We start from the raw sequence: 71,894 nt of genomic DNA, 5'->3' as shown, positions 1-71,894 counted from the left end.
CCTCCCAAAATCCATATGTTAAATCACTAACCCCAGTATCTCAGAATGTGACCTAATTCAGAAATGGATTTTCTTTTTGTTGGAAGTATTTTCCAGCAAGTCAATTTGATTTCAGTATATCTTCTCAACATAACTGCATCATGAATCAAATTGAACCTATACATTTGTATTGGTTGTATATGACAAGTTGTAGGAAGAGATAGCAGAGAAAGAAAATGTGCTCATTTCTTTAGACTGAGTGAATGAACTTGCTTTTATAGCAGAGGGTGGAAGGGATGAGACTCACTAAGATTTTCTAGTTGAATTCCTTACTTGATCTTCCGGCTAATTCAAAAGTGCTTTCAGTTTACAGTTTGGTTTGTAAGTTTCCTTAAAGCATGACTGCACATAGTTGTGTATAGATTGCTTAGGATTCAGACACTGTAAAACAAGGGTAGGCTGGCCTTTTCATTGCAAATGCTCCCCACTCACAAACTACTGAGGGTCTAAAAAGACAACATTATCCTAAGACATATGTATCATACAGACGTCCCAGTGGTTTAGGGTCTGTGAATACATATGGAATTGAAAATGTTTACCTAGAACAGAAGAACTCTCTAAGCAATGATATGCACGTGTCCTGATGCACAAAGAACCATCAGTTTTTATAAAACACATGAAGTATTTCAGTGTGCACATCTGGAGTAGTATCACTAGACTAGGGGCCTGAAAGTAATTCTACTCCTCTTGGTATTAAGGAATTTCAATTTTGGCATTTGAATCTATACATTCAAAGTAGAGTTGAGAAATGTGATACAGCTATGCTGATAATTCGAGTTAAAACACATTTTCTTTGATTATCTGGATGTTGCAGGCAAATGTAGCAAACTATTAGCAAGAATTATTAGCCAGAGAATTGACTCAATTTTCCACTTCATTTTGCTCATGTAAGCGCAGTCTAAGTCATTGAGTGAGAAATATTCCTAACAATTAACTACATTTAAAACCTTGGTAAAAAGTCATTTTTATCTAATGGCCAAACATAATAATAACATTTATTCCTTACAAGTGCATGGTTTTGCAATTTACAGGCGTTTCCCTATGTGGTATCTGATTTGATCTGCTCAGATTTGTTTTTAAGGTGGACAGTGGTGAAAAAAATGAGGAATCTAGAGGTCAAGAGATTTTATGGAGATAACACAATTCAGGATTCATGAGTCCTAGTTCAGAGTTCTTTCCACTATATCGAAGATTAATCTTTTTTTGTGCCATGAGCCTCTTTGGGGATCTACGGAAGCTTTTGGACCCCTTCTCAGAAAAAAATGGTTTTTAATTGTATTTTTAAAGCTCCATAGAATTACAGAGGAAACCAATGATATGAAAATACAGTTATCGGGGCGCCTGGGTGGCGCAGTCGGTTAAGCGTCCGACTTCAGCCAGGTCACGATCTCGCGGTCCGTGAGTTCGAGCCCCGCGTCAGGCTCTGGGCTGATGGCTCAGAGCCTGGAGCCTGTTTCCGATTCTGTGTCTCCCTCTCTCTCTGCCCCTCCCCCGTTCATGCTCTGTCTCTCTCTGTCCCAAAAATAAATAAACGTTGAAAATACAGTTATCAAAACATTTTTAAATGTTTGCTACAGTAATACACGTAGTTCTTTATTAATGCATTAAATATCAAGATACAGGAGCAAATCTAATTCTACCATAATTTCAAAGTAGTGATGAGTGTAAATGATATTTTGAGATATCGACAGCAAGTGTAACGCAATATGCAAATATCTGTGGTTTCTATTGGTGACATAGTCACTGATATGGCTACGGATAAGACATTGGGAGTTTCCAACAAATAGTAAGCTAAACAGGGTGTGGCATTAGAGTTTTGTTTTGTTTTGTTTTTTTATGAAATTTATTGTCAAATTGGTTTCCGTACAACACCCAGTGCTCATCCCAAAAGGCGCCCTCCTCAATACCCATCACCCACCCTCTCCTCCCTCCCACCCCCCATCAACCCTCAGTTTGTTCTCAGTTTTTAAGAGTCTCTTAGTGGCATTAGAGTTTTGAATTGAATTAACTATTTGATCAGTTTCTGGAGTAATTCAGGAATTCTTGCTGGGTTCTGAATAGTGAACTAGGTGCAGGCAGGGTGACATTGAAAGGTCTGGAACCCAAGTTGAATTATCCTCATCCTAGAGGCAGCAAATCTCCATAAGTGTCTGCTGCCATGGCATTTATTCACTCGAGGCATTTATTCATCCTTTCTTTAGATATTCAAAAGCTGGTAATAAAAAAATCCAGGGACCAACTGGAAACTAAATTGCAGTTAATTCAAGGAAAAGCTCTCTATCTCAATTGTTGGGTCAGGTTTTTCAAGCCAGAGACATACATTCTACTTCTGGTTGTTCCATTGGTTCTGTCAATAATCTTGGTCAATTCGTGTGTGTGTGTGTGTGTGTGTGTGTGTGTGTCGATATTTTTATAGACTTTATTTTTTAGAACAGTTTTAGATTTGCAGAAAAATTGAGAAGATAGCACAGAGTTCCCATATTCCCTGCACAGTTTCCCCTATTAGTAACACCTTACATTAGTATAGCACATTTGTTACAATTAATGAACAAATTCTGATACATTATAATTAACTGGAGTCCATACTTTATTAACATTTCCTTAGTTTCCACTTACTGTCTTTTTTCTGTTCCAGGACACCACATAACATTTAGTCACCCTGTCTCCTTAGGCTCCTTTTGACTGACAGTTTCTTAGACTTTCCTTATTTTTGATGACCTAGACAGTTTTAAGGACTCCTGGTGTGGTATTTCATATAATGTCACTTAATTGGGATTTTTCCTGATGTTTTTCTCATGACTAGACTGAAGTTATAGGTTTTTGGGAGGAGGATCACAGAGGTGAAGTGCTATTTTCTTTTTTTTTAATGTTTATTTATTTTTGAGAGAGAGAGAGAGAGAGAGAGAAAGAGCATGAGCAAGGGAGGGGCAGAGAGAGAGGGAGACACAGAATCAGAAGCAGGCTCCAGGCTCCGAGCTGTCAGCCCAGAGCTCAATGCAGGGCTTGAACTCACAAACTGTGAGATCATGACCTGAGCTGAAGTCATGTGCTTAACCAACACGGAGCCATCCAGGTGCCCCATAAAGTGCTATTTTCAATACAATGGATCAAGAATACATGCTATCAACATGACGTATTACTGTTGGTGTTGACCCTGAACACCTGGCTGAAGTAGTATTTGCCAGATTACTCCTGATCATGTTACCCTTTCTTCCTCCTGCCAATTCACTTTTCACATTTATGTAAGTAATCACTGAAGAGAAAGAATTCCCATAAACCAGAGTAATAGAGAAGCAAGTGTCTCTAGAAAAGGTTTTAGGAGATTAGTTAGCCCTGACTCTGGTTCCTGTATCCACACCTTCCTGCACAGATAGGTTTCTGGCTGGCCTACTTTTAAAGATAAAAAAGGAAGAGGACCCCACATTGAAAGAACTCTAAACCCTTGGCAACTGATGTTGCATGGCTCAATCAACAAATACATAGACTGTCCTAACCATGTGCAAGCTGCTTGGATATGTGCATAGCTCCGAGGCATTTACACCATCTTAAATCATTTCTGGAACAATGTGGTGTATTCATAAATAAATAAATAAATATATGAGTGGAAAGACAAATGACCAAATAAAATGCAAGACATATGACACAGTGGAAGTCAGTCTGAAAAAATTATATTGGTTATGAGCAGAGAATTTGGATTCATACCATCTAAGTTGGTGTTCCAGGTCTACCCAAATGACGCATACAACTTTAGACAAGCCTTTTAGCCTTTCTAAGCCTCAGTCTCCTTAACTGTAACATGGAGACAGTCATGCCCACTATTATAAGTTGTATAGGGACACCTGGGTGGCTCAGTCAGTTGAGCATCTGACTCTTGACTTCGGTTCAGGTCATTATCTCGGGGTCATGGGATCAAGCCCCGCATCGGGCTCCATGCTGAGTATGGAGCCTACTTAAGATTCTCTCTCATGGGGAAGGAAAACAAAAATAAGATAAAAACAGAGAAGGAGACAAACCAAAAGAGATACTTAAATACAAGGAACAAACTGAGGGTTGCTGGTGGGTGTTGTGTAGGGAGATGGGCTAAATGGGTGATGGGCATTAAGGAGGGCACTTGTTGAGATGAACACTGGGTGTTATATGTATGTGATAAATCACTCAATTCTATTCCTGAAATCATTATTACACTGTATGTTAACTAACTTGGATTTAAACTTAAAGAATAAAATAAAAAATAAATTAAAAAAAGAAGATTCTCTCTCTCTCTCCCTCTGCCCCTCTTCCCCCACTCAAGTGCACATGTACATACATACACTCATTTGCTCACTCATGCTGCCTCTCACACTCTCTAAAATAAAAAAAAATTAGGGGCACCTGGATCGTTGAGCCAGTTAAGTATCTGATTCTTGATTTCAGCTCAGGTCATGATTTCATAGTTTGTGAGATTGAGCCCTGTCTTGGGCTCTGCACTGACAGCATGGAGCCTGCTTGGAATTCTCTCTCCCTCTCTGCCTCTCCCCTGCTCGCGCTTTCTCTCTCTCTCTCTCTCTCTCTCTCTCTCTCTCTCTCTCTCTCAAAATAAATAAACTTAAAAAAATGAAAAGTTGTATAAATCAAATAACATTTAGAAAGCATCTGGCATATAGTAGGCCCTCAGGACATATAGCTGTTGTTGCTAGATAGGGAATAATTACACAATCCTGCTTCAGAGTCACTGTAAATTAAATAAGATCTGTTTCAGATGGGTTTGCCTCTGCTGAAACTGAATTTCAGGAACACACTGTATTCTTAGTTTTCTTCCTGCTTCCCACCTTCCTCCACTCCTTTTTCCCTCCCTTGTTTTTCTCAGATTTCATTACCTCCTTTCTGTTTCCTTAGACTGTCTGTGCCTTCATTTCATTACCTACTGCCAAGCCCCTCTGTTCCACTGATATTTCTGAAGGAGCAGAGCTTCTGAGTGACTGATACGTACTCCTTCTCCCCCAGGTAGTCAGAGAGAGAGGCAGAGAACTGGCAAGAAGGGGGGAAATGTTTCTGTGAGCAGACTTGGATTCCTGCATTTGTTTGTTTTGTTTTAAGTGGTTGCTTTGCTGATCCTATTACTGTAAAGGGTAATGATATTTGGGAATAAAAGTCTATGAATAAGTAATGATAATAGAAGTAAGAACCAGAACTGTGGGATATAAAGCTTGTGTTAAAAATAGTCTGTCGTTTTCAATTCTGCCTACTAAGCCTTTTCCTAGACTGAAAGACACAGAGCTCCAGTGAGAGGAGCAGACAGCATGGGAGTTGTTCCACAACCAACAGGAAACCATGCTCCAGAGCAAACCAGCTTCTCTGTTGTGGTCAAACTCTATCTCCACCACCACCACTAGCTTTCTCTGATACAGGCAATGAAACTTTTTTTTCAAAGCCAAGTAACCAGAATAATGAATGTAAAATGTATTGATTTAAGAATGGAAACTATCAAATGAGGGTCTGCTTTGGGAACTTTATATTTCTTAAGATACAGTTATTCTTCCACAGAGCATGCATTGTTATGTACATGGCTATAACAGGCAGGCCACCCAGGGAACCAATTAAAGCCCAGAAATGAGCAAAGTCTGAACCGTAAGGAAATATGAGAAGAGACTGTGGCTCCAGATGAGAATTCAAATCCTAGCATCTGAGACATCATTCATTTCATTATCTAGAAGACTGGTCAAAGTGAAGTCCTAAAACCTCAGCACAAATGACTGCCAAACCCTGGTTCTAGTGAACTAAGGCAAAACAGACAACTATGTAAGCAAGGGCTCTGTGCTCAAAACAGCCAGCCATCGGTCTAAGAAGACCAGAGCCTCGGACCGTAAGCCAAGACATTACAACCGATGTGAGCAATTGCTCTGGTGCCAATCGTGGCCCCAGATTTATTTGCTTTAATGGGTAAGGTCACAGGCTCAGGCATTCTCCAGATTCTGCTATTGAACCCAGACACCATGGCCCCTCCTGCCTCCCCTCATCAAACACCAGGAGGATTCTGTTAGGGCAGAACTGCACAAATGGGAAACACCCATCAAATGCAGCAGGAATATTAACTTCACTAGGAAGCCTTTATATGCCATTACTTTAGAAAGGATTCCTTGTTAGTCCTACCATTAAACAATTAAATTGTCAGAAATGAATTCTGTGCATGTGTGTGCAGAGCGTGCGTGTGTGTGCGGGATGTGTAATTTCCCACTCAGGTGATGTCTGCGGCAGGTCTCCTCTCTCTCTGTCTCTTTCTCTGTCTCCCTCTCTCTCTCCACTCCAATTGTGTGCTTTTCCCTTTACACTGTTGAAAATAAATACGTCTTCCTAATGGCATAAGCAGTTTTTGTTATGAACTTTGATATGCCTGTACATTTTATACCACGCAGAAGACAGAAATACAAAATGAAGTGCTCAAACATGAATTTGTCTTTAAGCATTCCCCTGCCAGAACATGATTCCTTATTCCCTTTCCTGACACAGGTTACTGATACAGTCTGTTTACTCTATTAGCATTGTGTACATGGACATGATACGAAATAGCTCTAAATCAAATCAAGGCTAATGCCTACAGATGGGAAGAATGATCACCACATGCTGTATCTCTTTTATATTTTCCTCCTAATTAGAGCTTTGTGTCTTCATAACACTGACTGACTTATCCTAGGTCTCTGTTTATAAATTGTGTGACCCACAATTCAAAATCAATTGATTTTCAAAATCAAACATGCTTATGAAAAGTACACACGTTTCACTTAATCCCAGTATTGATTATTTTAGTAAAGAGACAGTATCCTACTTAAATACTTAATTGAACAATATTTAATAAATGTAATTAGGATCACACTTAAATCTCTATAATCTTCACATAGCTTAAATTTTTACTTACTTAGATTATATTCTTGCCTTAGTCAGCTATCAAAACTCTTATTTGAGGCTTTAATCTTTTAAAAATGCAAAAAAAAAAGAATATCTATACACTAAGATGAAAAGAACTCTAGAAATTACACAGATATAAGGCAAAGGATGAGCCCAAGAAAATACTGCCGATACCTACAAACCTTCCAGCTCCTGAAACAACCATGTTAGATTAATTGTCCATGTGCCAATGCAACTATTAGTCACTTAATAAATGCTTCTTGGGGTGATGGCATAGTATCATAAATATATCCTGCTATTCTAGCAGTAAGCCTCATAAAATGTTCAGCTTACCTGTTTTATAACAATGTACAGATAAGGCAAATAGGAAAGGGAAGAGATTTTGAAATCAAATTATAAGTGGCTACAGTTTCTCCACAAACTGCCCCTCTTTGGGGTCTCATTCTCCTTGGCTTATGTCTTTTTTAACAGGATGACAAAATTATGAATTTTGGAGCCCACCCTTGTTATATAGTGAAATTTACAAATAAGCTCAGTTGGTAGAACATATAACTCTTGATCTAGGGATCATGAGTTCTAGCCCCATGTTGGGCACAGAGATTACTTAAAAAAACACATAAAATAAAAAAAAATAAAATAAAATAAAATAAAATAATAAAACAGGCTTAAGATTAGCTGGGATACACTCTGCTGTCTAGGTCTGCATCCCCTTGCACAACTCTGCATAGCCTCTCTGGGACTTCACCAAAATCTGTGTTCAGGTTTTGGATGAAACACTACGTCTCCTTCCTTAACAAATCATACTTCTGAGCTAGTGCTCTGGCACAATGTGGACCTATGTGTTTAGATTTGGGGTCAGGAGAAACTGTATAGGGCCTTCCTCCCAATGAAAGCAAATGGGTGGGGAAAATCTCTTTGGAAGAAAACAAAAATAGAACGAAAACAGGTGATATTCCTAGAAAATATTCATATCTTCATTTTTCTTATTTATTTATCATCTCAATTTGTTTTGTAAGAAGTTTAAACCCACCCCCCAACACACACACACACACACACACACACACACACTTTGACCATCCCTTGCTCAGATGGAAGGCTCCTCCCTCCTCCTCTCTGGTTATCCAGGCCCACCCACCTTTTATACCAAACTTATGGACCATCTTTTCTCTGAAGCCTTGGGATAAATGTTGAAGTTGATATACATCCAATTACCACACTCTTTCAGCTAATACAATATTAACAGCATTAAAAGTATTTCAATAGAAATGTTTATAACTGCAAAAATTACCAACTATGTTAGAAAAACATCTTTTTAGAAATAATTGGTATTCCGGGCGCCTGGGTGGCGCAGTCGGTTAAGCGTCCGACTTCAGCCAGGTCATGATCTCACGGTCCATGAGTTCGAGCCCCGCGTCAGGCTCTGGGCTGATGGCTCAGAGCCTGGAGCCTGTTTCCGATTCTGTGTCTCCCTCTCTCTCTGCCCCTCCCCCGTTCATGCTCTGTCTCTCTCTGTCCCAAAAATAAATAAACGTTGAAAAAAAAAAAAGTAATTGGTATGTTTGCTGTAAACTGTTCCTACCTATTCACTAATATGGGTAGTACCTTGAACAAGGGACCATATACGTTGTGTGATTTCCATTCAGAAATAATATTTGTTGGCTTATACTGTATCTGAAATCTTGTCATTATTAATCACTTCAATTAAGGTTTATGTCATATTTAGGAGACTCCTATTAAAACACAGATATCTCTGAGAGATACAACACTCCAAGCTCATTATCAGTGATTTATATATTTTCAGAGATTATTTCAGGATTTTCTGATGAATTATCAAATCCCTTTCCACCTGTAATGGTGAATCCATAGCTTCAACCACACCAAGAAGCACAGCATACAGGCATGATTGTATTATGACGTCAGGACACCTAGGAGAGACTGTTTGCTATCCCAAATCTACTATTCCATCCCAAATTTCTTCTTTCAAATTTAAGCCCAAAGGGTCTTTAAAGAAATTTTTTTAATGTTTATTTTTGAGAGAGAAAGAGAGAGAGAGAGCTAGCAGGGGAGGGGCAGAGAGAGAGGGAGACACAGAATCCAAATCAGGCTCTGTGCCGAGCTGTCAGCACAGAGCCTGATGCAGGGCTCAAACCTAGAAACCCCAAGATCATGACCTGAGCCAAAGTCGGATGCTTAACCAATTGAGCCACCCAGGCGCCCTGCCAAAAGTCTTTTTATATCATTAATACAAATATCCCTGAGGAGTTCACACACTAAGCCAAAATATTATTTCCATCTCTGAATAAATGCATTTATCAGATTTGTCAAGGTGCTAACCTAAACCCCTTACTCTTAAATGCTCTGTAATGTCTTCAACTATTTTATTAAGTCCTAAGACTTCAACCTCAGTAGTTATTGAAATAATACTAAATTTTTATAATTTGCTCTTCAATTCTGTCTTCATCTAGACAAGAACATTCAGCTGTCTACGAGACCCCTCCATCTGTCTATTCCATAAGCACCTCATTCTCAGCATAGCCAGAACCAACACGTCGTATTCCCTTCATTTGTTACGGGTTCACTTAGCCACAGGGTGACCAATGAGGGACCCCAGAGTCATCTTTCACTCTTCCCTTCCCCACAACCAGTCAGTGATTATACCCTAAAGATTCCAACTCTGCGATAGCCCTCATCTGTCTCCTTCCCATCAAGGGCTACTACCCTAACACAAACCAGAGTTTTCCCTCACCTAGGCTGTTGGAATAGCTCCCTGACACTGCTCTCCACTGCACGTTACACTTCCTAAAACTTGACTTTGATCCTGGCATTCTCCAGTTCAAAAACTCAAAATGTTCCCCACTGATTATTAAATTAAAATCAAACTCATCTCGTTGTTCAACGCTTGTTTTCATATGGCTGCGTCTACCTTTGACTTTCACGTACTTTATCACTCTAGCAAAACTGGAATGCTTACTAAAGATGCCCTTTGCTTTCCAACCTATGTTCCTCAAATGGTTTCCTCCACTTGAAATACTTTTCATCTATACCCCATGTCCACCCATTGAGAACCTACTTATCCTTCAAAGTCAACTTCAGATTTTAATTTCTTAAGTAGGTCTTCTGGCTTCTCTCAGCTGGATTTGATTTGTCCCACCACTGAACTCCCATGGCATCTACTATGCCCTGAATTACTAAATGGCGCCGTTATTTCTATGCCTATCTTTTGCTACTCACAATATTGACAACTCTGTAAGTGTAGGAACAGTATCTTATTCATTTATACTTCACCTGCAGTGCCTAGCTCAATGCTTGTATATAAAATGCACATAATCATTGAAGTGTTTCTGAGCAAATTTTGAAGTAGGTTTAGAAAGACAGTGGAGGAGTTCCTGGCTTCTGAAAGGGTGGCTTTGCCAAGAAGTGATGTTACAGGATCCTGGAGAGCAATTCTTTACACAATTCGTAATTTTCAGACTATAGCTTAGGACAAGCATCTTGGCAATGAATGAAAATCTGCACTGGGGGAAAGGAGGGTTGGTCCAGAGCACCACCATCCACTTGGATGAGGTATCGTACTGGGGACCCTCAGGCAGGCAAATCAGCGCAAAACCATTTGGATGCTTGAAGATCTTGGAACATCTTCAGGTCCTGGACTGCTGCAAAGCAGGTAAAAGCACTGGACCAGAGAATTCTAGAAGACACTAAAAGACACAAAGGAGTTAGTGAGAAAACAAACTGCCTGCTGCACCATTCTATATACTATAGACTCTAGTGGCTCTATTTTAGCCTTTGGGATTCTGTACAAATGTGAAACTAACTTGTCAGTCAATAATGCTCAATCAACACATATTTATTGAGTGTTTTCAGAGTGTCAGTCTCTGTGCTGGAGATATAGGGGTGAATAAAAAAGACAAAATCCCTGCCTTCATGGGCCTTAATTTCTAGTAGGCAGAGATAGTAATAAATAGAATAAATATATAAAATATAGAGCCTATTAGAAGGTGATAAATCTTGTGGTCAAAAATAAGATATGGAGATGATTAGAATTTTAAGCAAAGTGGTCAGGTTTTGTTAAGAAGGTGGTTTTTGAGCAAAGACTTGGAAAAGGTGGAATACTGATCTGTGCCACTATCTGGAGAAAGAGAATTCTAGGAAGAAGGAATAGCCAGTGCAAGTGTCCTGTGGCAATAAGCACAGGCCTGACGCATTGGAGCCAGAGTAGCTGGAGACAGAGTGAGATCAGAAAAGTAAAGGGAGGGGCATGTGGATGGCTCAGTCGGTTAAACATCAGACCCTTGATTTAGGCTCAGGTCATGATCTCAAGGTTCATGGGATTGAGCTCTGCACTGGGCTTCTTGCTCACAGTGCAGAGCCTGCTTGGGATTCTTTCTCTTCCTTTCCCTCTTTGTCCCTCCCCCGCTCGCACACACATGCGCTCTCTCAATCTCTCACAAAATAAATAAATAAACTTAAAAAAATAGTTCTGAAAAGAAAAAAAAAAAAAGAAAAGTAAAGAGATACTTCCAGCCTATGGAGGCCATTGTAAGGATTTGGCTTTTACACTGAATGAAATGGAAGGTCTTAGGAAAAATCTTAGCAAAAGTGACATTGTTTTCTGTTGAGACAGAAAGAGCCAAAGACTGAAGTAGGGAGGCCAGTTAGGAGGCTGTTGGAATATCCCAGGTGAGAGATGGTCACAGTGGATTGGACCAGGGATGATAAAAAACGATCATTCTAGAAAAGCGTTAAGGTTACCAGACAGGAGGTGGGTAGGGGGATGTGTAAAATAGGTAATGGGAATTAAGGAGTGCACTTGCTGTGATAAGCACAGGGTTTTGTGTGGAGGTGTTGAATCACTATATTGTACACCTGAAACTAATATTATGCTGTATGTTAACTAACAGGAATTTAAGCAAAAACCTGAAAAAAATAAATAAATCTTCAAAGAGTTCAAACCCTTGCTCCATAAAAAAATAAAAATAAAAATAAAATAAAGGTAGAACGTGGAGGATTTTTTGATGTATTAGATGTAGGGCATAAAGGGAAAAAAAAGAGTCAAGGATGACTCCAACATTTTTTGCATGAGCAACTAATAAAATAGTATGGTTTATTAGCTGGAATGGGGAATATTAAGGATGGCAGAGTTGAAGGAGCATAGACAATCAGGGGTTCCGTTTTGGATCTGTAAATCTTGTGGTGTCCATTATACACTTAAGAGGAGTCTGGAGATCAAGAGTGAGGTTAGGACTGGAGAACTAAATTTGGGGATCATCGGAGTATAAGCAGTATTTGAAGCCATGAGACCGGATGAGGTCTACAAGAGAGTGGCTAAAAGATTTTGACAACTTTCAATGGACTGAGCCTAAAGCTTTCTAACATTCAGAGGTCATAGAGAAGGTCACCAATAACGTGGGAGGCAAACAGGTGTGTATGTTTGCCGTGCAAGCAGGATAAAATGTATTTCAAGGAAGAGAGAGTGATCAGCTCGGTCAAATGCTGCACACAGGTCAAGGAAAATGAGAACCAAGAAAAGGTTTTGGATTCAGCAACATGGAGGTCATTAATGACATGGACAATAACAGTTTCAGTGGATGGAATGGAAAAGCATAATTAGAGAAAGTTTGAGAATGGGAGAAGGGAATTGGAGAGATTGAATATAGACCCCTGTTTTTGTTGTAAAAAATGTTACACTTTTTTTTTAAGCCAGTAATTTTGACTTTTTATTAATCCAATTGGGCAGTGTCCACAGTAGTCTGAAAGAGTCAGATTTTACTTGGGAAATCTCCCTTTCAAATGATAAAACGTTGGGGCACCTGGGTGGCTTAGTTGGTTAAGTGTCTGACTCTTGATTTCAGCTCAGGTCATGGTCTCACAGTTTGTGGAATCGAACCCCACATCAGGGCTGACAGCACAGGGCCTGCTTGAGATTCTCTGTCCCTTTCTCTGCTCCTCTCCCCTGCTCATGCTCTCTCTCTCTCTCAAAATAAATAAACTTAAAAAAAATGACAAAAAGTTTTCATGAATGGGTTTCAGTAGTTTTAAGTCTGGCACTCTGTTGACTCTATTCACTGTCTTCAGTGAATTTGCAGTTTAAGATATCTTAAGGTTTATAATCCGATTTCTGTCTCGGAACTTCATACACACATATCTAAAAATTAATGACATCATAGTTTTTGGGTTGGATATTGCAACTCATAAATTACATTTACCCATTTCAAATATTTCATTATTGATTTATAGTTAGTTCTTTTCTTATGCCATAGCCACCACTTACTCACTTAAAATTTTTATTTTTATTTATTTTTTATTGAGGTATTACTGACATACAACATTACATTGCTTTCAGGTGTACAACATAATAATCTGATATTTGTATATATTATGAAATGATCACCACAATAAGTCTAGTTAATATCTGTCACCATACATAATTACAGAAATGTTTTTCTTATAGATGAGAACCTTTAAGATTTACTCTCCAAGCAACTTTCAAATATGTAATGCATTATTACTAACTATAGTCACTATGCTGTACATTACTTCCCCATGACTTTTTATTTTATAACTGGAAGTTTGCATACTTTGATTCCCTTTACCCATTTCACCCACCCCCAGCCCCTAATTCTGACAACCACCAATCAGTTCTCTACATCTATGAGATCGTTTTTTTTTTCTTATTCCACATATTAATGAGATCATACAGTATCTCTCTTTCTCTCTCTGATTTATCTTAGTTATCATAAAATCAAGATTCATGCATATTGTTGTGAATGGCAAGATTTCATCTTTTTGTCTGAATAATATTCCAGTATGTGTGTATATCCAGGTTTTTTCCTAAATAGATGTAGAGATTTATAACAGTTTTATTTATTTGTTTGTTTGTTTGTTTGTGTTAAGTAATCTCTACACACAACATGGATGCTTGAATTCATGACCCTAAGATGAAGAATTGCATACTCTACCCACTGAGCCAGCCAGGTACCCCTGTGTCGTAGTTTTTTTAATCCATTTATCCATTCATGTGCACTTACATTGTTTCCACATCTTGGCTGTTAGAAATAATGCTGCAATGAGCATGGTGTGTCTATATCTTTTCAAGTTAATATTTTCATTTTCTTTGGATAAATACCCAGAAGTGGAATTGCTGCATCATATAGTAGTCCTATTTTTTAATTTTTTTTTTTTGAGGAATCACCATACTCTTTTTCATAGTGGCTGCACTAATTTACATGTACACCAGCATTGTACAAGGGTTCCCTTTTCTCCACATTCTTGCCAATACTTTTTATTTCTTGTCTTTCTGATAAGTCATTCTAACAAGTGTGAGGTGACATCTCATTGTGGTTTTGATTTGCATTTCCCTGATTATTAGTGATGAGTGGTGTTTCATGTACGCATTAGCCATTTGTATGTCTTCTTTGGAAAAATGTCTATTCAGACCCTCTGTCCATATTTTAATCAAACTGTTTTTTGCTATTGAGTTGTAGGAGTTCTTTATATATTTTGGATATTAATCCCTTATCAGGTATAGGATTTGCAAATAATTTCTTCCATTCAGTAGGTTGCCTTTCATTTTGTTGATGGTTTCTTTTGCTTTGAAGAAGCTTTTTAATTTGAGGTAGTCCCACTTGTTGATTTTTGCTTTTGTTGCCTCTGCTCTTGGTATCAAATCCAAAAAAATCATTGCCAAGACCAATGTAAAGGAGATTGCCACCTATGTTTTCTTCTAGAAATTTATAGTTTCAGGTCTTACATTCAAATACTTAATCCATATTCAATTAATTTTTGTATATGGTGTAAGATAGCGATCCAGTTTCATTCTTTTGCATTTTGCTGTCTTATTTTTCCAAAATCGTTTATTAAAAAGACTACTTTCTACATTGTATATTCTTGGCTCCTGTGTTGTAAATTAATGGACTATATAGGTGTGGGTTTATTTCTGGGCCCTCTATTCTGTTCCATTAATCTATGTGTCTGTTTTTAATGCCAATACCATACTGTTTTGATTACTATAGCTTTGTAATATAGTTTGAAATCAGGGAACATGGTGCCTCCAGCTTTGTTCTTTCTCAAGATTGTTTTGACTATTTCGGTTCTTTTGTAGTTCCATATGAATTTTAGAATTGTTTGTTTCAGTTCTATTTAAAAAATGCCACTGGAATTTTGATAAGGATTGCATTGAATCTGTTCATTCCTTTGGGTAGTATGGACATTTTAACAATATTGATTCTTCCAATCCATGAGCACAGAATATCTTTCCATTAATTTGGGTGTTCTTCAGTTTCCTTTATCAATATCTTATAGTTTTCAGTGATCTTTCACCTCTTTGGCTACATTTATTCCTAAGTATTTTATTCCTTTTGGTGCAGTTATAAATCAGATTGTTTTCTTTAAAAAAAATTTTTTTTTCAACGTTTATTTATTTTTGGGACAGAGAGAGACAGAGCATGAACGGGGGAGGGACAGAGAGAGAGGGAGACACAGAATCGGAACCAGGCTCCAGGCTCCGAGCCATCAGCCCAGAGCCTGACGCGGGGCTCGAACTCACGGACCGCGAGATCGTGACCTGGCTGAAGTCGGACGCTTAACCAACTGCGCCACCCAGGTGCCCCCAGATTGTTTTCTTAATTTCTCTGATAGTTGGTTATTAGTGCATAGAAATGTGCCCAATTTCTGTATGTTGATTATCCTTCAACTTTACTGAATTCATTTATTGATTCCCATAATTTTTTGGTGACATCTTTGAGGTTTTCTATATATAATATCATGTCATCTGCAAATAGTGAGTTTTACTTCTTCCTTTCCAATTTGGATGTCTTTTCTTTCTTTTACTTACCTAATTGCTGTGGCTAGGATTTCCAATTCTATGCTGAATAAATTGGTGAGAATGAGCATCCTTGTCTTGTTCCTGATCTTAGAGTATGATGTTATCAATGGGCTTCTCATATATGGTCTCATACTGCATTGAGGTACATTCACTCTATACCCATTTTGTTAATAATTTTTGTCATAAATGGATATTTCATTTTCTCAAATGCTTTTTTTGCATCTATTGAAATGATCATATGATTTCATCCTTCATTTTGTTAATGTGTATCATGTTGATTGATTTGTGGATATTGAACCATCCTTGCATCCCTGGAATAAACCTCATTTGATCATGATGTATGATCCATTTATTGCATTGTTGAATTTTGTTTACTGATATTTTGTTGAGGATTTTTTTCATCTATGCTCATCAGGAATATTGACTTGTAATTTTCCTTTCTTGTGGTGTCCTTGTGTGGTTTTGGTATCAAGGTAATACTGGCCTTGTAAAATGGGTCTGTAAGTGTTTTTTCCTTTTATTTTTCAGTACAGTTTGAGAAAGATTTATGTTAGTTCTTTGTTTGGTTGTTTTAAAAATTTTTTTGTTTACTTTTTTGAGAGAGAGACAGAGCATGAGCGGGGGAGGGGCAAAGACAGAGGGAGACACAGAATCTGAAGCAGGTTCCAGGCTCTAAGCTGTCAGCACAGAGCCCAACATGGGGCTCAAACTCACAAACCATGAGATCATGACCTGAGTTGACGTCAGACGCCCAACTGACTGAGCCACCCAGGCACCCCTTATGTTAGTTCTTTGAATGTTTGGTATAATTCACTGATGAAGCCATCTGGTCCAGGACTTTTTTTATTTGTAGGGAGTTTTTAAATTACTGATTCAATCTCCTTAATAGTAATTGGTACATCCACATTTTCTAATTCTTCATGATTTAGTCTTGGAAGATTTTAAGTTTCTAGGAATTTATCCATTTCTTCTAGGTTGTCCAATTTGTTGGCATACATTTTTCATAGTAGTCTCTTTTGATCCTTTGTATTTCTGTGGTATCAATTGTAATGTCTCCTTTTCATTTCTGATTTTATTTATTTGGGCCCTCTCTCTTTTTTTCTTGGTGAATCTAGCAAAATGTTTGTCTTTTTTTTTTCTTTTTTATCTTTTCAAAGAAACAGCTCTTGGTTTCATTGATCTTTTTTATTGTCTTTTTGTCTCTATTTCATTTATTTTGGCTCTGGTCTTTTGTTATTTCTTTTCTTCCATCTTTGGGCTTCATTTGTTCTTCTTTTTCTAGTTTCTTGAGGTAGATATAAAGGTAGCTTGTTGATTTGATATTTTTCTTATTTTTTGAGGTAAGCATTTATCTCTGTGAAATTGCCTCTCTTCCTATACATTTTGGTATGTTGTATTTTCGTTTTCATTTGTCACGAGGTACTTTTTGATTTTGCTTTTGATTTCTTTATTGACCCACTGGTTTTTCAGTAGCATGTTGTTTATTCTTTACATATTTGTGAATTTTCCAATTTTCTTCTTAGAACTGAGAAACCCCCTAGTTTCAAACCATTGTGGTCAGAAAAGATACTTGATATGATTTTAATCTTCTTAAATTTGTCAGGCTTGTTTTGTGGCTTAACATATGTTCTATCATGGAGAATGTTCCATGTGCACTTGAGAAGACTGTGTATTCTGCTACTTTTGGATAGAATATTCTGTATGTATCTGTTAAGTCTCTCTGGTCTAATGTGTCATTTAAAACCAATGTTTCCTTACTGATTTTCTGGCTGGATGATCTATCCATTGATGTAAGTGGGGTATTAAATTTCCTTACTATTATTGTATTGCTGCTTATTTCTCCCTTTAGGTATGTTAAGATTAATTTATATATTTAGGTGCTCTTTTGTTTACATAGATATTTACAATTATTACATCTTTTGTTGGATTGATCTCTTTATCATTACGTAATGCCCTTCTTTTTGTTTCTTGTTGTCTTTGCTTTAAAGTCTATTTAGTCTGATGTAAATTCAGCTACCCCAGCTTTCTTTTGGTTTTCATTGCATGGGATTTATTTTTCCATCTGTTCACTTTCAGTCTGTGTGTGTCTTTAGATCTGGTTTCTTATAGGCAGCATATAGATGAGTTTGGTTTTTTATCCATTCAGCTACTCCATGTCTTTTGACTGGAGAATTTAGTCCATTTACATTTAAAGTACTTTTTGATAGGTTTGTACTTATTGCATTTTGTTGATTTCTGGCTGTTTTGTAGCTTCTCTCTTCCTTTCTTCTCCTCTTGATCTCTTCCTTTGTGGTTTGATGATTTTCTTTAGTGTTATGCTTAGATTCCTTTCTCATTATCTTTTGTGTATCTACTATAGTTTTTTGCTTCACTTAGACTCATAACAGTGTATAGATCTTTCTCTAATTATAATAGGGTTACATCTCAATAACCCAATATGAAGTTGAAAGTATTATTAATTGAAAATGCATTTCAGGGGCGCCTGGGTGGCACAGTCGGTTAAGCGTCCGACTTCAGCCAGGTCACGATCTCGCGGTCCGTGAGTTCGAGCCCCGCGTCAGGCTCTGGGCTGAGGGCTCGGAGCCTGGAGCCTGCTTCCGATTCTGTGTCTCCCTCTCTCTCTGCCCCTCCCCCGTTCATGCTCTGTCTCTCTCTGTCCCAAAAATAAATAAATGTTGAAAAAAAAGATTTAAAAAAAAAAAAAAAGCAAAAAAAAAAAAAAGAAAATGCATTTCATACACCTAACCTACCAAATATCATAGCTTAGCCTAGCCTACCTTAAACATGTTCAGAACACTTCCATTAGCCTACAGTTGGGCAAAATCATCTAACACAAAGCTGATTTTATAATAAAATGTTGCATAGTTTATGTAATTGATTGACTACTGTATAAAAGGTGGTTGGGTACAGAATGGTTGTAAATATGTCAGTTGTTTACCCTCATGATAACATGGCTGATTGGGAGCTGCAGCTCACTGTCCAGCCTCATGAGAGTGGATCTTACTGCATATCACTAGGCCCAGATACATTCTAAATGTATCTCATGATACATGGCTCATGTATACATGAGCCTCATGATAACATGGCTGATTGGGAGCTGCAGCTCACTGTCCAGCCTCATGAGAGTGGATCTTACTGCATATCACTAGGCCCAGATACATTCTAAAGTCATACATTTTTACTACGTAGCCTCCCATGATTTTGTTTCTGATGTCATATTTTACATCATTTTACCTTATATGTCCCTTAACTAATTATTGTAGCTACAGTTATTACTACTTTTGTCTTCTATTTTAACCTCTACCTAGCTTGATATGTGTCTAATCCACTATCTTTCCTATATATTTACCTTTACAGTGAAATTCATACTTTCATATGTTTTCTTGTTATTAATTAGCACCCCCTTTTATTCAACGTAAAGAAGTCCCTTAACATTTCTTCTCTGATTTAGTGGTGATAAACTCCCTTAGCTTTTGCTTGTCTGGAAAACTCTTTATCCCTCCTTAAATTCTGAATAATAATACTCCTGGGTAGTGCATTTTTGGTTGGAAATGTTTTTCTTTTAGCACTTTAAATATATTGTGCCACTCCCTTTTGGCCTGTGAAGTTCTAGCTAAAAAAACCTGCTGATAGTCCTATGGGGGCTCCCTTGTATATAGCAAGATGTTTTCCTCTTGCTGCTTTTGAGATTCTCTCCTATTTACTTTTGATATTTTAATTGTAATGTGTCTTGGTGCAGGTCTCTTTGGTTTCATCTTTTTTTGGTTTCCTGGATCTTAATGTCTGTTTCCTTATCCAGGTTAGCAACATTTTCAGCCATTAGTTCTTCAAATACGTTTCCCACTTCTTTCTCTCTCTTCTTCTTGGACCCCTACAATGTGAATATTAGTCCCCCTGATGTTGTCCCATAGATCCCTTAAGCTATCTTCACCTCTTTTTTCACTTTTTCTTTTTGTTACACTATTTGGGTCCGTTCCTCTGCCATCTTTAAGTTCATTGGTCCTTTCTTCTGCTTCATCTAGTCTCCTGTTGAATCCTTCCAGTGTATTTCGTTCAGTTATTGTATTTTCAGTTCTGTGACTTCTTTTTGGAACTTTCTTATGTTTTCTATCTTTTTGCTGAAGTTCTCACTGTGTTCATACATTCTTTTCTTGAGTTCAGTGAACATCTTTATAACCATTACTGTGAACTCCTTGTCAGGTAAATTACTTATTTCCATTTCACTAAGTTTGTTTTCTGAGGTTTTATCTATCTTTTGGAACATATTTTTCTTTTTTTTTTCATTTTGTCCGACTATGTTGGTTTCTATGCATTAGATGAAACAGTCACCTCTCCTAGTCTTGAAGGATTGGCCTCGTATAGAGATGAAACATTGTTCAACCCTGCCCTAGCTCTTGGTTGTCTCTCAAACCTTTGTGATTTAAAAAAAATTTTTTTTTAATGTTTATTTATTTTTGAGAGAAAGAGAGAGAGAGTGGGGGAAGGGCAGAGAGGGAGGAAGACACAGAATCCTAAGCAGGTTCCAGGCTCTGAGCTGTCAGCATAGAGCCCGATGCGGGGCTTGAATTCACGAACCGTGAGATCATGACCTGAGCCAAAGTCAGACACTTAATGGACTGAGCCACCCAGGCACCCCAAACCTTTGTGATTTTTGAAGCCACCTATTTTATTTTTAATAGGTCCTAGTAGTTGAGGGGGTGCCAAGGCTAGTCAGTGTCCCAAAGGAGAGCGTGTCAGTCAGCATCCAGATTCAGGCTTATTGGAAGCTAGGCTGTTGGGCAGCAGCTTTTAAAGAATGTTCATGTATGCAGGCCTGTGGGACCATAAGCATATAAGCCCCATGGGCCCCCCGAACCAAGCAATCTGAAGGCGTCCCTTGGTCAGCAGTTACAAAAATCAGGGCTCCAAACAAGTGTACGTGCTCCTTTCTGGGAGAGACTAATGACTTGTAGTGAGGGAGTAGGGAATCACAAAGATGGCGTCCCATGGCCTATGTGCCCTAAGAACACCTCCAAAGTCTCTAGATGTGTGCCCAACCTGAAGCCTGCCCCTACAGCCAAAGCTCCAGGACTAGCAACTAGTCTTCCTTCACAGAAAGACTGGGTGTCTGGTTCAGTCTGCTGTCTGTGCTGTGTCCTGGAGGTGGAAGTCTGCCAAGAACCGTCTTTCTGGTTGTTACAATCCCCTGGGACCCAGGAATGCAAATCCCCTGTCCACCAGAGCTCAGCAATCCGGGGGTATCCCATGAGCAGCAGTCAGAAAAACCAGGGAACAAGTAATAAAAATTGGGGTGCCAGACATGTGTACGAGCTTCCCTCCAAGAGACGCTCGAGCTCTGGAGCACAGCAGAGGGAGAATGCAAAGATGATGCTCACATCTCTGAAGTCTCCGGAAATATTTATAGTCATCCCTTAGAGGTGTGTTTAATTTGAAGCCTGCCCTTCGTGCTACAACAATGATGAGCTAATAGGCCTCTTTTATGGAAAGATTGAGCTCCTGGGTCTGTGGCCTCTTGCTGGGCCCTGGGTGTGGTAGCTGTTTAAGAACTCTTGGTTGGTTCCATTCCTGTGGGACATGAAGCAAGTATAAGCTCCACTGTTCACCAGAGCCAGGCCCTGGAGAAATGTCCCCTGGCAGCAGCCACAAAAATCAAGGCACTAGACAGGGTATAAACTCCTTTCTAGACGATATCAGCAAGCTGGCATGAGGCAGAGGGAGAGGGCAAAGTTTGTGTTCCGCTGGCCTCTGTTTCCTGAGGGCACCTCCATAGGCTACTGTAAGTATGCAAACCAGAAGCCTGCCCCTCAGGTCACAGTTCTTGTGACCTATTTGCTTAAATAGGCCTCTTGCTAAGAAAGACTGGGAGTGTTTCTATCTACGATTTGTGCAGTGTGCTGGGAATGATAGTCTGCCAGGAACTCTCACTCCAATTGCTGCAGCCCCATGGGACCCAAGAATGCAAGACCCCTGGGCCACCAGGACCAGGCAATCAACGGCCATTCTCCGGGTGGTAGCCACAACAACTGGGGTACCAAATGTAAAACTGGAGCACCAGATGTAGAAGCTCCCCTCCGGGAGATACTGGGGCTCTGTAAGTGCAGCAAGAGGGAGAGCGTAAAGAGGGTGCTCACTGGCTGGAGCAAAGCGTAGGGGGAGTGAGAAGACAGCACCTGCTAAAGAAAAGGAAGAAAAGGAAAGAAAAGGGAAAAAGGAAAAGAATTACAGAGGGAGAAGAAAAATGAAAAAAGGGAAAGAAAGAAGGGAAAAGTGATGGTGCTCGCCAGCTTTAGCAAGGCAGAGGGAGATCATGCAAAATGGTGCCCGCTGGCTGGAGCATAAAGACGGCACCCATGGGAAAGGGGAAAACAAGTGGCAGTGACAAGCTTTAGCAAGGCAGAAGGAGAGGAAGAAGGTGGAACCCACCAGCTTCCAACCCTGGACAGTATCTCAGCAGGCCCCTCCCCCCCCCAGATCAATGCTTTAAAATTAGGAAATGTGTCCCACTCACATACAGTCTGGCTGTTTTTCAAAGGGTTGCTTCTGCCTTGGGCCCTGGGGTGAGTGAGTCTGTGCAATGGCCCTTTAAGAGCTGCTTCTCAGCTCACCATGGCCAACTAGGTCTGGTGGCAATGAGCCAGACGTTTTAGGGGTCATCTCTCAGATGCCAGCCTTAGAAGCTGGGATGAGGGCATCTGGATGGCTCAGTCGGTGTCTGACTCTTGATTTCTGCTCAGGTCATGAGCTCATGAACCATGAGATCAAGCCCCGCATCCGTGCTGTGCTGAGCATGGAGTCTGCGTGGGATTTTCTCGCTCCCACTCTCTCTGCTCCTTCCCCACTCAGGCCTGATGTGCAGCACAAACACTTCAACCCTCCGGGAGAAGCTCTGGGTTGAGTTCCCTCCTGACTGTGGGTCACTGTACCAGGGATGGGGCTTCTGGTCTACCACTTCGATGTGGTTTCCCTCTTCTTTGGCCCCATGCAAAGGAGTTACTCCACCAGTTTTTAGATTTCTTTTCAGAGGAGATTGTTCCACACTTAGCTGTGGATTCCTTGTGTCTGTGGGAGGTGGTGAGTTCAGGATCTTCCCATTTTGCCATCTTCAACAAGAAACTCACTTTAAACTTTTAAGTGATATTTCTCCTTCCATGGAGGTTTGACTGACTTTTCTGCTTGTAGACATTAGTTCATGTTGTCAACAGTTGGGCATTGAATCTCAGAAAACATTAAGCTTGGGATTAAAAATTAGGGCAGGGAAAGCTGTTTAGTAAAACATGCTAACCTAACATATCTGAACAGGACACGATCAAGTTCATACTCAAAACCACGAGGGTGCTGTGAAGTACAATGATTTCATACTTGTGTTGTGAGGTCATTTTGTTGTAACATTAAAGCCAAGAGCCCTCCCCACCCAAGGGCAATGCCAATTTCCCAGAAGGCTCATTTCTCAGAGCCAAAGCTCCAGAAGATGCCAAAGCAACCCATGCTGATACTTAGTCTCATGTTATTTCTCAATTTTATGCTTAATTTGCTCCTTTTGGTTTTATGTATTTTGACAGAGCCAAGTGTATGTGGGGATTTCCCCACAGTCCTTTAAATGCTATAAAACTTTAATATAGGAAGATAAAAACAATAATAAGCCATGCCTCCAAGCCCTCACATTTAGTTCTTCATTTGAGTTAGACACTAACCAGTTGTAGGTACTGATACAGATTTTCAAGTACTCACACTGCTTTAAATGCCCTGTGCGTTTCCTTGCCCTCTTCCCTCTACCCGAATGAAAATTATATTCTGCCCATAAGCTGGGCATGCAACACCCAATGATTGCACAAAATGGCATCTTTACAATTCTTTTTTTTTTAATGTGTATTTATTTAAGGGAGAAAAAAAAAAAAAGAAAAGAGAGCATGAGCAGGGGAGGGACAGAGAGAGGGAGAGAATCCCAAGCAGACTCCACACTGTCAGCACAGAGCCCAATGCAGGGTTCGAACTAAGGAACCGTGAGATCATGACCTGAGTCGAAATCCAGAGTCAGATGTTTAACCAACTGAGCCACCCAGGGGCCCCCTCACCTTTAAAATTATTCTCATAATGGCCAGTGTCCTATGTGAGTGGATGCAATTTTTATAAAACTTTTCAGTGTATATTTTTGAGAGGGAGAGACAGAGACAGAGCATGAGTGGGGGAGGGGCAAAGTGAGAGAGAGACAGAAAGACAGACCAGGAAGCAGGCTCCAGGCTCTGGGCTGTCAGCACAGAGCCCAATGCAGGGGTTGAACTCATGAGATCTCGTGAGCCCTGAGATCCTGACTGTGGGCTGAAGTCAAACGCTTAACTGATTGAGCCACCTAGGTGCTCAGAGCCAATGTAATTTAATATGGTTTTAATATGGTTCAGAATAAAGCCAAGATGGCTGCCCAATTCCCAACTTTAGGCATGCAACCCTGAAATGTCTTTTTGGAAAAAATGAAATCATGCTCCTGGAAATCTGTGGAGTTAGGCTGTTTTCAGCATAATTGCCTTCTCTCAGCTTCCTAATACCCTTAAAACCTCTGAGAGACTTTAAGTGTACAAAGTTCAACAAAAATACCTTCAAAGTAGATTAGTTCTAATTATGTCTAATATTTGTTTGCCGCTTTATTGAATAAACTACATTTGTTTAAAAAAGAAAAGAAATTCACTTAACTGCATGTCAGTCACCCAAATTTTAAGTGTACAAATGAAATGGAAAACATTTATTACACAAATTTAATTACAATTCTAAGAAATAAACATGCAAATTAGATAGAGTTCAATTTGCAGATGCTAATCGTCGTCCTTGATCTTACTCCTTCCCTCTCTGATTTTCAGTCTGTGCCTCTCCTTGATTCCTAGGGAGCCAGGCAGCAAGAGGTTTGGTTTTTCACAGTCGGAGGATCACTGTTTTAAAGAAGTGTTATATTTAGCACATCTGGCATAGTAGCAGTAAACAAACATTATAGTCTTTGTAACACTTTTGTGCAGGTGCCTTCCCCCGGATTTTATTAGGTCTATGCCTTCCAAGCCTCTGTGTTCATTACACCTGAAATGACCCATCTCGACTATGGAGGAGTCCCTAGACAGAAGTTATGAATTAATGTTTCAAAAAACAAACTCCAATTGAGACTAATACAGGGGAAAATTACTATTTGCAGAATAATGTGATTCCGGGGCTTAAATTACATTCCCTTGACCAAGGACAACGTCCTTTATTACTTTTTTATTTCCTGGAGGTATTCCCTCGAGGCTCCCCACCCAGAAAGAGTTGCCAATTCAAGTTGCAGTAGGACCCATGTTGCTTTTTTATACATATGCAGCTCCGGAGGGGAACGGGCGGGGGCGGGCGGCGAGGGGAGAATAACTGCTTGGTCCTGCAAAGACATCTGTTTCTCATCTCCGTTTGCCGTGGCAAAGGAGAAGAAAGTCTTTTCAAAGGGTGGGAAAGGCACAGATTTTTTTTTTTTTTTTTAAATCACACGCACACACAACAACAACAGAACCAAACCAAACAAAAAAAAAGAGAAGACATCTCAGAAGGTTGCAGAGTGAATACGTTATCCGGCTGGAGCCGGGCCCCCAGGGCTAGGGCGGGAGCCGGGGAGCGCGTGGGGTCTGGGCTGCGGGCTGGAGCTGGGCCCGCGTGTCCCCGGGCACCGGGAGGGGAGGGGAGGGGAGGGGAGAGAGGGGAGGAGAGGGAGGAGGGAGGGCGGGAAGGAGGGAAGGAGGCAGGGGGCGGGCTGGGGTGGGGGTGAGGGGAAGGCGCCCCGTGTGCTGCCTGAGGAGCGGCGGCGGCGGCGGCGGCGGGAGCAGAGGGAGGGCGGGAGAGCGGGCGCGCTTGTCATGTTCCCTCTCTCACCCTGGGGGCATCCTGCAGAACCTCTCCTGGAAATCCACGGGGAAATGGCAAACAGGATTGACGGGTTTCACACGCTCCTCGCTAGACAGAGCCGCTCATTACCATAACCGTCTGCAGCGACGGCGGCGCGGCGCCCCAGTCGCGGCGGCGGGACCTGCCGGGACCCTCGCCCGCCGCGCACCAGCGTCCACCGTCGACCGGGCCGCCGGGCCGGGCCCCGCGCGACTGTGCACCGGCGGCCGGGCTGGCGCCGAGCCCGGAGCGGACCAGCGGCAGCGCGAGCGCTCCGGCCGCCGCCTCCCGGCTGACCCCGCGGTAAGAGCCGGGCCGGGCGCGGGCGGCGGGGGCGGCGAGGCCCGGGCGGGTGGAGGGCGAGGGCCGGTCCCCGCGGGCAGAGTCTTCGCGCGCCGAGTGGCACCCGCGCGGCCTCCCGGCACCACGGCCGCGCCGGGGGCGCCGAGCGGACGCGCACCGGCCGGAGCGGGACCCGGGCAGCGCGGGGGCCGGGACGCCGCCGGGCGCCGAGGCGGCGCGGGCTTTCCCCGGGGCTGGCTTGCGCCGCGGGGCCTTCACCGGGGCGGGAACCGCTGCCGCCCGCGCGCACCCAGCCGACTCGGCGAGCGGGTGGGGATGGCAGCCCTGGTGAGCCCCCAGGGCCCGCGGCGGCCGCTCCTTCCCTTTCCCTAGGGGACGGGGGGTCAGTAGGAGGGATGCCCCCGGGTCTGGTCGCCGCGACGCTGGGCAGGTGGAGAGGGAGGGGTTGTGGATGTCAGGAGCGCGCGTCTTCGAGAAAAGGGAAGAGCTGCAGGAGCTGACACCTTCTGTCCTCCGCCACCTCCGCCCCCGCACTCTCCTCCCAGGCAGCCGAGCCTCGCTGCGGGCGGCGGCGGCTCCTCTGTCCTCAGCTCACCTCCCCGGCGGACTCGGCTGCTGCCCGCCTGGTCCACGCCTCCGCCTCTCTCTCCTCCCTTCCTCCCCTCCCGCCTCCCGGGCCCCAGCAACTTTCCGGAGTGCCCGGCTGGGGCCGTGGAGGCGGGGGGAGAGGCGCCCCCCCCCCCGGCCCAGGGTGGCGCGGACAGAGCGGAAGCCTGCGGGAGGTGCGGGCGCTGTCCCCGCCGCCCGGGTCCCACGGCCGCGCCGGGCGCTCCCGCAGCCGCGGGCTCCGAGCGGGCTTGGCCGGCGAGGGAGGGAGGGAGGGCCGGGCAGGCATCTGCTGCGGGCTGGAGCGCGGGGACGGGGCCAGCCTCGCCAGAGCCCTGCCAGCCGCTGTGAGTCATTTCCTTGGAATCCTACCTTTGGTGTTTATTTCCCTTAGAAGGAAACTTGTTTAAAAAAAAAAAAAAAAGAAAAAAGAAAGAAAGAAAAGAAAGAAAGAGTAATAATAGCTCTTATTCTTCAGGAGAGGCGCACGGCTCGCGCACCGTGGAAAGACAACTTGCCTTTGTTCCCAGACACTTGGGGTGTTGTTTACTTTCTCCTGCGGCCGCCGGCCGGCAGGGCTCTGCTCCCTACGTGAGAAGGGGCTCAGGGGCCCAGGCACCGACCCCTTGGGGTGTGTCTGTGCCGGAGTCTCCCGGACGTGGCGCCTGCAGGGGGGTCGGTTCTCCAGACGTCGCGACCCTGGGCCTGGGATGGGGAGACCTGGCGCCAGGGCTCGGACACCTGGACACCTCATCTTCCCCCTCAGGCCCAGCACCGGCCCTTCTCGCCCTAGGACCTGACCTAAAGCTCCTGATCTCTGGAAGCTACAGCTGAGAAATGCACTTCTAGGGCAGACAGGTGTACTGCGGGCGAGTGGCAGAAAAGCGACATCTGTCTATTCGGAAGGGTTGAAGGATTTTATTCCACCCATTCAGCCCCTTCCACCACCACCAGCAGCAGCGGCAGCTGGACAAGCTGTTGGGATCTTGTTGAGGCCAAGGAGGAGGTCGGGTTGGGGGTGGGGTGGGGTCTTGGTCCACCTGCGCAGCACATTTTAAGACTGGCAGCATTGAACGTACCAGCCCTTCTCTGCGTTTCAGTGTGGGAATCAGATCTCTAACTGCTGTGATGCTTTTAATGTTCTCTAATTTCCAGTGCTGGGGAGGGGGAGGGGAGGGGAGCCCCTCTTAGATTCAAGGTGCCGCTGAACCTGGAGCCACCCTGTTCTATGTGCCCACCTCTCCTATTAGCGTTATCATGGCTCTGAGGAAGAAACATGCGTAAGTCATCTGGAAAAACCAAATTGTATAGCAATGCCTGGTAACGTTACTATGAATATTTCCTGAAAAAGCACGACATTTTAGTCGTTAGCCTTTTGGGAATGCGTGAGGTGTCATTCTGCTACGTCCAGGTGGGTGACCAAACTGACCTGCAGGAACCTGGGAATAAGAGGTTAGGACCTTTTTATTTTTTAAACCCATGTGTAGACAAAACACACTTTAACGACCTTCTTTTGAATCCACTCACCTCTGATGTTAAAAAATACAAATCTTACCATAAATGTACATCTTTGTGGTTATGTCTAATAATAACAGCACATGAATTTGTGGATTTAAACTTCTGAACTCAGTAGCAGAATTACAATGTAAATCTCATCGTACAGAGAACAGTGACAGTTTGGATCTGCACGTATAATACAAATGGTTGTGTGAAACATGAGCGCTTAGCACCGCACACTCCCAATTCTTCCTGAACATTGAACTTGCCTTCTTAATTTGTTAACATCCTGGTGTAAATTCTAAATAGACTTCCTAGGAAGACTCCATTGCAGAATCTTCTCCCAGCCCCCAAATAATCCAAAGTCACTCCTATTTTATTCAGACTTACATAAATCACTTATGGAAGGAACTCAGCTTCTCCAGCGTATTTGTGTGTACAGGTTTCCAGTTCAAAAAGGAAAAACTTAGAGAAATTAGATTTCATGAAGGAAAGAGCCAAGATAAGACAACTATGCCGTGTTTCAAGTTCAAATGTGTAACTGATAGAATTTCATGTGCTGGAATCAATACTAACAAGTAGAAACACTGAAATCCTTAACCAAAAAAGCTACAACAAGAAGTTATTAATATGTAAACAAACTCTTAGGAACATAAAACAGCACAGGGCCCATATAATGTCCTATTAAACAAAGGTAATTGCTTCTAGGGGCCTACAAATGCTTTCTTAAGAGGAGTGGATTTGTCAACCCTCCTCTGGTTTTATGTAATAAAAGTTCAACAGACAAAAAGCTTGGGTCTTATTCCCAGAATCCAGCACAAAAGTGAATGTGAATTTCAAGCTGGAAACCACCACTGCAGTCAACGAGAAAGGGCTACTGACCGAGAAAAAGCTATATAACTCGCGTGCTCCTGGAATAGCATTTACTGAAACAACTGTCTTTTATCATAGGTTAAGAAATTAGACCATTTATGAGAGTCTCCCAGGGAATCTGTCATCGTGAGGCTTGATAGCTTATTTGGTTGCCGAGTTTGAGGGGTGATAGAACAGCTTCGTTTGTTAAATCAGGGTAGCCCTAAATTTTTTGATGACTCGAGCAAAATAAATGGTATGTCCCACTATTGCCTTTTAGAGAATTAATCAAACACCTCTGTTTTTCTTCTTCTAATAATGTTTACTAAGTCCTTGCTGCTGCCTCTTTGCAGGGAGAACAGTGTAAAAGAGAAGTGGTAGGTCATTTAGCAGCCCAAATCATTTGGGTCCTCCTTCCAGCCACTGACGTGGGCAGTTCCCCCTGTCTGTCAGAAGGCCTTGCTTCGTTGTTCAGTGAGGTTGGGACAGAATTTAGGATCTCCAAAAGAATCCCAAACAAAGAATGGAGTCCTGGCTGCCAAGAGCCGCTCTGTTAGCCAGAGGACATTGTCTCTTCAGTGAAGCTATTTCCCCTTCCCCTGGTGTTTTTCCTTCTGTTACCTGGAAGTGGACCCTCCGTATAACATGTAGGTAATCATAGTCTCCTAGACAGCAAGAGATTCACCCTTTCCCCAAAACATTACAAGCTGTATAATTTGGAGAAGGAAAACGTGAAGTAGACCTTTGGCGTAGGTTTGAAAGACAATCAGTCTTCAGAAAGCAGACCTGACATCACTCCTTGTGACAGTTCTTTAAATGGCAAAGTGGGATAGTGGAGGTTCAGGTCTTGTAAAGGAATTGGCAGCTAATAAAGGTGCTGAGGCCTCTCTGCCTTCACCACTGATCTCTGGCCCATAGGTCTTTTTGCTTTAGTATCAAATCCTTTTCCCCCTTGAACTCACTCTTCACCCTGCCTCGAGCCTTACTCAGGACCAAGTGGAGACACTGAGCCCCCCTGGAAGTGGCCTGGTCCACCTGAGTTAAGCAGGGGCCCAGCGCTGCATCACAGAGCAGAGAGGCTCCCAGTCTCCCCGCAGGCCCCAGGCAGGGGCGCAAACTGGAGAGGAGGGCAGTGGTGTGGTGCCTCCTGGAAAGTTCTGCCTTGTGTCTGGGCCTCACCGAGGAAAGAGTTGCCGGCTGCCTCTGGCCCTGAAGCCCTGGCTCCTGTTTAATATTCTGCCTGCTCCGTTGATGTTGTGCTTGGCTCCTGTGGGGCTGCAACTCCCGGCTTGAAACTGGAGCCAATTTTCTGTCTTCATCTCACAGTGTTTTGACTGGAGGCAGATCCAGTTCAGGCCGATCAGGGCTGGTGGAAACAACTACCAAGTGTGTCTCTGTCTGCTTCGTTTTGGGAAAAGAAAGTGGAGGGAGCCCCGGAATGTTGTAGAGGAGCTGGCCCAGCCGAAATGAGACAAGAGGCCCAGCCACACAGACCAAACCTGAGCGCATCAGTAGGGATTAATGGTGGAGATTTCTGCCTCCCCACCCTTTCCTTTTGATTGATTAGCGGATTTCATCAAAGGAGAGACTCTCTGGGGACTGACTAGAAAATTGATTTTGCCTTATTAATAGAAAGGAAGCGCAAGGGTCCGGGACTTGCCTCTGAGGGGTACATTTTGTGCGGGAAGGTCAGGGGGAAAATGTGTTAGGAGGCAAAGCAGCTGTCTCAAAGAGGGCTGAGGGGAATCTGAGAACAATAAGAAATGGGATTTTAAAGATCCGCCCATGAAATGCAGATTGCCGAACACAGAGGCTGAGCTAATAGCAGCAAGAGAGTTTGCTGAGGTTTTCTTTGAAAAAATAATCAAATGTTTCAGGGTGAAGGGGAGGACTGAGAAGTAAAAGTTTCCCAAAGCAAAGGAATGAAAATGCCAAGGCCATTCCCTGGCTTATTCTTGATTAGGGCTGTTTTCTTTCTTTCTTTCTTTTTTCTTTTCTCTTTTTTTTCCTTTTTTCTTTTTCTTTTTCTTTTTCTTTCTTTCTTTTTTTTTTTTTAGATCTGAGGCTGTCAGAGATGACTCTGGTTCTGTCCATGAATAGATTCTGCGAGCCCATTGTCTCGGAAGGAGCTGCTGAAATTGCTGGGTACCAGACACTATGGGAGGCTGACAGCTACGGAGGCCCAAGCCCCCCTGGGCCAGCACAGGCTCCTCTGCAGGGAGACCGGGGAGCCGGTCCCCCACTGGCAGGTACTGCCCTTGACCTTCCCCTGCTGCCCTCTGCAGCTCAGCTGCCAGACTAGTGGGCGGGGGTGGTGTCTGGGGCGCCCTTCTGAGCTGAGAGAGCTCGTGTTCCAGGGACTTCCCAGGCTGCCTGTACACCTCTCATAAGTGAGCCCAGGGCTCCTGGGAGGGGACCAGACGTGATACTCAAGTTGCATTCAGACCTGAGGCTACACAAGCTGCTGCTGCGTGTATAAGTCATGCACCTATATTTTTAAAAGAACCAAACCAGATTTTGGAACTCTTGAGTTTGGGTTTTGGTTTTTCACCCTGTAGCACTGCATGGCTCTCTCAGAGCTACACAAGTCCTGGTGAGCTTGACAATGAAATCTTTATCCCATGAGACATAAAGGAATCTACACTTTGGGCCAGAAGCTGTGTGTCTCTTTTTATTAAGCACACAACTGGCTTTCGTATTCAGGGGGAAAATTTTTGAAATCTAGATATATGTTCTTCCTGATTCTTTATTCTTATATTTTAAGGTAAGTTCCTTGGGTTTTTGTGTAGTACCCCTTAAAAAAAAAACCTATAATGTAAAATAAGTACTCTTTGAAGTTTGTTTTGGATTAAAAGCTCTGTTCTTTAAAATTTAAACCCTACTTTTATTCATGGCTGACATACTACGTTTTTGAGAGGAGAAAGGACTTTAGATAGCCCAAATTTTACTTTTAAATTAAAAAGTTTTTAATTTCATATATTGAAAGAAAGAAAAATTATAACTCTAATATGCAGGTAGTCATTTGCTTCCTTACCTACAGCCAATAACATTTTAAAGTTATTTGGTTGTTAGTGCTGACAGTTAAAGATGTATACATTTGAGCAGTGGTGTTATGTTATCATGGATTTAATTAAACACTTTGAACAAATACTGTTCTTTCCTTTTATGAATTTTGCTGTTTGTGCATACAGTTAAGATTCTGAGTATTTAGTAAATGCTGAAATAGATCATTTTCCTTTATAATTACCTCGAAATCCTTGCCTAGCCTGGGTCACAATTCTGTATGATAGCAACCATTAAGACAAATGTTTATTTTTTATCACCACATGTACAGACAGATACGTAGCCAACTTATCTTCTATAAGGAAATTAAAGGAAAGTATTTTGTTTGGAGAGTCTGGCAAACCGCATGTCATTTGTCATATCTGATTTATTACCACAGGATCACATTACAGGGGAATTTCAAATCCTATAACAACATCCAAGATCACATACTTTAAGAGGAAGTATGTGGAAGAAGAGGATTTTCACCCACCACTCAGCAGCTGTAGCCATAAAGTATGTTTTTTTAATAGTCATTCTTTTTATTAAGAGTTTAAGATACTTAGTAACAGTTGCTTGATCCATTTCCAGAAATTAAATTGTTCCACCCAAGCAATGAAAATGAGCCACTTCTCAGCAGAGCCATATTAATCGTTGTCCCTTTTTTGGGTCCTGTGTTATTTTCACAAGGAATTGAGGAAAGAGCCAGCAGGAGCTCCTCTACCCAGAAATAACAAAATTACATAATCCAAGGAACATCTTTTTTACAAATGATTTGATTTTCTTAAGTTGCATTAATGGTTATGAATGGTGTGTGCTTTCACGTGTGCACAGAAAAGCACTTGTTCTATCCTGACATTCCCCTTCCCCAAGCTCTAGCTCCAATGGCCAGTGCCACTTCTGTGGGTGCCCACCTGGGAGCGGTTCCCCAGGGCTTCTCAGGACCCTTTACAGGTGGACTCCCCATCTGTTGAAAGCATGCGTGGAAGTAGAAACATGCACTTGTACACTGGCTGCATATGTTTACTTTGTTAAAATATGTAATTCATTCCCAAGAAAAGACCACAGCTAACTCTTTTGCATACATAAGAAGAAGTAGGAAACTGGCCACTAAGCTTTTCAAATACCATTTCTTTTCTTTATGGTTATCCTCCTTTAAAAACTAGCTACAGATTTAATCGAGGGAGGGTATAACCCCAGGGCTTCGGTGGCCCCGGTTAAGCGTCTGACTCTTGATTTTGGCTCAGGTCATGATCTCACGGTTCCATAAAGTTCAAGTTCGAGCCCCACTTCAGGCTTCGAGCTTATAGTGCAGAGCCTGCTTAGGGTTTTCTCTCTCTGCCCCTCCCCTTCTCGCTCACTCGAAATAAGTGCATGAACTTAAAAATAAGAAAAGGGAGGGTATAAGCCAAAGCATAGTTGTCTGAAACATGGAGAGGATTTTTAATTTTTTGATTCACTTCCTCTCTGTCTCCTCTTACCCCATCTCCCCACCACCCCACAAGCTTATCCTTCAAGGTGTTGGCTTTGGCCTTGCTCATAATGACCTGGGCATGCATTGGTAGGTGCTGAGCTTTTCTCTGAATGTATAGTTCCTGCCTTTGATCCTGGGCTGGCTTTGTTCATAGCTCCTCGGGTCATGCTAACAGTTCCTTTTTTTTTTTTAATGGCCTGGACGAGGTGGCCCCCAGGACACAAGCTGTTTATTTCCTCTTTTTGTTTTTGTGTTATGGTTGCAGCGAATTTCTAGTTGCCTCTGTACCAATCATCACATGGTGATGGTAGCACACTGCTCAGAAGTGAGTCTTTCTCATTTCTTCCTTGCATCTCTTCTGCCTGGCCCCAGAAGGAAGCCTACTTTGGCCCTTCAACTGACAGATCCTTTCAGGGGAAAGGCTGTTGTCCCTCGTTCAAGCAAAGATAATTGCAAGTGTTAAACCCACAGGGACAGCCCTGAAAGCAGTTCTCATGCTCCTGGCCAGGGTTTGAAGTATACTTATTATGACCTGCATTTTGCCATCTTTCAAAAGACATTTATTCCCATGTAATGTATGAGTATATGTGTGCGCGTATGCATGTGTTTGTATACACTCACATAAAAGCACAAGTGTCTTAAGGGTACAGCTTGATGGATTTCACATAGTGAACATACCCATGTAACTAGCACCCAGATCAAGAAACATCATAGCCAGCAACTGAGAACCTCTCTTCGTGCCTCTTGTTACTACTTTTCTGCCCCCACCCCCACCCCCGCCCCGAGAAACTGCTCTCCTGATTTTTAGCAGTGTAGATTTGTGTGTTTCAGCATCTCCCTCATGGGGCCATATAAGAGCAAACAACCTGACCTCCCCCTGCTGAGGTCTCCATTGTGACTGGATCCCCAGGTGCTTGACCACACCAGGGATTCAGGAAGGGGGGGGGGGGGGAGAGAGACATTAGTAACACCAGGGACAGCATCCCTAAATGAGTTTGGGAGAAACAGGAGCCCAGTATTCCCAGATCCAGAGACTACCAAGAAAGAAATGTACTGTGATGACATTTTCCTGTAGCCCATGACCTAAGTTTTCTCTTCCTTTTTTGACTTTTAGACCATCTCAATTTTTGAGGAACGAGCCCACATCCTTTATATGTCATTAGAAAAGCTAAAGTTTATCGATGATCCTGAGGTATACCTGCGAAGATCTGTCCTTATAAACAATTTGATGAAAAGGATCCATGGAGAAATCATCATGCAGAGTAACTGGTGCTTTCCTGCCTGCTCTTTCAATGGCACCTCTGCTCAAGAGTGGTTCATGGCTCAAGACTGTCCCTACCGAAAACGACCACGGATGGCCAAAGAGGAGTGTGAAAAATTTCATGCCTGCTGCTTTTACCAAGAATGTGGTGGTCACTACCTAAATGTACCCCTTTCTGTCCATGCTAGCGTTGGAAGTGCCTCCACCACTGTCCCCTCTTCCTCCTCATCCTCCTCTTCCTCTCCCCCTCTACCTTTACCGAGTTGTTCCCACCAGGTGGATTTTGACGTAGGCAGCGCACCTATTTACAAGGGTGATGGCCAGATACCTGCCAATGAAATCTTTGTTACCAATGTCAGGTCGCTAGGTGTTCAGGAAAAGGCCACCTTAAGTGATGAGAAAGCAAATCATGACACCAACAGGGATGGTGGCCCCGTAAGCCATGAACCTGTGGGAAATGACCTGGCTTTTGAGTGCAAAGGCCAATTTTATGATTATTTTGAGACTGCATATAATGAAAAAAGCAATGTGAGCGAGTCTTGGAAAAAATCCTTAAGGAAAAAGGAGCCTTCACCAAGTAACAAACTGTGCTGCAGCAAAGGGAGTAAAATATGAGCCATCTTTTCACCGAAACTCTGAAGCATGCACAGCATGATCAATTAGCTCTCATAAATTTTATTTTGAATGGATTTTATAGTTTTGTACAACTGATAAAATTATGCCATGAACATGCCGTGTCGTTTTAATGCCTGGAGAGCAGATTGCATAAAACATCTGTATAGTAGGCATCAGCGAGCTACTTATAAATGTGGTGATTTTGCCCAAAAACCAGCTGACTTAATGCTTAAAAGTAGACCTTAGTTTTCTTATGGAAAAGGTCAGTAGATTAGCCTGGGGGCAGTGTGCCCTTGTGATCTTTCCATTACCCCCAAGGAATCTGTCACTAGCTAGGAAACTTCGAACATGTTCACCAACTAATTAGGTAGTTATTTGGTAAGCAAACCAAAACAACCAGCAAAAGATGCCTGCTTCTACGTGACTATTTTTTTTCTGAATAAAAGACTGAAGACAGGGAGCTAGATGAAGTGGCCTCGTGGTGCCGTTAAGTATTTATATTTAACAGTCTTGCGTGACAGATGAAAAGAGGATGGAACATAATGAAACACCAGTCTTGGGGTGGCAATCAACAATATGTGTAGAGGGGTGATCCCTGCAAGTTCCTGGCTTGCCTGTGATGGGTGATTCGGCTGTTAAAGAGAGGTGTTATACAGGGCGATTTTTGGTGCCTTACTTTATCTTAATTTTTGCCAATGTGCAAATTAAGGATAAATCAGAGTTACAGCAGGGATTTAACAAACAGGAAAAAAAAATACACAGGGTGGATCAATATCGTTTGGAAACCGTTAACTTCGAAACTATTGCGTTCAACTTTTGATTCAACATCTCTATCCTTTCTTTGTTTTTGATGCCCAATTGCTTTTGGATTTGGCATTTTTAGAAAGGGATGGGGGCAACAATAGAGCTGTTAGAAGCCAGCACTAAGCTGCTTGAGCTTTTTCTATGGCAACGGTCTGTTGCTGGGGTTTGGGTTTTTTGGGTTTTGGGTTGTTTAGTTTTGTTTTGTTTTCTTGTCCAATGAAGTTCATGAACCAGTGGCATGCATTATACTTTAATCTGTTTTGCATCATTTCACTCGTTTAGATTATGAAAGCATGTGGTTTTTTATATATGACTTTTGCTGTTGATTAAGAAGCACAATGTTAATAAATGATGTGGTGATCAATAAGGTTTTATCTTAAAGAATGTAAAGATTTTAGTTTTTGGAAAGTTATTTTGGAGAAATGGGACTCAGCTGGCAATAGCTACCATGTATTTGGTCAACATGTTTCTCAGTGATTTCTTTAATTTGTACGTTTGCAAGAGCGTGTTCAGAGTGCCCCTCTGACCGTCTGCCCTTCTCCAGCCAACTTCTTCCACACTGTATTGCAGTTTCCAAGGTTGCTAATTGACTTGGGCCTCCTTAAACAATACTTCACAGGAACCAAATGCCAAATGGAGGAAATAAGTACGTCCTCCCAGTTTCTCCAAGATAAAGCTTTTTTATTATTGCTATTAATATTAAATATAGGTCTCATTCATACAGTGTATGAGTAGGATCATTTGGACAATGTCCACAAGGACCAATTTTTAAAACATGTTCTTGTGTTATGGCTAAATAGTCTAGTAATGTTTTGTCCTTTATTTTCAATATTTGATAAACATTTGATGTTGAAAACTTAGATGATAGATGCTTGTATATGACTGTGTTGTTGTAATAAAGTGAGGTTTTCTTGATATATATTTATTAAAATGATCAAAATTCATTAAGATTTTGTTATTTTAATAATCCTCAGCAGTGTTTCTCTTTTCCATTGCTCTTTCTCTTTTAAAAAACTCTAAATGTCTAGTGGACAGTGGCCATGCAGGTGTCTTCAAAATGAAAGACTACTTTAAGAGGTCAATTGGACAGGTATTTTAGAATGATGCTAGTTTGTAAGTTTAGATTCCTGTGGATTAAGAGGACAGTTTTTTTTTTAAATTTTTTTTAACGTTTATTTATTTTTGAGACAGAGAGAGAGCATGAACAGGGGAGGGTCAGAGAGAGAGGGAGACACAGAATCTGAAACAGGCTCCAGGCTCTGAGCGGTCAGCACAGAGCCTGACGCGGGGCTCGAACTCATGGACCGCGAGATCATGACCTGAGCCAAAGTCGGATGCTTAACCGACTGAGCCACCCTGGCGCCCCAAGGGGACAGTGTTAATAAATGATGTGGTTGGTTGTCAAGGCTTCATCTTAAAGAATCTAAACATTTTCCATTTTTGCAAAGTTTCTGACAAAAACATAGCATAATGTAAACCCTGAGTAAGTCCTAGCTGATTTCCATTATGAAATGCCGAATTGTCAAAAAGATGACTCGTGTCAGTGGTTGAAACCGCCATAGATCATTGCTAGTGTTACTCCATATGACTCTGTATTAATGTTATTCTTCGAGGCTAATATTTCATTTGGTAGGAGAAGGCTAGTTGAAAGCTAATTAATTTGTCGAACATAGCATTCTTACTCTGTCCTACATCATAGGGATTTAAATATGAAAGAAAGAACATCCTTTTGCTTTTTAAAATCCCCCGGCATTATTAACGTTTCTCTTGATGGCCAAAGCTATAAAATGACTGAGTTGGTGATTTCCCACAGCACTCACCTGAGCTGGGGTTCAGGCTTCCACTCTGTAGAACCCACCAGAGCTTCTCTGCTGGAAGATCGGTGCCTTTCAATTCAGCAGCATTAAAATTTGTAATTTTTAGTCATCAAGTTTTTGTTTCTAGGATATTTCCAGCATACCAAAAGACCTGCTTTCTCTTTCCCCTGCCTCCCAAAAAAACTCCTACTAAACAACCCATCGGAATAAAAATGTTCCTTTTGTTGGTGTGAGAGCGTCAGGGCCTCCTGTGTGCCTGGATTGCCGTGTCTACTCAGAAGATACTCAGATTTTTCCAGAGTGGCCAAGACAGGTAAATCTAGGGACTGGGCTCTATAGCTGCATCCTCAGAGACTGGTAAAGCTAAGACACTCTGCACCCCACACACTGTGTCTGTCCACCTGGAAGGAGCACCTTTTCTCATTGCTGTGCTTTGCTTTAAGGAAAACCTGATAGGGCAAGATTCTGGACTTTTACAAGTTAAATGAAGGGAAATACTCACTTAAGAAAATGACCCAACTCCCCCAAGAATGCCATTAATTGCTACTCCCTGAGGCATCTAGGTGCATCTCGTTAACCAAACCATTCACCTTTTCCTCTGGTCGTTACTCTCTAAAAGTGGAGCGGGGGCCCTTTAAAAGAGCAAAGATACCGTAGTCCTCCTAGCTTCCACTCTCAAAAATCCTATTACTCTGTGCTTCACCTTGAAGGGGTCCCAAGGACAGGATTACGGCAGCCAGGATGTGGGAGGAAGGTAGAAACACTCAAAAACTTGAGGAAGTGACTGCTGACCAATTAGTAATTAGGGTGAAGCATCTTTGGCACGATCTTTTAAGACAGTGGTGATTTAGAACATTTTGTTTCGTAAATGGTGAAGCCAGCGAATGAACATTTAGTTTTGGAGATCATAGTTAACTCCATCAAAGCAGGGCTACCCACCCCTCCAATCATGAACTTGTATTACAGCTCCACTGAATGGCTTCCTTTCTGTGTATCTAGAGAAGAGCTGGGAACAACTTGGCAGCAGACATGGGCGTTAAGAGATGTCAACCTCACAATAAACATCAGACAAGGATATAAGGATTCGTATGCAACGCAGCTCAGGCTTTTATATTCCTCAAACAAATTGTGAGCAGAAAACGTTTTTGAAAATAATTAGTTGTTCAAATCCATTTTCTGTGACAGCCCCTGAAGTTTGAAGCCACTTCATTTCTACTGAAGGTTATCCATGCCAATTTTGCTAGGCCTTTTCAAAAACAAGGAGTCAGCAGGCCATGAACAGTGATGGTTTAAATGAGATGCAGAACTGTCCCAGGAAGAGGGGAAGGAAATCAATAGTTCGGTAACAAAAGAGACAATGTACGGTTTCTAGGAATTCACATTAAGATTGCTGTGTTTTGATTGTGGTTTAAAATAAAATGCATTCAGGATCTTGCAAGTTACTACTCACTGCCTCCATTGCTCTCCTAGAGTGTGTAAGCAAGGTAGATTATCTCCACACGGCTAAAACTTCTCCATTGGGTGTGAGAGCTACATGACCAAGGGTGAAACAGTTACCAGTTGAGAGATTGTTTCCAGCCCTGTGTACATGCCACATTTCAGCTGGGGGAATTCGCTTAGGAAAAGCACTTGCAAAGATGTAAGTTATGAACACTTGAATCTCGCATCCTGCCATAAAGTGCATCAGCAAGTGAGTTTAATAAAACATGCTGTTTAAAATAGTCTGTAATTTCCTGTTTCTGCGTTTTCCTTCGGTATGTGTGACAAGCTGAGGAACCATGACTACACGAAGGGCATTTACACAAGCTCGTCTGGTGGTGTTTGCAAACCATTGCCACGAGCTTCATCTTCTTTGGTAAACAATTCTCTGGTGGGCTGTCTATGATTGTTGGTTTTTTTCCTTGGTGTTGGTCCAATTTGTTAATTCTGAAAATGCAAACTACTTATTCATAGCCTGGAAACACCTGCTTTTGACCGCAGTGAAACTGATAGAACGTATGGAGATGAATTAGTCATTTCTCATGAAAGTACCCACGTTTTTCTCAACCCCATTTTTATAACTGTTCCCTTGATTTAAAATTATAAAACGTTACAAAATGCCAGATCTTGGGAGATAGAACACACATAGAAAAGAACTTGCAGAGACGGAAGTTGTGATCTTGCCTCTTGCCAAGATGCCAAGACAATGGACAAAGCAAAATTTGGGAGAGGCCCAATCCACGCGAAGGCCTGTACTGCCCAGACTGGCTTGGCTTTCAGCAAGCACTCCCTTCATCCAGGTCATTCCATGGCAGCGGCTGGATTCAAACATCAGGCATGTGATGCTCCCTGCCCCCTGATACTAGCCTGGGGTACTTCTAGACACAGTGTTTTTTCTGCAGATGTTTTCTGAGGTGACTGCAATGAGCTACGATCAGATGTGACATAACCCTGTATCCTGGTGATCAAGAAGTGAGCAGAGCTCTCTCAGTGCACCTGGCCCAGAACTCAGGCATCTATAGCTTCCTCAAAACTCACAAACACCTCTGTGCGTGATTGGGAAAAGACGGAGAATGACAGATTATAAGGCAAGGGAATTCAGCACAAGGTTAGGAGTTGCTCTCTGATGGAGTAGAGTGTGAGAAGTCTGAGAAACACAGTGCCCCATGTGCATTGCAGAGTGAGCTCACTTTCTTTAAGGAAAAGTGTAAAGATCCAAACAGAAAGAAGAATTTCCCTGGGGGGGGGGGGGGTGGGTGGTGAGTCAACCTCTTTAGGGAGATAGGAAAACTATTTCAGGGACTAAAGGATTTCCTTTACGTTTCTGCAAGAAGAGAGAAATGGTTTGTTTGCCCTTTCTGGGAGCTGGGTGTGTTTCTCATTGTTTCCCAAGTCCATAGATGCTGTGCTTTTCAATTAATCCACCAAATGATCTTTGTGACTAGGTATAGTTCTTAGCCTAACGTACCTCTCTCCTATTCAGTTCAGGCTCAGCAGTTGTGGTTTTCTCGTGAGACTGGACTATAGCAGAGGGTTAAGAGTGGGATTTGGAATCCCGCTGCTTGGATGCATCTGTAGCTATGCAAGCTTGACCTTGGCCTGCAGCCACTTCACTTCCTGGTGCCTTGATTTCCTTGTCTGTATAATGGGGTGGCATAATGTACCCACCTGACAAGGTTGCCAGGATTAAAGGCTTTATTTAATATTAGGGAAGTGACGCACCCTTGCCTAGATGCACATGATGGGTATGCGGTGACGGTGAGCCCCCATGACTTCTTCACTAATGTCCCTGGATGCCCTGAAGGCTGGACCTTGATAAAACCAGATTCTCCTTTTTGTGGAAAGCGCTCAGCCTTTTGGGTTCCGTATAACAAGCTTGAAACAAATAGAGGTGTTGTCAAACCTGGGGAATCAAGACCCTTAAACACCTATAAAATAGTCATTGGTGTCCTTGAGATATTTTTAGCATTTCAAAAGGTTTACTGGAAATCAAAATTTCTTGAAAGCAGTTGCATAGACTAACCCATGGCAGATTTCTTTACTGTTACTTGGAATTAAACCAACTCTGGGTTAACACAGCACAAACTGAGAAGAAACTCTGGGAAAATGAAAGCGTTATCCTTAGTAATTACAATTGGTTTCATAGATAGAATCTCTGAGACCATGGACTATATTAAGGGAATAAGAGGTATCCCTTATAAGTGAAAAGATGAAAAACTGCTAACCTCTGACTCATCCCTAGGATTTGTCCAAGTTCAAGTTAATTCAATCGCTGTATTAAATGATTCTCTTAAAGTTAGTTTTTACTCAGAAAAAATACAGTTTTGAGTATTTATATAATGTGGATAATTTAGACCCAAAATGATTCCTAGTGTTCTTACATCTGGTAATGGAGGCCAAAGCAGTATTTTCTGGATAATCCTAATTTGGGGGGACATGGCCTATCATAAAATAAGTAGGATACAGTTTCCACCTATAAGATAGAAGTTTAAAAAGCAGATCAGCTAGGGAGTAGTTATTCCCACTTCAAAATTTCATCTTTACCTATGTTGCCTTTCAGCTCAGAGCCCAACTGATGACTTCAACAAAGATTCCCTTTAGCAAATGAAATTTCCACTCTCTCAACTTTTCGTAAGCGTTTGTTTTTCCATGGGGCAAAGTACACTTGTAGTGATGCTTGCTGACTGGTAAGTCTTCAAAGACCACCAAACTGAACCATACAGTTTGAGAATGAGAAACAGGCACCTGGATATAATGAAAGAAAATGGCAGTGCTGTGCCATGACCATTCCGAGACTTCTCCACAACAGGTTCTCCTCCTACACTACCAGGCTCTTAGATCTCCTGATTGGCACCAGTAGTTGCCATTTCAGCTGAGAGAGGCAGTGGGAAGCCAGGACACCTCATTGTGCCCAGGGAGATCTAGGCTGGCCATCTCCAGACCTTCGTCCTCTCTGTATTTGGAAACTCAGCAGCTAGAATGGATACTTTTATTTTCCTGTGAGTAGAATAAATACCTACCAGCAAGGATGATTGATTAGAATTCTCAACCAGTCCAGGGGTGCCTGGGTGGCTCAGTTGGTTAGGCATCAGGCTCTTGATTTTGACTCAGGTCATGATCTCGTGGTTCGTGGGAAGCCCATGACAGTGCAGAGCCTACTTGGGATTCTCTCTCTCTCTCTCTCTCTCAAAATAAATAAGTAAACTTAAAGAAATTCTATTTTAAAAAGTTCTCAACCAGTCCAGCCTTAAGCCAAGCTGGTTTTAGCCAAGATGACTTAATGTAGAAGGCCAGTGGGGGCTGGGGGCTGGGGGGCATCTCTCTGTCTGAAAACAGTATCAGTCCCTGCACTGAAAGGACCCATAAAGAAATCCTGGGGCCATCAGTCCATCTGGGTGTTGTAATGGATGAATAAATAAATACATGCTAGAAAGAACCCTGGGATGGAATTTGTAAGAACCGACTGATTTCCAACTCTTATTCTCATTACAGATCAAACAAGGTTTATAATAACGCAATCTCTAAGATTTTCTAACTTTTTATTTCCTTGAGGTCTATTGTACTGATTTCTGATCAAATGACTGCTGTTTCTTAACAACAAAATTATTACCAAGTTAATGTCGCGCGCATGAGAGTAGGAGTTAGGAGACAGGTTCTTGCCCATTCCTGCCACCCACTAGCTGTCTAACCATGACAAACCCCTTGACATCTCTGGGTCTTGATATCCCATCTGTCAAATGGTGAGGCTGGACTCAAAGGGCATCTAAGATCTCTCTCCTTGGGAACTAACATTTGTGATTCTAACAACCAGTGGATCTTCCTGAAGATTTTTCACCCTCATTTTCTGCACGTCACCCCATCCTTTCCTTCCCCAGGATGCCTCCCCACCACCCCTACACCCCCGCCACCAGTCAAACCGGGAAACTGCTTCTGGATGTTACTTAAAAGGAATGAATCTCTGAGTTTTCCTGTCCAGAATGATTTTCTGCATATGGCTGCTAACCTATTGTCTGAAATACATTCCTCCAGATACGCCATGCTCCCCCCGCGGTGTCTCAGTACAGCCCCCTCGCTCTCCCCCCCTCCCCGGAGAGTATCTCCCCCCCCCCCCCCCATCCCATTAGCCCATTAGCTCCACACATCCCGAGCCAGCCAGCCACAGACAGCACTGTTCCTCCTGACACAAAGTTATCCTCCCCTTCAAGCAACCAGCCTGCCTGCCCTACGCAGGCAGGAGATCCGCGAACCCTCTTTTCTCTCCCGTTTATGAGTAATAAAATAGCGGACTTTCCCCCTTCTTTTTATGAAGACAGTCCTTGCAGCTGTGACTATAACTGTTGGGTTTTTTCATACGAGCCAAGATTATGGTCCCATAACCCAATTAGTGTCATTTGGTGGTGGTCCAAGTGCTTCCCCTGCACGAGTTTTAATTTGGGGATCCCCGGAGGCTGCACTCCACATCTGTAGCCGGCCTGTTCTTCCTCTCCCCTTATTTGCTCGAGGTTTATGGGAGGATTAGCTGTGTGGTCTGGGAGGCGGCTGCTTCTCTTTCATCCGCACTGCTCTCGAGCCGCCGAGGAGCCTTTTACTTTTCATCAAGCCCTGGCACCTGGAGGGCGGGCAGCCGGGGCGACTGGAATGAATCAGTGGATGCCCTACAGGCCCCGAGGGGCGCGGCCCTGCGAGCGTGGGGGAGGGGAGGACGCAGGCAAGGATGCTTATTGGGCCGCTCACCACCTCGCCAGGCTGGGCCAGGCTAGGATCCCGCGTGCAGGGCGCGGAGCCCCCACCCCCACCCCGCCCCCACTCCCTGGCTGGCAAGGGCTGGCGAGGGCTCCCGGCGCTCATTGTGCAGGCAGCTGGCACCAGCTGGGAAGGGGAATTAGCATAACAAAGAGCCGGAGCGAGCGCGGCGCGGCCCGGCGGGGGCTCAGCGGAGCGCCCCGGGCCCAGAGGAGCCGCGCTGTCACCGGCAGCAGCGCGCCCCGGGCCGCGGGGCCGGAGACCCTCGGAGCGCCAGGGTATCCGCGCCAGCGGGAGGTCTGCCCGGGTCCCGGCCGCTCTCCGGGAGAAGACAGGCGGTGTGGGTGTGAGTGTCCGTGACGGCGCGAATGGGCGTGCGTGTGCGTGTGTGTGTGTGTGTGTAAGCGTGGGTCCCTCCGAGTGAGCGTGCGTGTGTGCATGAGCGTGCATGTGGTTGTGTCCGCGGGCATGTGAGTGTGGTGCGAAGGGGCCACCTGCAGAGGGGAGAGGACCCACCTGCTCCCTTCCCTCCCTCCCCACCAAAGCCTCTTTGTTTATTTCTTCCGCGAAACTGGTTCTCAAGTCTGGGAGCACCGAGGAACCCCCTGGGGAGCTCTGACGAGACACCCAGGCCCCAGCCCCACCCGGGAGACAAGCGGGTAGTCGCCCCCCGCTAAGGTCTCAGATTCATCTTGGGGCGCTGACCTGCCTGCCTGAGAGCCCCCGTGCAGGGAGGAGCCGTCTGAGCCTTGAGGTCTGGCCTTGAAGCTTCTGCACCTGCACCTTAGTGTGCAGTCCACTGACCCTGGAGCTTGGGTCACCAGCTTCCGACTGGGCGACCTCACCGCCCTGGCTGCATACAATCCTTACAGTTGCTCTGTGGGAAGAAACTAAGGCTCAATAGAGCCACACAAGGTCACAAAGCTAGTAATTCGGCCGACCAGCCTGGAGCCCAGGTCTGTGGGACTCAAAAGCCCACGTTCTCCACTGTAACACTTTAAAATCTTTTTAATAAGCTGCGGACCAGGTTCCTGGAAGGACCCGGGGAGGACAGTGGGGAAGGGGGAGTCAGAGCACGTGGACTCACGGCCCCTGAAGACATACACAGCCCAGACGACGTCCCTAAAAATTCCCTGGGGCCTCTCTTCACTCCCGCATTGCTGCACCACCTTCGATCTGAGTTGTCCCCTTCCGCGCCCCCGTCCCAGGTATTGCTTTAGGTAGCGGTCCAATCCTCTCCAGGCTCTGGCTCCCAGGCTCCCTGCAGGAGAAGATGACAGCCGTTCGCCCTCACCCGGGAGTTGTCGGCAACTGTGCAGCCGGGGGCGGGGTGGGGAGGGGCAGGGGAGAGAGCCTCGGTCGGGGACCCAGGGACCCGGAGATGGAGGATCGCAGAGCTACACCTACACGCCTCGGGCCCGGCGCCTGGGTCTCGCCTCGCTACACAGCGCCCCGCTTCTTCCTTGCGGGAGGCAGGGCGTCTCTGAGGCTCCTCATGCGTTTCGCGACAAGAGTGCCTTGCCTCGGCTGCCTGCACAGCCCTCCCCAAGAGGGAGGGGAGGAGAACCGCAAGGAGCTGCGTGGCTCTGCCGGTCCCAAGCTCCCGCATTACCCAGAGGTGTGCCTTTCTGGGAGTGAAGGCTCCATCAGATGCCTTAGCATCGAGCTCCAAGAGGGGTAGGGACCTCTGAGGCCATGCAGCCCACCCACCCTTTTGACACATAGTCTGGGAGGCCGAGACCCAGGGAGATGGAGTGAGGCCTGAGGTTTCACAGCCTGCCTGCCCAGCTATGCTCGGTGCGCACCAGGCTCTCTGACAGGCAAACCGCCCTGCTTCCATACTCGGCCCAGACTCTACGGTAGGAACCCTAGGGCAGGAGGGGGGTGGGTGGGAAATGAGCATCCCTAGCAACGCAGGCAGCATGTGGACCTGGAGGCGCCTGGAGAGGGAGGGGTTTGAAACCCTGGGCCCCCCAGGCAGAGTACCACCCCATTTGAATTCAGGAATGGGGCAGGTGAACTGGTGGCCCACAGGGCTGCTGATGGCTGCTGTTATTATTATTAAGAGTGCAGAATTCTCCTAGGTTCTAACAACTGTGTTCATTCTCAATAAATGGTTTCTTAATAATCATTTTAATTAGCAAAAAGGCTGTCTTATTAAAGCTAATTAAAGGCAATTTGGGAACCTTATTTTCATACAATCATAAAATTAGAGAAACAAGAAGCTGGAGAAGTGAGGGATGTCTCCAGCTTTCTGCAGAGGGGGTGGGGAGGAGCTGGGAAGGGAGAGCCCAACCCCAGGTCCTGCTCTGTAGGGCAGGAGTGCCCGGTGGGTGGGTTGGAGCCTCCAGACTGGGATGAAGCCTATGCCCTTCTGGGGGACAGCTGCTGGGAGACATCCTCTGGTCACATCTTTGAAGCCAAATCAGAGTCACCAGAACTTCAATCCCCTGTGTTTCCACAATTGGTCACTTCCCTCCCACTAGTTACCTTTAACTTGAAAATGTACTACTAATCTTACTATGTAAGATTCCCCCCTCTCTATAATGAGTTTTCAATGAGACTCATAGGTTTTTGGGTTTTCTTTTGTTTTTAGAAAGGCATTAAAAGTAGGAATTAATCATGGGTTTTTGGAATCAGAGATCTTAGTTACTAGCCTGGTTTCACATAAATTTGTGACCACAGGACAATGGTTTATGGGTACATAAATGTACCCTTTCTATAAATGTCTTGTGTCTAGCAAATGACTTCCCTAAGCTCTGGTTTCCTCATGAGTAGAATGAAACTCATGATAAAACCTACACCCCTAGGTTGTTGGGATGTGTAAACAGATAAAGGATAGAAGTCACTTTACACAATATAGGCATACAATACTAATAGCTCTGTGATTCTTGTCCTTGTTGATATGGGCACAATTCAGGGAGCACATCCATGAGGGAGAGATAGACCACAGTCCGAGGGATTCCCTGGCTGCCTGCCCTACTGTCAGCCTCAGTCTCCAGAGGTTTGGGTGCCTCAGTGCCTGCCCTGCATTCCTTCTCTGTGGGGTCCCTTCCAAACCCTAGGACAGGACTCTCTTCAGCCATCCTTGGGACAGTGGTTTATGGGCCTATACCTAATCTCAGTGTCTATTGTCAGAACTCAGCACAAGGACACTGGGTAGAGGCTCAGTTCCTTGCCTTCTTGCTTTAAGCTTGTCAACAGCCATCCTCAGCAACCCTCCCAATAAATGAACCCTTTCTGGCAGGAATCTAACAGTTTAAAAGAGCTTTCCAGTTGGGGCACCAAAGTGGCTCAGTTGACTAATCGATTAATTGATTAAGCATCCGACTTCAGTTCAGGTCCTGATTTCGAAGCTTGTGAGCTCAAGCCCTGTGTCCGGCTCTGTGCTGATGGCTCAGAGCCTGGAGCCTGTATCGGATTCTGTGTCTCCCTCTCTATCTGCCCCTCCCCCGCTCACACACACACACACACACACACTCTCTCTCTCTCTCAAATAGATAAACATTAAAAAAAAAATTAAAAGAGATCTCCAGTAAATCCTACCACAACGCCAAGAATTCTTGCCTGTCCTTGAAAGCTCAGGTTGGGGAAATATATAGATTTTGCACAGGAGGGCTTGTGCCTCTCCTTATCTGTTGCTTAGGCCATGGGACATTGAATGGCCATGAACTGGCAGAGGGCTCCCCTGCTGTCCACCCCTGAGCACCTCTGGATGAGGCCTTAACCATGGCAGAACTGACTGCAGAGAAAGGACAATAAGCAGATCTATGACATACTAGTGTTCAGCTGCCTGTTCTCAAAGTAATTGTTTAAGTAGGGACTTCTATCTTGATAATAACTATTATCACAGGCCTTATGTTTATTAGCCTCCTCACCAGAAGGAAATGCAAACCTATAGCCTTCCGATTTTGATAAGCAGTCCACTTTCACGTAGCAGGGGCTGTAATCAAAGCAGAAATGACACACAAATTAACCAGCAATCCCCTGCATATCAGATACAGTGTATATTTTCTTCATCTCAGCCAAGAAAGGGACTTATTTCCCATCTGTGAGCATCAGCGGATTGTTAGCCCCACCACAGCTTCCGATGGGGCCGGGACTACCCTGACATGTCTGATTAAAGCTCCATGTTATACAGCAGTAGCTGTGTTTTCAAGGAGACAGAGGGAAGCTCACAGGACCCCTGGGGCAGGACACAACACTGCTCCTCTGAAAATTCCCTTTAAAAAAGTTGTCATGCAATCCAATTAACCAGCTGGAAGGCCAGCGTGGGCAGCCCTCCTCGGGGTTAATAAATAATAGAACACGCCCTGCATTGCAAGGGCTATCTCTCTTTTCTGAGATGGGAGGCTGTGACAGCCTTCCTGGCGGGAAGAAACATGTACCACCACCACCCAGGTCCCTGAAACCTCAGTGGGTCCACGAGACAGAATGCCCCAGAGTCCTGGGGACACCTTCTCCCTGGCCTCTGCCCCAAGCCAGTTGTTCAACAGCTCAGCCCTGAGAGTGAGGGAATGAGTGAGGCTTGTCTTGAGGGATTTGAGCATTGGAATGGGCATCAGGTGTTCTGCTTTCTAGCTCCAGTTCTGGCTCATTCTCTTGTAAACTCTTCAGAGGCTCTGATCCTAGCTGAAGTTCTGTGAGGTAGGCTTTCCTTACTGGTCCTCTCTCCAAAGCTGAGTGTCCTGGGTGGGCTTTTTGCTTTGCTTTTGTAGGACCTGCACTCTTCAGTAGAAATTTAATGTGAACCACATATGTAATTTCAAATTTTCTAATAGCCACATCTAAAAAAATAAATTCAAAGAAGTGGGTGACATTAACTTGAATAATAGAATTTACTTAACCTAATATATACAAAAATTATCATTTTAACATATAATCAATATTAGAATTATGAATGAAATATTTTTATATTCTTTTTGTTTGGCATTAAGTCTTAAATCTAGTGTGTATTTTGCATTTACAACACATATCACTTTGGACAAGATACATTTTAAGTGCTCGATAGCCACATGTATCTGGGGGCTGCCATATTGGATGGTGTAGTTCTGGACCCTTGGCCCAGGGCAAAGTCCTGGCTGTGGGTCTAATGTTGGATTCCCTTGATCCCTTGTGCAGGGAGACATGCAGCCCCCCACCCCCCCACTCCCCACACCTCCCCCACCCCCCCCATTCCCCCACCTCCGCCACCCACCCCCCCACCTCACAACAACATCCCTTCTCCTCTCTGCTGCTTGGGCACCATGATCTTGCTTCTTGGGGAAGATCCCCCTGTTCTCTAGTTCAAGGCTACAGAACCACAGAAAGGTATTGAATGCTGCTGCTACTCCCAGCGATTGTCCAGAGAAAACTTCCAGGCACTGGAGAGTCAACATCCTGGGGTGTCCTGGCTCCGGTCCATTCCCTCCTCACATCATCCACCCTGCCTGGGAGGGGGGATATGTGGAGCCATCCCAGAGTGAGTGGAACCAGGACTGTGGGGGGGCAGGTAGTGGAAGAGGCTGCAGGCAATAATGTTCCCTGGGGTGGCAAGGGCCTTTGTTAGGAGCAGAGCGATTGTTAATCCTCTCTGCTACCAGAGAGGGAGGATGTGGGTGGCAAGTAAAGTCTTGTCAGGGAAAATACCGGCAGGAAGGTGAGCCACATGCCCGAGTAACCACCAACTCCACCACTCCTCTTCTTTGATGTAGTGCCTTGGTGCCATGCAGGTCGGGTCAGGCCTGTGACAGACACAGCCCTCCCCAGGTGAGTGTGACTGTGTGTGTGTGCGTGTCTGTGTGTGAGTGTGTGTGTGCCCTAGCCTCTAATCAGGCTGCACATGCCTGTCTCTATCTCTCTCCCACCTGACAGTACCATCCCAAGGAGAAATGAGTCCTGGGTTCATATGTTCTGAGCCCCAAGTTTAGACATGTGGTCTGAGAAATAGGAGTGATGGACAGGACGACAAGGCTGAGACAGATGTCACCGTGCTTGCTGCATCCATCCACACTCTCTGACTGCTCTCTGCCATCTTGTAGAATAGAAGTAGATGAATGATTATGTGCCTGTCCTCAAAGGGACAGGGTCTGAGAGATGCCACCCTAAGTGTGGAGGGGGTAGGCTGCAAGGAGCAGAGAGCTTTGAGGGAAGCCATGTTCAGGGGCCTGGACTGTGGAACGTGATGCAGCCTCATTGAGGCCCCACAAGTGGGGAGAGGGCCACCTGTTGGTAAGAGAACATCGGAGGGGTCCAGTTCTCATGCCAGGAACTGGGAACTCTGACTTAATGTCACCGCCAATGTTAGGAAAAACATGCTGGCCAATTGATCTCTCAAAATTATAAAACATTTTGTAGCTAACAAAACCCTTTTAGCTCAGTTTTGGCCTAATTCTCCTAACAATTCTATATGGTTGCCCAGGCAGGTATTACGTCAGAGGATACAATCCCTTTGAAATTTTACAGAAAATATCTTGTGTGCATTTTTGAGGGGTGGAGGCAGGGACAGGAGAAGAAGGATCAGATTTTTAATGGAGTCTATGACATCCAAGAGGTTAAGAATTAGCAAGCTGTTCCAGTTTCTTCATTTAACAGGAAAGGGAACTGAAGCCCAAAGAAGATCAGTGACTCACCAAGGATTACTCTGCCTCAGGGCAGAGATAGGACTCGAAATCTGAGTCCAACTGCTCTTTTCACTGTATACCAAGCTAATGCAGATGGCTGAGGGGCTCAGGGCTCCAGGGATTCCTGGCTTGGGAAGCACCGGACTCCTGAATATAGAGATGGAGGCCGAGAGCAAAGGCGCCATCCCGGGTCTACCCTTAGCCAGCTGCACAACCATGGCCAAGACCTCACCCTCTCTGGACCTCATCTTACCCTCCGGAATGATAGAGAGACATGTCCTCTGACTCTCTACATCTGAGGGGCAGTGTAAGGACAGGTGGACAGGAAATGTGATGGAGCTCCAGAGATGGGGGCAGGGAAGGTGGGGAGGGCAGAGGGAAGCAAGTGGATATAGACCCAGGTGGAAAGAGGGACTGGTCACTGGATAAATGGGATGGTTTGTTTTATAGTTTCGTTGCATCCCCTGGGGCTAAATCTCTCCTGGGGGGGTGGGATGAGCCTCAGCCCTCACCCAGTGTGTTATGAAAAGCTCCTCAAACTTTGCCTCTGAATCATCTGAATTGATCAGTCTTTCTTTAAAGCAAAACAAAGAGGCTGGAACATTTTCCATCTGGTTTAAGCATGAAGAGACTTAGTAAGGATATTGGAAGGACTGAAAAACTAGACTCCAGGCTGAGTTTTTAGGACGTTCCCAGAGTCACACTGTAGATCTGGCTGCCAAGGGAGATGTTGCCTGTCAGGAGCAAGAAGCCGCTGTGATCTGGTGCCAGCAAAGAGGATGACCCCTACCATGTCCCCGTCTCCAGGTAATTCTGTTCCGAGCCAAAAGTGCATCTGACTGGTGGCACCGAAATCACTAACCTGCCCCCTCACGGCAAGGGAAACTGGAAAGTGTGGGCAGTTTCATTTTGTCTTACTTTTCCCTGGGAAGGTGGCAGGTATATCCTGAAGAATTATTCAAATATCAAGAGGGCATCCAAACGATTAGGGCAATCACAAATAACATACATCTATGATAGCGTCCCTTGGGATGCTAAGGTTTTCGAGGTCTCTCATTTTAAGTTAAACAATCTTTGAGGGGCGCCTGGGTGGCTCAGTCTGTTAAGCGTCTGACTCTTGATTTCAACTAAGGTCATGATCTCACGCTTTGTGAGATCGAACCCCACATCTGGCTCTGTGCTGACAGCACAGAGCCTGCTTGGGATTATCTCTCTTCTCTCTCTCTGCCCCTCTCCCGTTCAAGTGCTCTTTCTCCCGCACTCTATCTCAAAATAAATACAAAGTTTTGAAAAAAAAAATACTTTTTGAAAATTCGTTGGGGTGCCTGGGTAGCTCAGTTGGTTAAGCAGCCGACTTCAGCTCAGGTCATGATTTCACGGTTCGTGGGTTTGAGCTCAGAGCCTGGAGCCTGCTTTGGATTCTGTGTCTCCCCCCTCTCTGCCCCTCCCCCACTCATGCTCTATCTCTCTATCTTTCAAAAATAAACAGTAAAAAAATTAAGAAAAAGACAATTCATGACACTTCTATATTATATGGGTATATACCTCTGTTTAGCTATCTATATAGACAGAGATGTATGTCTATACATAAAGTCACACATACTATTCATAAGCACACATGTGCTACATACACACATATTTTATTTAGTATACTAATCATATATGTTTAAAAATCTTTGGGGCGCCTGGGTGGCGCAGTCGGTTGAGCGTCCGACTTCAGCCAGGTCACGATCTCGCGGTCCGTGAGTTCGAGCCCCGCGTCGGGCTCTGGGCTGATGGCTTGGAGCCTGGAGCCTGCTTCCGATTCTGTGTCTCCCTCTCTCTCTGCCCCTCCCCCGTTCATGCTCTGTCTCTCTCTGTCCCAAAAATAAATAAACGTTGGAAAAAAAAAATTAAAAAAAAAAATCTTTGAGTACAACTGAGGCACTGAGGAGGATATTTGAAGCTAATCTTCAGTTTCTTGAAACCTCAGCTGCACACATACCTAGACTCGTAAAGATTTTAGGAAGGGAGAGTAGCAAAGTGTCTTGGTTTATCTGGAATAGGCCTAATTTATGCCTGTGGGCCCAGCATAATTACCAATAACATTCCTATCCACCTCCAAAGTGTCCCTATTTAGATGATAAATTATATGGTCATCTTATTCTTGGGGACACCTGACGTGACTGGTCTCTGGCCTCTGGGACGTGCTGACAGCAATGTCACTGCAGTTTGAATCTCTCCGGGAAAACTTGGCAGTCAGTGGACTCGTCTTTATTTTACTGTCAGATGTTGGACATCCAGGCCCTGCCTCACTACCTCCAACCAATCAAACTGAGACCTCTGGGGCTGTGGGCTTCTAAGCCCTGCTCCCTGTGAACTAAGAACGTGTAACAGACTCTCACACAGGCAATTGTCCTATTGTTCTTGCCAAGCATGTCCCTCCTGCTGCTCAGAACTACCCTCCTCCAGGAACCATCCCTAAACTCATCTCACTGTAAATAAAGTCCTTTAATACACCTTGTCCTCACTTTGCATGAAATTAGCTGAAGCCTGCTTTCATGCTAATTTTGTATGAGTTTGATAGCCATTTCATTTACCAAGGCTCTGCCCCTGACCACCGACATGGACTCCCACGTCCCCATCAGACTAGAGACCCCGGGGTCAGGGCTATCTACTGGGGGTCCCTAAGAGCAGAGATTGAGTCTCCTGCATCACTCCTGCATCACACCGGGCTCCTTAAGGGCAGGGAACCGCCTCCCCTATCAGGGCCTCCCGAGATCAGGAATCCTGAAATCTGGAAGACAAAGACTGAATCTCCTCCTCTTCCCACCTTTGCCTTCTATGCCTGAAGTCAGCTCCCAAGGTTCAAGGGAAGGTATAGGTATGAGTCTTTTTCTCCTGATTCCTCACCCACTTGGGCTGGTGGAGGGGTAAGGTTTGTCCCTGCAAGTCCCCCCCCCCCCAGTCCCCCCTACTTAAAGCAGTTCTGATTTTTCCAGTCTGCCTGGGCCTCCAGGCTGCAGAGCACACTCCGTGCTTAATGAAGCGCATTCTCCATCTGTGGTCTGGCCCTCCTGGCAGCTCCAGCTGCCTGGGGCCTGGCTTTGGGGAAAGCAGTCAAGAAGTTCCCTCATCCCTGCCCCCCCCCCCCGCCCCCCACGCACACACCAGGGGATCCACTCCCCCACAGCCTGCCCTACCCCACCCATTTTAGGCTAATGAGATCCAGACCTCACACCAGAGCTGCTCTGACTGGGTTGACCTATTTAATTAAAACAGCAGCTTCCAAAAATGGAGGTTCAGCTCCAAAAGCTCTGCCCCTGGCCACAAAGACAGACTCTGGCTGTCTCTGGCCAGCTCGGGCTTTGGCATGCCTTCTCAGTCCCTGACTTTCTTCTCTCCCTCCCACCTTCCCTCTCTTCCCTTTTCCAACATCTGTGTCCAGAAAGGAAGAAAAACCCTGTTTGGACTGGCCTCCTTCCATCTGTCATTTTTTCCCCCCTTTCAAACGTCTTGTCTAAAGCAGAGTCAGTTACATAAACATTCCACCTCTTTCCATAAATTGGCCGCAGTTTCTGAACAATAGGGTTACTGTGAAGGGAAGAGAGAACCCAAGGCCACACCCCACAAGTGCTGGTCCCCCCCCGCCACCGACTCCCCCTCTCCCCCCAAATAGAACCAGAGACTTATTCTTTGAAAGAACCAAAGAGGAAATCCAGAATCTTCAGGCGAGACCTTTTCTGTTGTGCTTGGAACAGTTTCTTCACCAACTCCCCTCCTGGTCTGCCCCTCCCGCTGCCGTTCCTCTCCTCAGCTTCAAGCCCTTTGAGCTAATGCCCAATTTCTGTTTTTCCCTTCACTGCTTGACAGTGTATGTCAGTGTGCGTCCCTGTCCCTAGGGCAGAGCGTGTGGATGATGAGGTTGGTGGTGGTGGTGGTGTGTGTGTGTGTGTGTGTGTGTGAGTCGTCTGGCATGATTTTTGGAGGCACGCCCTGAAGATTTTGTTGCCTTTTTCTTTAAATAGAAACAGTTGGACCTTGCTAATTCAGACCAGTTGGAGAAAAGTCCAGAAGGGAAGGGAAAAAAGTCTGACTTAACAGAGTATGCTTAAACGTAGGCCTTCTTATTTCTCCCGAGTTCATCCAGTCACTGGAACTGGACTAACCACATTTGCAGATACAGTCCTGCCAGGCCTGCTTCACGTGTAGATGAAAATCGTTCTCAGCATCATCTTGAACACCTAATTAAATGTGAGGGCTACTCAGGGTGTGAAAACACATTTTTCCTTAATAGGTCAGATGTCTTCAACATTAGTAACTCTTCTCATTGGCTTAGTGAACTGGCTTCTTAGCCAGACTGTGTGCTCTTTAAGGACACATTCCATCTCTCTTTTTTTTTAAGTTTATTTATTTATTTTGAGAGAGACAGAGCGCACAAGCAGGGGAGGGGAGAGAAGTGGGGGGTGGGGGAGACAGAGGATCTGAAACAGGCTCTGTGCTGATAGCAGAGAGCCTGATGCGGGGCTCAAACTCATGAACTGTGAGATCATGACCTGAGCCAAAGTCAGAGGCCTAACTGACTGAGCCACCCAGGCATCCCAAGGACACATTCCATCTCTTAATCAATTTGCTATCCAGCGCCTATTGTAACTCCTAGCACATAGTAGGTGTGCACAATCGATGTTGAGTAGGGGATGGATGGATGGATGGATGGAAGGAAGGAAGGATGGGTAGATAGATGAAATGAGTGAAGCAGGAGTAGATGGGGAAAGAGCGTTGGTACGGGGTGGTTAAAGCAAACTTCTATTGGCCTTACCCCGGTGAGTGGGAGGAGTGGCAGAGACATGCATCAGAGCAAGAGCAGGGCACTGAAAACACGGTCATTAGCCCCCACAGAAAGTGATAGGAGATGGTGAAGGCAGAGATGGTGGGGATGTGGCTGGGGCAGTGAATGAGTATTGAGAGCTCATGCAAAGCAGGGGTTAGGAAGGCTAGGATTGAACAGAGCTGGCAGAGAGGTGTAATGGTGTGAATGGGTTTGTGAGAAGGTCTGGGGTTAGAGGCAGATGTGGGCATGACAAGGTATAAAGAGATTAATCTCTCATGGGTAACAAAGATCACTGGGGTGCTGTATCAGTGCTTTTGGCTGCAAATAACAGAAAGTTTAGTTCCGTTGGTTTATACCAGTGGCTCTCAAGCGAGGATGACTTTATCCTCTAGAGGACATTTGGCAATAAAGGGAGACAATTTTAGTTGTCAAAACTTGGCTTTGGGATGCTGCTCAAATCCAGAGGGCAGAGGCCAGGGGTGCTGCTTAGTATCCTACAGAGCCCAGAACAGCCCCCACAACGAAGAATTATGCTTCCCCAAATGTCAGCAGCGGTGTTGTTGAGAAACCCTGGCTTAAACCAATTGGAAACAGTTTTGTCGCATATCACAGTTTCAAGGTGGTGATTTTGTCCACTCATTGAAAAGGTGGGTTCTCTCCATCGGTAGGCTTTACCTCTGCCATTTACAGGGCCTGTATTCTCTCAGGGCCACAAGACACTACCGTGGCTCCAAATGTCACATCTTCATTCAAGAGCATCTTCCTGTCCCTGGTTAAAGCTCAACTTCCCTTGTCGTCTCCCTAGCCTTGTGTTTCATGCCTTTTACTAAATCAGTCCTGGGCAAGAGGATTGCCCTGATTGGTTTAAACTAATTGAAATCGTTCACTTCCACCCCTGGAACTGGTGCTGGGGTCTGAAACCTGAAGAAAAATGATATTTTGTTAGAAAGAAAAAGTGTCTTATGGAGAGGGGAAAGGGGCTGCATAGTTCACGTCAAAATCTCCCCCAACTTACTAGGTTCATAAAACTGAGCAATGAGCTGCTGGCCCTCAAAGCTGGAGCTTTTGCTGCTCAGTCATTCACTTTGCATCCTCCCCCACCTCAACCAAATCATTTCTTCCAGAAAAAAATAGAGACTTACAGAATGCCTTCTGACCATGCTAGTGACAAAACAAGCACGAGTGCCACTGGCTTGGAGCTTGTGGTCTTGTAGGGGACATATTAATCAAATAATCTCACACATGATATGTAATTATAGACAGAAATATGCTGTGATTAAAAAGTAGCCAGAAGGGCGCCTGGGTGGCTCGGCCAGTTGAGCATCTGACTCTTGATTTCAGCTCAGGTCATGATCCCAGAGTCATGGGATCCATGTCAAGCACGAAGCCTGCTTAAAATTCCCTCTCTTTCTCTGTCTCTCTGTCTCTCTCTCTCTCTCTCTCTCTCTCTCTCTCACACACACACACACACACACACACACGAAGAAAAAAAGTAGCTGGAGCTATGACAGCATATAACAGGAGACCTTACATGGGGAGTGAAAGAGAATCAGGAGAGGTGTTCTTGGTTGGGCTAAGATCTGAAGAATGGAAAAAATTAACTACATGAAAGATGGGGGCAGAGGAGATTTTCTGGGAGGGTGACCACATCTGCACATCCCTCTGTTGAGAAGAGCACAGCTCAATCCAGGAAATATCCTAGAGCCAAGCACAGGTCTAGGGGAAGCTGGCACAAATATTGAGAGGTTAGGCAAAGGCTAGATCTCCCAGGGTCCTGCAGTGCATGCTAAAGATTTTGCTCTTGACCTTCACAGCAAGGAAAAGGCATTCAAATGCTCGACAAAAGGATCACATTGGTTGTAGCATGAAGAACAAATTGGAGAGAATCAAGTGGGATTTGAGAAGACAGGGAACCACTGCAGGGATGAAGGCAGGTGAGAAGTGATGGTGGTTTGGACCAGGATGGTAGTGACAATGAGGACAGGTTGTTAGATCAAAGAGACATTTAAGAGATAAAACTGACAGAATTTATAGAAGGATTTGTTGTAGATCAGGGGAGACAAGAAAGCGTTAAGGATGGGTTGTACAATTCTGGACTGTGAAAATGGTTAGGAAGGTAGAGCCATTTACTGAGAAAGAAAACACTGGAAAAGGAGCAGAGTTGTGGAGAAATTAGAGTTTAGTTTTGGACATGGTGAGATTGTAGTTCCTTTAAGACATCCAAGTGGTGATCATGAGTAGGCATTTAGATACATGGATCTAGTGATCAAAGGAGAAGACTGGGGTGGAAATATAAATGTGGGAGATACCAGCATACATGGTGTAGTGTTATCTATTGCTGAGTAACAATGACCTCAACACTTAGAGGCTTAAAACAGCAATGATCATTTATTATCATTTATTTATCTCTTATGGTTTTGGTGTATTGGGACTTTGGACAGGGTACAGAGAAGATGACTTAACTCTGCTCTACAATGTCTGACATCTCAGCTGGAAGACTCAATGGCTGGGAGCTGGAATTATCTGATGTTGATATTGGCTGTTGGTTGAGACCTTAGTTTAGCTGCTTAGCTGTTGGCTACAACACCCACATGTGGCCTCTCCATGGGGCCTGGGCTTTCTCACAACAGGATGGATTGGCTCCAAAAGTGAAACTCTTAAGAGAGAGAGCCAAATGGAAACTGTATTTTTTATATGACCTAACCTCAGAGGTCATATAGTGTCACTTCCACCATACTTCATTGGCCAAGGAAGTCATCACTTTTTGGTGGCAGAGTGTCAGTTACATTGCAGAGGGGGTATGTGGGATGAGATAGATACATAGATGTACTTATCCTTATCCTTATCCTTATCCTTATACTCTGCCACAGGTGGTAATTGGGAGGTAATGGATAAGACCTCCCAAGGAAAGAGAATATAGAGAAAAGAGCCTACAATGGAAACTTGGAGTGATCTCACATGGCAGGATGAAAATGAGTCTACAAAGGAGACGGATAGGAGCAGGGAAGGAGGTAGGGGGAAAATTGGAGAGTATGACCTTACAGAAACCTTTGGAAGAAAGTTCATTCATTCATTCAGCACTTTCTACACCAGCTGCTCTAGGTGTTGGAAATATAGGAGTGAATGCAAAATTTCCTGATTTTGTGATGCTTACTTTCCAAGAGAGAAGTATCCAGCTACTTGAGAACTGCAAAGATGTGCTTTGGAGATAGTCACAGGAAGGTCACTGGTGACCTTTGTAAGAATGACTTTATTTAGAGTGATGGGGTGGAATGCAGATTGGAGTGGATTGAGGAATGAGTGTAGTAAATGGGTTGGGAAGGCAAAGATATCTCTGGTTTCCTGAAGGTAAAGATGTCTGCCACAGAACGCCACCCTGGGCATTCCATCTTCTGTGTACCATGACCTGTTGTCAGGGTGCATGTCTGCATTGGTTCTTCATGGCCAGGGGCTCAGAAGTTGGAAGAGGCTGAAGCTCCATTGTAATTGGTAAGGAACCTGGATGAATTTTCCCTTGGCTCCATTCAGTGTTATTTGAGAGCGAACTAAGAGAATGTGCTGCCTTGTATAGACCCAGCCTCCAAACCCAGCCATACTGGCCTATCACAGGCTATGCCTGTTCCTACCTTCCTGATGACTGGACTTCCATCTTTCCTTCCCTCCTTGTTTCTATTCCCTTCACCTCTTGAAGCCCACTTCAAGACTCCTTCTCCATGAAGAAGTACATGCTCCAGTCCTCATGGATCCCCTCCCCCACCGAAATCCTGCCCCAAGCTTGGCCCTGCACCTGGCATGGATCTGACCCATTATGGGCCCATAATCTGTGTGTCCTATTTAGTCTCTTCATATCACACGTAACCTTCCTAAAGAGGACCAGGATTGAGATGTTTCCTGTGTCTTCACAGTGACTGAGCAGAGCTCAGCATTGGGCTAAACTAATAGCAAGGGACTGATATTTGTCACATCTACCAAATGAATCAATGCAAAGCCTGCCCGTGGCCTCCCACACTTGCCCCAGACTACATGCCCCTCATGTCCAGTAGCTGGATCCGGGAAAGGAATGGGTCTGACTTTTCAAGAGTCTGCTTGTGAATCTCTTAGGAAATAAACAGCAGGAGAGAACCTCTCTATACTCAGGAAGCTTCAATATGGGGAAGGAGGAAAAGGGACCTGGTCCCTCATTCCCAGAAGAGTGCCCAAACCAGGTAGCAGAACACATCAATTCACAGCAACAGCTGAACAAGTCCATTTAGTTACAGTACATAGATACAGAATAAAGGACTAAGGCAGGATGGTCCTCTCTTCTCTGGCAATACTTTTTCTAAGTGAAATGCCTTAAATTTGCTGTGGGAGAAATACAAACACCACTGGTTAGCTGTATCACCTTGTGCAAACTGCATAACCCATCTGATGCTCAGTTTTCCCATTTTTACCAGGGCAATAATAATCCCACTACATGGGATCATTAGAAGAAGTGAATGAGACAGTGTACTGTTGGTTTGTATTATTTGCAGACTCTATAAGTTACAAATCCACCAACTCACTAAAATTTATTTGTAAACCCCAAATCAATCTTTGCAGGACTCTCAGGATCATTCTGGAACACATACAAAGAGGTGGAAAATTTGAGTCAGCTGACACACGTTTCCAGCTGAAGTCGAACAAGGCACAACACCTTCTCATTTCAGCTCTCATACTGTAAACCAGTGTCCTTTTTGTGACCAATTTATTGCCATATTTTTGGCATTTTTGTGTTTTTTTCTTTCACTGATGATTTTGCTGTTTAAATTTTTTTTTTTTTAACGTTTATTTATTTTTGAGACAGACAGAGCATGAACGGGGGAGGGTCAGAGAGAGGGAGACACAGAATCCGAAACAGGCTCCGGGCCCCGAGCTGTCAGCACAGAGCCCGATGTGGAGCTCGAACTCACGGACCGCGAGATCGTGACCCGAGCCGAAGTCGGCCGCTCAACCGACTGAGCCACCCAGGCGCCCCTGGTTTTGCTGTTTAAAACGGGCCCAAGCAGAGTGCTGAAGTGCCGTCTACTGTTCTAAGCACAAGAGTGCTGTGATGTGCCTTGAGAGAAAATACAGGTGTAAGGTAGGTTTGGTTCAGGTGTGAGTTATAGTGCCCCTCAGCCGTGAATTTGAGGTTAATGGATCAGCAGTATCTATTAAGTAAACACAAGCACGCATACATAAAAGGAGGTTGTGTATTGATGGGTTGATGAAAATGTAACCAGGGGCTCTCAGGAACTTAACCCTGCCATTCCCCCAGAAACAATGGTTCGGTATTTGCTAGCTCAGTGAGTGTTTGCAGTGACTGTATAGAACATAACTACTGGGACTAATGAGAATCCACTGTATATAGAAGCTCCTACACATTGTGTGGTGACGACAAGGCTTCAGGAAGTGTTTATTCTGAATCTCAGTGAGAAGGCAGGAAGCACTCCGGGCAGGTTTTTGCCACAGTTGTTCAAGCTTTGCCAGGAATTTGGTTCTGAAAAGAGTCAAAAAGGAATTTTCGCATATCCCCACACCATGCTCTCCTGTCAAATACAGTATAACAACAATGGGTTGTAACCACCCCTTATACCTCAGTCACTGCTACGAATAATGTGCTCTTGTTAATAAGTTTTTTACTCCTCTTCTGCCCTGTGGGTGCCTCACGTTTCTGCCTCCAGAGAGGGAGCTCTAGGCTGAGCCGGTGTCTCCTCGCAGCCTGAGGGGTCTGAAGGGGGTCTCGTCTCCTCCTCTCTGGGTGTTTTCTGCCCTCCTTTTCTCTCTGTCCCGACTAGCTTGTATTTGTTGCTTCTCCTTTCATTGACCCTGGGGGAAGCAAAAAGCAATCAAAGCCTTGTCTGGATCCTGGCTCCCTGGCAGGGTGACAGGGCGTCTCTAAGCATAGGTGGTGGAGCAGGATGTGTGGTGAGGGTGAAGGGACTCTGGCCACCAGGTTTCTCCCCATAGGAAAGGCCCTCCCCGATCAGGCCACTGCTGGCCCCCACCAAGGGGGGGGGGGTGGAAGCAGCAAGAACAATGGGAAGCTGCAAGATTTACTCTACACCTGGGTCTGATTAGAGTCCCATTCCTGAGGCTCTCCGGGCTGAACGCGTTCTCCCCAGGCAGCCAATTGGAGAAAATCTGCAAACCTGTGCTGAGGCCAGGCTTAGGGAGGCAGCCTCCCCCTCCCACCCCGGGTGAAATGGAAGGGCTGTGGGTACTTGATCTTTATCTGAGCCCTCTCCGCCTCCCGGCCTCCTGCCAGCAACTAGTAGCCCCCAGCCAGGATCCTCTAGGAATTCAGAGCCTGGTGATTGTATTACCTTCTGAATTCTGTTAGCACACGCTGGCTGGGGAAGGGATGGCGGAGGGGGGGGGTATGGGGGGGTGGGGGTGGGGGGGAAAGGAAAGTAAGGGGAGCCATCCAGCAGTGCTTGGTGCCAAGCAGACACCTTCCTTTGCTTGTCTCTGCCTTTCCAGCTTCAAATCCGTCTTTGCCCCCATCTCTCATGCTCTCTGCAGGGAAGGACATGGATTATGTATATATAAACTAAAAAAAATAAGCATTTTACAGGTTGTTCATAGGAAAACAGAAGTTAACAGTAATAGTAATCATAGGAAAACTATGTGCCAGGAACTGATTGAATTGCTTTACACATATTAGCACCTTTAATTTTCATATCTCTATTTTACAGATGAGGAAACTGAGGCAGAACAGTATGACCTTCAGGATGTCAACACTTCCCCATTTTGAACTGCTGTTTCCTCATGACTATAAAGAGGCACTAGACAAGATGAATATACAGTACCTCCCATCTCCATTTTTTTCTTTTCTTTTCTTCCTTTTTTTTTTCTTTTTGGTCTCTTTTTATACCAGGAAGGAGGAAAAGGAAGGAGAAAAGAATTTATTGAGTCCCTACTACCTTGGGTTCTATAGCAGAGTTGGTAAAGTTTCTCATAGAGGGCTAGAGACTAAGTTTGTTAGACTTTGAGGTCCATCTAGTCTCTGCCACAACCACTCACCTATACTTTTATAGCATAGAAGCAGCCATTGACAACATATGAATAGATAAGCATAGTTGTGCTTCAATAAAACTTTAGCCAAAAAGGCAGAGGGCTGCATTGGCCCTCTGGCCTATTTAGCTCAATAAGAATCTGATTATCCAGTCTGGGGTCCTACCTTCAGAGAGCTTACACTCTGCTCCAGGCTTCGTCATGAGCTCCATGGCTATGACTGATCTATTCCATCTGTGAACATGCAAAATATACAAAACATGTATACACACACACACACAGTGCTCCCCAGCCTTAGTCCATTGCACAAGCCAAAGGTCTCTTTTACACATTGTTTGGCAGTTCGTATGTCCAGAAGGGCATTTACTGGGCATCCACTGAGTCCCAGGCACTGTACTTAATGCTTTCTTATACATTATCTCAATTCAGTAGGAATTATGATCCCTGTATTAATGTTTTAGGTCTACCATAACAGAGTACCACAGATGGGATGGCTTAAACAATGGAAATTTATTTTCTTACAGGTCTACAGGCTAGAAGTCCAAGATCACAGTGTTAGCAGGGTGGGTTTCTTCTGGGACCTCTTTCCTGGCCTTGTAGATGGCCACCTTCTCCTTCTCATGGTCTTCACTTTCTGCTTATCTTTGCCCTAGTCTCCTTTTCTTATAAGGACACCGGTCGTATTGGATCAGGGCCCACCCATATGACCTCATTGTACCTTCATTACCTCCTAAAAGACCCTATCTCCAGTCACATTCTGAGGTGCTAGGGGTCAGGACTCCAACACAGGAATTTCTGGGGAGGACAGCTCAGCCACACATTTCCTCCTACAGAAAACATAACAGAGACTCTGAGGGGCCAGGTTATCTACCCAAGTTCACACAGTAATTTGAATGCCTAACTCCAAAGCCCCTGCTCTTAATCTCTTGGAGGTAGTTTGTTCATCACAGGAAAATCACAGCCTTTTTTTAAAATCAAAGATAATAGTTTCAGGGAGCTTTATAATTAAAGGCTTCTCTATGGACAATCTTTAAAGTAATAACTAAACACCAGCTTGGCCATTTCTTTGGCCACTAGAAATGTGATAACTTTCAAAAGAAGGATGCTGTCTCCTCCACTGACTGCCCTACCCACTAGGAATTGTCTTGTAGCCCACTGCACACTACCTCTTTCAGTCCTTCTCACCTCCAGCTTCTCCCTCCTCTCCCTTACTTAAGTGTCCTCTCAGAAGTACAGGTTTCATCCTAAGTGCCCGAAAAAAGGCACCAGGTCCCGAGAGAACAACTGCTGAGACAGAGGAGGGCTTTCCCAGGACCGCTTTAGCCACAGCCCCACAGGGACAGGCCCTGCCCCATGAGACTGAGTTTCAACAAATGACAGATGAGGAAGAATCACTCACATTGACTTTCATTAAGTTTTGCAGAGTATTCTTTTATGTTCTCTATATCCTATCCAATCTTCAGACATCTGATTAGATTCTTGACACTCCTCCACAAATAAGACATTTCTTCTCATCTTGGTCCTTTTTTTCCCCTTCTAAGTCCATGTCTTTCTTTACTTATGCTGTTTGTATATATTTATCCCACTGACACGGTTGTCTCCCCTGGTCTCTTCCTTTAAGAGGATCCAGGCTGTCTTCTGTCCTTGCATTATGCACTTTGTCTGGTTTTTCCTTCATTTTCTAATATTGGCTTGACTCACATTTAGTGAAATGCACAGATTTTAAGAGTGAAAGCTCTATGAATTTTGACAACACTGGTATAAGCCATACTTTGGTCAAGACACAGGCCACTTCCATCACTCTAAAAAGTTTTCCCATGCTCCTTCCTTGCCAATCCTATTTCCATCCCTACCCTGACCCCCGGGCAACTGTTGTCCCAATTTTTTCCACCAATTTTCATCAATTTTTTTTGATTTTTCTAGAATTTCATATAAAAGGAATATACATTTCTGTCTGCCTGGTTTCTTTGGCTCAGCCTGATGTTTTCGAGATTCAGCCACATTGCTGCTTGTGTCCATAGTTTTTTCCCTTCTATTCTTTTTTTTTCAATCTTTATTTATTTTTGAGAGAGAGACAGCATGTGAGCAGGGGAAGAGCAGAGAGAGAGAGGGAGACACAGAATCCAAAGCAGGCTCCAGGCTCCGAGCTGTCAGCACAGAGCCCGACGTGGGGCTCGAACTCACGAACTGTGAGCTCATGACCTGAGCCAAAGTCGGACGCTCAACCGACTGAGCTGCCCAGGCGCCCCCTTCCCTTCTATTCTTGAGCAGTATTTCATTGAATGCATATATCAGTGTTTTTTTATCCATTTTCTCATTGATGGACATCTGTGTTGTCTCCAGGTTATTATGAATAAAGCCACCATGAGCATTCTCATACAAGTCTTTGTGTGGACATAAGCTCCAAATTCTCTTTGCTAAATATCTAGGAGTAGAATTGATGAGTAATAGGGTATGTGGAATGCTAAGTTTTATAGGAAAGTTCCAAACTATTTTCCAGTAGTTTTTGTACTATTTTATACCCCACCAGCGATGAATGAGACTTCTGATTGTATGATATCTGCATCCACATGGGGTTGTCTCTTTGATATTGAGTTGTTGGGGTTTTTAATATAATCTTATGTTTGAGAGGTTGGTTTCTGGCATGATGGTGTGAGGAGCTCTGCAGAACCACCCCCTAGTGAAATTGGTGAAAAGCATTTTTTAAAAAACATGATACTTAAAGGCTCTGGAAATGGGAGTAAGGACATATACATTTTTTAAATGTTTATTTATTTTTGAGAGAGAAAGTGAGACAGACAGAGCACGAGCAGGGGAGGGGAGAGAGAGAGGGAGACACAGGATCCAAAGCAGGCTCCAGGCTCTGAGCTGTCAGCACAGAGCCTGATGTGAGGCTCAAACTCATAAACCATGAGATAATGATCTGAGCCAAAGTTGGACACTGGGAATAAGGACATATAACAAATAAAGAAATATTTATTGAAGGGGTGCCTGGGTTGCCCAATAAGTTAAGCCTCTGATTTCAGCTGTGATCAGGATCTCTCAGTTTGTGGGTTTGAGCCCTGTGTCGGGCTCTGTGCTGACAGCTCAGAGCCTGGAGCCTGCTTTGGATTGTATGTATCCCTCTCTCTCTGCCCCTCTCCTGCTCTTGCACTGCTTCTCTCTCTCAAAATAAATAAGAGTTAAAAAAAATTAAGAGAATTAAAAAAAGAGAAATATTTATTGAAGAAAATCTACAAATATCTAGTAAAATGAAAGTGACAGTCTGTGGTATTTGAACCACTAGTTCTTCATAGAAATTGATAAGCTGATTCAAAAATTCATATGAATTTTCAGTGGACCCAGAATAGTCAAGACAATCTTGAAAAAACAAAGACAAACGAGTACTCAGGTTTTCAATTTAAAAACTTACCAAAAAGCAACAGTAAACGTTGTACTGGCACAGGAAAGACATAATCAACAGAATACAATTGAGAGTCCGGAAACAAAAACCATCTGTCTATGGTCAACTGATTTTTGACAAAGGTGCCAACACCATTTAATAAGAACATAATGGTCTTTTCAACAAAGAGTTGAAATGTGAATAGGTACGTGCAAAAGAAGGAAGTTGGATCCTTACTTCACAACATATACAAAAATTCACTCAAAATGGATCAGTGATCCATAGGTAAGACCTAAGAGTATAAAACTTTTGGAAAAAAAAATAGAATAGCATTCATAACCTTGGACTTGGCAAAGGAGTCTTATGTATGATACCAAAACCATCAGTAACAAAACAAAAATTAGATAATTTGGACTCCATTAAAATGAAAAACTTCCTAATTCAAATGACACCATTGAGAAAGTAAAAAGACAACCATAGAACAGGAAAAAATACTTGCAAATCATAGATCTGAAAGGGAATTGTATCTAGAATATAAGAATTCTTACAACTCAGGTTACAACAAATGATTCAATTTGAAAATGGGCAAAGGATCTGAATGAACATTTCTCCGAGGAAAATAAACTAATGGCCCATAAGTACATGAAAAGTTGCTGGACATCATTTGTCATCAAGGAAATATAAATCAAAACCACAATGAGATACTAGTTTACATCCTCTGGGATGGCATGAATCAATCAGAAAGTTATGTAATAACAAGGGTTGTTGAAGATGTAGATAAATTGGAACCCTCATATATTGCTGGTGGGAAAGTCAAATGGTGCAACACTTTGGAAAGTAGTCTGGCAGTAACATAAGAATCCTATCCAAGAGCAATGGTGACATATGCTAACATAAAAACTTGTACACAAATGTTTATACCTTTACTCATAATAGCTAAAAGATTGAAACAACCCAAATGTTCATTGACTGACAAATGGATAAACAGAAAGTGGTATATCCATACAGTGGAACATTATTTAGCCATAAAAGGGAGAGAAGTACAACACAGATGAAATTTGAAAACGCTATACTAAGTGAAAGAAGCTAGGCATATATTATGTATTATATGATCATATGTTGCATGCATATATTTGTATTAAGTAATCCAGAATTGGGGCGCCTGGGTGGCGCAGTCGGTTAAGCGTCCGACTTCAGCCAGGTCACGATCTCGCGGTCCGTGAGTTCGAGCCCCGCGTCAGGCTCTGGGCTGATGGCTCGGAGCCTGGAGCCTGTTTCTGATTCTGTGTCTCCCTCTCTCTCTGCCCCTTCCCCGTTCATGCTCTGTCTCTCTCTGTCCCAAAAATAAATAAACGTTGAAAAATAAATAAATAAATAATCCAGAATAGTGAAATCTTGTTTGCTTAGGGCTCAGTGGTTTAGAGGACAGGGAGTGATAGCTAAAGAGTACAGGGTTTTGTTTTGTTTTGTTTTTTTGAGGTGATAAAAATGTTTTAAAATTGCTTGTGGTGGTAGTTTTACATATCTGCAAATATACTATGTGGTATATGAATTATATCTCAATCATGTTGTTAAAATAATAATCCTTTGCTGATATAGGAGTATAAGTTTTCGTGTGTGTGACTGTAGTATTAGTTTCCTACTGCTGCTGTAACAAATTACCAAAAAGCTTAGTGGCTTAAAACAATACAAATTTATTATATTACAGTTATGGAGGTCAGAAATCCAAATGGGTTTCATTGTGCTGAAATAAAAATGTTGGCAGGGCCATTCTTTCTCCGGAAGCTAGGAAAGAGTCCCTTTCCATTCCTGTTTCAGCTTCTAGAGACTACCTGCAGACTTCCTCCATGTTGGCAATGCTTCACTCCATCCTCTGCCTCTGTCCTCACATCTCCTCTCTGTGACTCTCACCCTTGTCCCTCCGTCTTATGAGAACCATTGTGACTACACAGAACCCACTTGAATTATCCAAGATAACCTCTTCATTTCAAGATTCTTTTTTTTAAGTGTATTTATTTGAGTGAGACAGAGACAACGTGAGTTGGGGGGGGGGGGTGCACAGAAAGAGGGAGAGAGAGAAAATCCCGAGCAGGCTCCGCACTGTCAGCGCAGAGCCCAACGTGGGTCTTGAACTCATGAAACTTCAAGATCATGACCTGAGCCGAAACCAAATCGGACGCTTAACTGACTGAGCCACCCAGGCACTCAAGACTCTTAATTTAGTCGTTTCTGCAAATTCCCTTCTCCCATTTAAAGTAATGAAGTCACAGATACCAGGGGGTAAGATATAGACATCTTTGGGAGACCCATTGTATGTCTACCAGTATATGTGCATGCGTGCATGCATGTGCATTTATATCAAATATTTCTGCAAATTCATGGCTTGTCTATTCACTTTCTTAACTACATTCTAAGATTAACAAGCTTTTTTTTTCTTTTTTGTAGAGCTAGACAAGGTGATTCAAAACTTCATATGAAAATGCCAAGGACCTAGAATAACTAGAATAGTCCTGAAAAGGAAGACTATTTCTTTTCCTTTTCTATGCTTTGTAGATTCCGTTTGCCAATATTGTATTAAAAATTTTTGTATCTTTGTTTATGAGAAATATTGGTCTACAGTTTTCTTTTCTTGTAATGTCCTTGTCTTTGTCTAATTTTGGTTTTAGTTATAAAGTAGTTTTATAATATCAGTTGAGCAATATCTGCCCATCATTTAGTTTTTGAAAGAGCTTTGGTAACGTTGGCATTATTTCTTCCTTAAGTGTCTTACAGAATTTACTAAAGAAGCTATCTGGGCCTAGAGGTTTGTTTTGCTGTTGCTGTTTTTTGAAAGATTTTAAGTTATGAATTTGAATTCTTCAAAAGAGATAAGACTACTAAGATTTTTCTATTCCTTCTTGTATTTACTTTAAAATGTTTATTTATTTTGAGAGAGAGAGAGAGAGAGAGAGAGAGAGAGAGATCGGGGGAGGGGCAGAAAGAGAGAGAGAGAAAGGGAGAGAGAGAATCCCAAGCAGGCTCCACACTGTCAGCACAGAGCCCTACACAGGGGCTTGAATCCACTGTGAGTTCATGACCTGAGCCAAAATCAAGAGTTGGATGCTTAACAAACTGAGCCACCCAGGCGCCCCTCTTTTATCTATTTTTATAATTTGTATCTTTCAGTGAATTTCGTCCATGTCACCTCAGTTGTGAAAGACCCCTTGTTTTAACAAACACAAACATCTTTCCCTTTGTCTTTGCCTTGAAGTGGTTAAGATTCAGTAACTGCCTCTGGCTTCAATGCAGTAGTTGCTCACAAGGTATGTTTTCTTTTTTTCTTCTGATTACAACAGCAATACCAGCTTATTGAAGACAATTTTGAAAATATATGCAAGCCTAAAGAAGAAACTAAAATTCACCACCAATCCCACCACCTGGAAACAAATCACTATTAACACTTAGCTCTAATTTTGTCTTATGGTAACTTAGGACAATAGTAAATAATAATAAATATTGTTTAACTGTACATATAGTAAAATTGACTTTTTTAGTAGTGTATAGTTGTAGGAAAGAACGAAATCCACAACATGAGAAATTCCAAAAAACATTGTACTCCTGGGATGAGTTCTCTCTCTTTTGTGGGGCAGGGGTTCAAGTGTTCCTAGAGGTAGGGAAACAGCAGATTCTCCCTAAGTGGCCCAAGCACTTTGTGAGCAGTAACCAGACATACGCTAAGTGCAGTCCAATGGTGGGGGTCTCATACGGGGTTTAAATAGATGAAGGATTCTTTTGGTTCATCCACAGTGGAAATAATTAAAATAACCCTATTCTAAGTGGTAATTCAGAGGGGATCTTGTATCTCAGGGTGGAATTTGTAGATGGCTCTTCCCCCACCAGAGTCCCTGATGATGGGTAGAGAAGGGCCTGGGTTCCTAAGATTTTTATCAGCTGAGTCTCCTTTTGAGCCATTAAAATAGCTCCCCTCAGATGTAGGGTCCCAGTGAAGGCAACCTAAGAAAGGATTGTCTCCTGGGGATTCCTGAGGACACATGACAAGGTATCACTGTAGTTATCAATAAGGCTTCTGAGATTCTGGACTGATAGCAGTCTCAGGGCCCTAGCCAGTATCATCTACCCTATTCTAAGTTTGTCTGTGTGAGGAAGCACCCAAAGACCAAAGTTGAGGTGTATCTGGCCTTTGTAGTTCCCCTAGTCTAGATCCATTGTTGAGGTAGAATTAACCGAGGGGTGAGAGGTTGACCCCCTCCCATCCTTCCCTATCAGCCTATCTCTCCCCTGCCTCTCTTTCCCCAAAGAGTTCTTTCAAAGGCCAGAAGCTTCTGCTATTATGAAAATAGCCCTGCTCACTGGATATGTTACCAAGAGTACAACTCATATATTTATCATGAAGTTTTTACTTTTGGGGAATGGATCCCAATATTGAATCTCTGCTCAGTGCTATAAGACAGGAAGGGGCATCTGGGCAGAGCCCCTAGCAATCTGTTCCTACGGGGCCAAGCTGACCTGTAGTAAAGACACCTGTGCTTTGAGCTTTATGGCAACAGCCTTCAAATGCCAGGTACGTGTCCACAGGACACAAGTGACTATATGTCTGGGAAAGAGTGTGGACCTATTTTGTAGTGACTTCATGTGAAGGGGTGCGTTTAAATGCTCAGCTAAGGCAGCCTGAATAGTTGAGACTTGGGCTTGATTTGAAGAAAGTTGACGATGTAGGCATGGGAGGAAACCAAGAGAGTCCTTCCAATGGGTCCACAGACCTCCAAATTAGACTTCCCTGAGTAGAACTCTATCACAACATAATTGCTTTCCTGGGTAATGCTATGTATTTATTTTATGTATTTGAAAACACTATCATGGAGAAGGGGGTCCACTGGCTTCACTAGTCTGTCAAAATAGTCTATGGTAGGAAAACAAATCAAAAGGTTAAGTGCCTCTCTCTCCTTTCTTGTCTTCTCTTTTATCTCCTTTCTCAGTTTTCATAGCTGGGCAATTGCAAGACAACAAAAAAAGCCCCCTGATGCTAACACTGATCCCTTTTCATAGCATACTTTTGATGTTTGTTTAAAAATGATGCATCCCTATCAGGAGAGTAATGGAGAGAAACAAAGGAGCTGGATCATTCCCACTTTCTAGTTGGGAAGGTATCCATCCTGTGGTTTATTTGTATCCCAGCTCCCTCCAGAAAGGCCTTGGGGCAAATAAAAACATGTGAACGTATGCAAAGCTGTGTCTTAGACATTTAACAGCAGGACAGAGAACATGGGAGTGATCTTGGAGTGCTTGCACAGATCTTGCTCAGCTGTTGAAATCAGCATTAGCATTTGGCTCTATTCCAAAAAGCTCCTTCATCACCTTCCGAGCCTATCTCAAAATCTAATAATAATCTAAGTGAGTATTTTTGTCAAACTTAAAAAGCTTGGCATGTTCTGTCCTTTCATAATCCTTTCCCAGAAAAAGGTAAGCTGCTTAATAAATCTCGGTGGCAATGGATGGAATCACTCAAGAGGAAGAGTTTATTTAATACTCATTTGACTTCATCTTCTAAACATTTTCTGGGAAAGGAATTGGACAATTCAAGTCTTTTTCCATCGACAGTGGTAAAAGAAGAGGCTTTGGTACTCAGGTGGTAGTGAGGGTCACTGTAGGAAGCTTCCAGTTTTGAACTCCATGTACAGGTTGGCCTTTTGAATATGGCATAAGTTTGCTGGTGTTTTCAGAAATCATTAGGAATAAATATTCTATCAGAATCCCAAAATATGCACAAGTCCGGTAGCCAACAGTACTGGTCATTCCCCAATAGCCATTTTCCCTTCCTTTCTTTAAGAAAAAAATCACCAAAATTTAGCTGGGCACATGACTACTTGGCAAAAGACCGGATTTCTAGCCTCTTGCATTTCAGTATGTACACATGACTGAGTCTTGATTAATGCGATGTGAGCAGAAGGGACATGTAGTTA

The 71,894-nt window shown here is 43.8% G+C and overlaps 1 protein-coding gene across 4 annotated transcripts; it reads left to right on the top strand.

Moving 5' to 3' along the window:
* Positions 1–25,804: 25,804 nt before the first annotated feature.
* On the top strand, positions 25,805–62,884 carry SERTAD4 (SERTA domain containing 4). 4 transcript variants are annotated; one of them, XR_007148322.1, is made up of 6 exons: positions 25,805–25,933; positions 30,946–31,137; positions 32,331–32,446; positions 34,519–35,925; positions 55,064–55,066; positions 62,870–62,884. XR_007148322.1 is itself a non-coding variant. In XM_047841236.1 (4 exons), exons 2-4 carry the CDS (start codon positions 30,963–30,965, stop codon positions 35,278–35,280), a joined length of 1,053 nt encoding a protein of 350 aa, XP_047697192.1. In that variant the 5' UTR covers positions 25,805–25,933; positions 30,946–30,962; the 3' UTR covers positions 35,281–37,032. The 4 variants fall into 4 exon arrangements, 2 of the variants coding, with proteins under 2 accessions (XP_047697192.1, XP_047697193.1); XR_007148321.1 differs by lacking the exon at positions 55,064–55,066 and adding an exon at positions 49,599–49,602; XM_047841236.1 differs by lacking the exons at positions 55,064–55,066; positions 62,870–62,884 and having other exon boundaries at positions 34,519–37,032.
* The last annotated feature ends 9,010 nt before the right edge of the window (positions 62,885–71,894 follow it).

Source organism: Prionailurus viverrinus, chromosome F1 (genome assembly GCF_022837055.1).
Source record: "Prionailurus viverrinus isolate Anna chromosome F1, UM_Priviv_1.0, whole genome shotgun sequence".
NCBI classification, from domain to species: domain Eukaryota; kingdom Metazoa; phylum Chordata; class Mammalia; order Carnivora; family Felidae; genus Prionailurus; species Prionailurus viverrinus.
The sequence above is the reverse complement of the archived record's forward strand: the minus strand, read 5'-3'. Positions and strand labels throughout refer to the sequence as shown.

Coding starts and splice junctions, on each gene's coding strand:
- SERTAD4 (XM_047841236.1), top strand. CDS start 30,963: ATGACTCTGGTTCTGTCCATGAATAGATTCTGCGAGCCCATTGTCTCG. Junction 31,138..32,330: donor AGCCGGTCCCCCACTGGCAG/GTACTGCCCTTG, acceptor TTATTACCACAG/GATCACATTACAGGGGAATT. Junction 32,447..34,518: donor TCAGCAGCTGTAGCCATAAA/GTATGTTTTTTT, acceptor TTTGACTTTTAG/ACCATCTCAATTTTTGAGGA.